The sequence below is a fragment of the Rutilus rutilus genome (assembly GCF_951802725.1).
Source record: "Rutilus rutilus genome assembly, chromosome: 12".
Taxonomy (NCBI): Eukaryota; Metazoa; Chordata; class Actinopteri; order Cypriniformes; family Leuciscidae; genus Rutilus; species Rutilus rutilus.
Window position 1 is genome coordinate 21,607,123 of NC_140217.1, and position 53,704 is coordinate 21,660,826.

The following is a 53,704-nucleotide window of genomic DNA, read 5'->3' on the forward strand; positions in this document are numbered from 1 at the left end:
CATATATTGGCCATATATAACTTCCTATAGGAAAAATGGGGGTTTGGCTATGCTAAACACTAGCTTTACCAGGCTGGCAGTCCAGTTTAAACCAGCTAAGACCAGCTTAGGCAACTTCAAGCAGGTTGTTCTTACATAAAAATATATAACCAGAGTCATAAATGTTTGAAGATCCAATAATCTAAAAAAAACAACAACCCTGACCTCGGGCCAAGTCTAATCCAGTAATCAGGCATTGCCACTGCCAAAGGGGCATACTATTATCATGTAATCAAAAAGAAAATTATTATTGCTTGTCAGTTATTGCTTTGATGATAGCTGCAAGTTACTTCAATACAATTAGAAATGATAAGGATTTATGCTGCTATTGTCCAAAAAAATACCTTTGCAAAACGAGAGCATTCCCAAATATGTGTGTTGTAAATTTTTAATTTACATTTGTTGTATAGCGCTTTTCACCATATATATTGTTTCAAAGCAGCTTTACAGAAAATGCCTGTTTCTACATTATAATTTAGAGTCATCTGTTAGCAGATGTGACCGTGTCCAAGTATGTCAGAAATGTACAGTTCTAAGATAATACAATTCATGTAGCTAACATCATGTATTCATTTGGGCAGAAACAATGAGCTCATTAAAGCAATTATTGCAAGTTGTGATCATAATGATAACAATAGAAAATTATATATATCACCTCCTCTGCCCCCTCTACCCCACCTTCGCTGTCGCCCCTTTAGTCTCTTGGCTACTTTATCGACTCTTACCTGTTCAGATCCGCCGTGGAATTCTAGTTCGCCAGCTCAGCCAAGGTGCATCGACTCCTGTGATCTATCTCAGATCTCAAGGTCCGTAGCTCCTACTCGGCCCGCCGAGCAGTTGACTCCACCTTGGCTCAACTCGTGACTGTCGTCCCATCAGCTCCACCATGCTTCCTTGTCCCACCGGCTCCACCCTGGTCGGACATCACCCTGCCGCTCCACTCCTTCGGCTCCATCTGGCTTCACCTTCCCTGCAGTTTCCCCAGGGTCCTGCATTCGTCTCGATTCTATGGCTCCCAGGTTACGCCTCGGCAGCTTGTTGCTGCGGCTCTGCCCTGCCCTCCAGAACTTCCATTGTCACTTGGTCCCTTCAGTCTCTTGGCTCTACCAGGGTCTCCAGAAATCTCGGCCACTCAGCTGGTCATCGGACCACTAATGCTGCCTTGGCTCCTCCCACTATCGATACCGCCGTGGGCCTTTATACCAGCTGTGCTCTGGGCATCCACATTTTCCCTCCTGTCACCGGCTTCGCCCCATTTACTAGCACTGGAGCTTCCTTCACCAGTACCTCCTCTGCCTCCTGAACCACCTCCTCTGTCATTTTACAGCGTGAGGCCGAACCTTCTCGGACGGGGGTGTTCTGCGATTACCTTTTACATCTACCTGTGTTTGCTTTATTTTAATAAAGACTGTTGCTACTTGAACCTTCTTTGTCATCCTTGGAACTAAAATGTGACAAATAATATAATATAATATAATATAATATAATATAATATAATATAATATAATATAATATAATATAATATAATATAATATAAATGTATACACATTTGTCATTACATTATGTAACAAAACATCAGAATGTGGCATTTATTTAATCCTAAATGTATAAATGGGTTCAAATTAACCTAACAGGATTTTTGAAATATTTTATCAATAAAAATACATTAATTTATTTGATAATCCATGAATTCCTTAAAAACAAACTTTGTCTCTGACCTTCATCAATGTCATTTTCATGACAATGTACACTCCCTGACACAGGACACATGGCTTCGTGACATGGCCACAGGTACAACAAAAAATATTGTTCCTCTAGTGCTACTCAGGCAGAGTTAGGAGGCATGGTTAGCACTTCCCAACCCGCCAAGGCTCATCAGGACAGTTAGACTTGGCTATGTGATTCAGTTTGCCAGGTGCAAAACCATCACACTGATTTGTTGTCGCTTATTCAGTCCTTGGACAGACCTTGCATTTCTACGAGCAGGGACAAGAACAAGTCTCCAGGACTAGAACAAGTCTCCAGGAGTACTGTTGTCACAACATACAGTAAGCGTCCAAGACTGGGCTCCTGGACAGGATCTCGACTGCAGCAGCACATCAATTGCCTTGAGTTGTTGGCGATATTGCTGGCCCTGTGGAGGTTTCGACATCCAGTATTCTGTTGGTGCTCCATATGTAGTGATTCCCTGATGGTAATATGAGGTATTCTCCACAATACAGTTTACCCTAGCGGTAAACCTGTGTCTTCCTTTGGGTAGAGCCTTGTTCTGCCACCAGTCACTGTGCTTGTAGAAGTTCCTCCATCTTGAGGTAGGGCCTACCGCAGAGACTTCTTTCCATGTGTGGTACTTCCCCGTGGGTAAGTCCATGTGATGTTTCTCCACATGTTAACGTTTCCCCAGCACTACATCGGGTCCAGACAGCTATGAATTTTTAATAGAGAAAAACCAGAGAAGGTCTAAGGACCGGCCTTAGTGACCTATTCCCATGGAAAGTAGTGTTGTGATGTTGCGAGATGTTGCGAGTGTGCTGGTTACCCAGCATGCGGGGGCTTGCCGACATCTGCACAGCCAAAACTAGGTGTTTTCACCGGGGAACCCTTATTGTCAGTCATCGACTGGGAACATCTCAGTTAGTAGCTATGTTTCCATCCACACGTTTTTGTCCGAATTAAGTGATATCGAATGAAAAATGCCTTATGGAAACAGTAAAATACAATTGAATTTCATGAATATCGACTCAAATGAAATACGTTCGGTCTCATCGGATTTTATCTTGATCGATATACGGCTTATGCGATAAACGCTGATGGAAACGTTGTTTGTATAAATCCATTTTGTCTAGCAAAACTTTGTTCGCAAATATTTGCTTGAATGTTGTACAATTCAGTGCGAAAATGAATGGAAACACCTTAAAATGTCTCAAATCAATTCGACATACCAATTTGATCGCAAAACAGCATGTGACGTCATTACGCACAGGTTTTTATTCGCTTTACACTAAGTAACTTTTCAACCTTCATAATATATTTCCAAAATCCTTGTGATGGTAGATCGACTTAAAATAGGTTGAATGACACGTCTGCCATAGCCTGACGGGGTTTGTATAGTTTTTAATCGTACTTTTAAACTTCGGGGTTCGGGTAGTAACACCCGCGCACAAAAAGAACTACAAAATTCGACTGCTTTACGGCATAGGCTACCTCACTTCCCCCAACACGTCCTCACATGCTGTTGGACTTGTAAGTATATTGCTTATATTGTATATCACTCGGACAAGCACCTGGCGTTCTTGTTGATGGATTAGTAAACATCTTCGGAGGCTAGCTGTGCTTGTTCGATGTCCGACGATTTGTAACGCGTTGTGTTTATTCCCCAATCGAACTCGTGTAACTGTCTGTCACACGTTCTACCGTCCACAGCATTACTTGATAGACAAAAATAGGACAAGAATGAGCGTCAAACAGAAACAACCCGCAGGCGCACATACAATACAGACTGCCGAAAGTTAAACAGGGCGCGCGCAGCTCTTAAAGGGGCCACACCTTATTTCCACTCGTTACAGCTTCTATCCGACTGAACGGGGACCGGTATACAGGGGGGAGGGAATCAGGCCGTGAGTGAAGAGACTGCTCTGCGTGAGTGGTATTTACGACAGTAACGTTAAATACAAGTAGTCCACAGCGACTCTAGGGGTCGTTGTTTGACCAAAACGGAAATCCTACATAGTGGGGCTTTAAAGCCATTGGATGGAAACACACTTTCACCAGCTTTATTCGCATGAGTATTTTTTACCGAACTTCAGATAATTCGATTGACAAGTGGATGGAAACTTAGATACTGTTGTAAATTCAGTTCCCCGATGAATTTAACGAGACGTGGTGTCCCTCCTACCACAAAGCTGAACTGCCTGCTGAAATGTCCGGGACACTGTCTCGGCTCATCAGCACAAACCTGAATGAGTGGATGCACACCAGCTCCTTTTATACCTGTATGTTTTTTAGGGCCCAAGAAAGACTACCCACCTGCGCACATATATATTCAAACACACATACAGTACCTTTGGACTGAACACGTAATGCGCATGTGCACGACGTCTGCGTTTTCGCAGGTTTGCGCAGAGATAGCAGATAATCGTTTGCACCTTCGAACCTATTTCAGGGAGTGCGTTCTCGTGACACCAGGCATTGTTTTGTGCGGATGAGCGGCCGGAGCGTGTTAAGGATTTTCCTGTTAGAACGGTGTTGTGTTAGCGGCCCCTAAGTTAATAACTAATGATCTTCGCAACGGAAGTGAATCAATCAATCAAAACTAACTTTAGCTGGACAGTAACTTTATCCTAGAGCTGTTGTAAAGCCTAAACAATCTGTAACGGTAATTTCCTATTATCTCTGTAAAGCTGCTTTGAAACAATCCATATTGTTAAAAGCGCTATATAAATGAAGGTGACTTGACTAGACTTTGTCCTGGGGAGTGGCACATAAAATTCAACTCGCCAATTTTCATTGGCCTTTTCTCAAAGTATCAGAGGTGACTGGAGCTCCAAAGTATGACCTCTAGTGTCAATCATCGACACTGTCTCGTTCTCAGAATGGAGGTTACAACAGTAACCAAGATGTTATTCTGCTAGGACACTTGTGTGAACATGATGGTTTCATACTGTTTGAAATTTTATAATATAATGAGTGTCCACACTTACAGTTTTAAGTGTGGATGTCCGAAATCGTGTCACAAATATATTGTTTTATCTTATAGCTAAAGAACTGCTAACTCCAAAGAACATAATGTTGTAACAATGCTGTCTGTTGTCAATTCCCTGCTGAACAGAGAGAACAAAAGTACAGAGGACAAAAGTACAAACTAAATCTAGTCCAACAGCAGGTGGCTCTTCAGCAGCAACTGGACATCTGCCAGAGATGATAGACATCATGAACACTCTCAGACCTAGTCACCACATCACACACTTTCCCTGCACACAGCCTCGGAAAGTTCAGACTTTCTATTGGCTCAGCTTTGACCTGTCCCACTGAGTTTAGAGGTGTGATCCTGACGATCTCTTGGCTTTATCTAGTTCTTTCCCAGCTCTGAACACGTCAGCATCATATGTTCTGACTTGGAGCTGACGGAATACACTAACCCCCTTATATCCACAGCTCCATTTTAGTTCCCAGTGTCTAAAAGGTCAAAGGTGTCTTTGGATGGGGGAAGTGCTTTGATAAAGCAGGTCTAAACTACGACAAATGCTTCTTAATAAATCTTCACAGTAATTCACCATAATAAATCAAACTTTTCATCTTCTTTTATAATGGCTATGTGAAAAGAAGTACACTATAGCATACTTTTAAAAAGAGTATTTATTATGGAAACATTTAATTTAATATATACTATATAATATATAACTATAATATAATTAAAATGAATGTAATGTTTTCATACACTTAATTGAATGTTAATTGCAATCAAAGGAAAATGTATTATAAATTAAATTACTTTTTATATGTAATTTCATAATTAGCCTACATCTATTTTGATGTTTCTGACGAATGTATAAAATAAACATTTATGGTAAACTAAAATACACTTTAATGTCATTTCTATTAATATATAAATTCTATGTCATGTATTTAAAAAATATTTGCAATTACACATCTGCAATGATAAAGTTGTAATTTAGTAGATTTAATATATAAATATTAACTTTAAATGGAAAATTGAATAACACACTAAAGTTAAAATTATAACCGAGTACTTTACATGTGCTTAAATATGTTAATCAACTTATTGAAACAAGTTGACTTCTTTAAAACACAAGAAAAGACAAATACATTTGAAATGGAATGGTTTAAAATGTACTTTAAAGTAAAATCTAATTTGACATTATTTCAGTGCACTTTTTAAAAGAAACATGAGTGTACTCTCTTTAAGTACAAATAAGTGTCCTTTCATTTAATTAATATTATATTATTTAATATTGTTCAGTATTGTTTAGTATTGTTTAACATTGTTAAGTACAGTTTTATTTTTTATTTGAGGTGCACTAGTGCACATTCAAAACTGTTAAGAGTATCTTCTTTGATCTGTTTCCATGAAAAGCAGTGCTGTCCTGCAAATTAGAACCTTGCTGGTTTTCTCTATTGACTCGGATACTGTGGAACATTTCACTAAACAATCTTGCACAAATGAGGCACCATTGAGAAAAACCTCAGTCTCTGTTTAGTGTAATGTGGGTATGCTTTGAATTAAACCCCTTGCGCAACCAATTTCTTTGCATCAGTTAAATACCCCAAATAAAATCTGGCACTGATCTGACGTCAGGTTTCATTCAATTTTAATTTAATTTAACTTGCTGAAGGCTCTTCAAACATACAGTGCATATTTCATATTGTTTTACCCTACAGTTAAATCAGAAATTATATGAGAACATTTATTTTCCTGTGCATTGGTCTTGGTCACGCTTTAAAAACGAGGTTGCTTTTTGTAATGCTCAATGGGAGAATGTCTTCAGACTTGTAACAGTGAGAGTTAAAAGAGATGGCATGCTACATGAGTCCTCTATAGTTAATGAATTACAGTGGTTTCACCAAGCATATGCATTTAATTAAGTGTCCTAAATGAAGAAAGGACACTTTGTGGCCCCTGAAAGAGAAGCTGCTTTTGCTTTCATTCAAAGGACACGTGAGTTCAGCCTGTTCCCACATAAATCAATGCGCTAACAGTATGTCCATGTCATTTCTGTCCTACTTTCTGTCTCGTGCCTCATATTTAAAGATCAAATCCCCCTCTCTGTCAGGGGTTGGTTTTGTTAAACGCACAAAGACGTAGGAGAATAAATAAAATGACAAGATGACATGACAAAAAAATGTATGACAAGCTCAGGAGATCAGACAGGGAAATCAAACTTAACACAATAACATCAACGAGAACGAACAGAGAATGAGGGAGAACACGGGGGTGCTTCTCATTTCTTATTTGTGCATCCTTGTTTCCTTTCCTCGCGTCTCAGCTCCACCTCCTGTAGGATGCGAGGGAAGACTGCAAGGAAAGAAAATGAGGACGGAGGAATCGAATGCAAATGTTTTTATACATTTTTATATACTTGATCACTCGAGCGTCACTTCACCGCGTCATTAGCAGCGCTCAAAGGATCTGCCCTTATGTTGTTGAAGTTTGTTTATTTAAGAAATTCATAATAAATAATAATAAAGCAAGATACCCTGTTGAAATATGTGAGATGTGTGGTTTATATAAACTGCAAAGGTAAAGTATAAATTAAAATTATTGTGACCGATGTGAAGGGGGAGGAGAATTTATACGTGTGTCACGTTTTAGTCGATAAAACTCTTCCGCATAGGATACACCTGTGTATCCTCGCTCATGACTCCTCAGGAAGCCTCCTCACTCCTCGATCCTTGTCTCCTCGTGGTGCAATTAGAGAATTGAGATGTCCTTCAAGATGGCTGAGCTCGATCGGTTTCCGGGTCAGAGGACGGAGGACGGAGGAGCGAGGAGACGAGGAGGGATATTGGGAAGCACCCAGGGTATAAATGGAGCTAACAAAAGGAACTAATGAGCTAACTAATGAGATGACAGGTGAACATAATCAGACAACTCAGGCTGACACTCTCACTACAAAACTAATTTTACAAAACATTAATGGCAAAAGAAAGTGTGTTTTTGTGCACATGCATTTAACCTTTATGATGTTAACAAGATGTAAACAAAATGGGACAAAGAAATAGCCTGATAATTTGAGTTATTTATGTGCCTGTAAGAACACAGGTAAACTGAGCCTAAGCAGAGATCAACAGCTATGTGCCTACGTGAGAATACTCAGACTGCATGACTTGACAGATTTAAACACACAACGGACAAAGGTTTTCAGAGAACTAGCCATCTGTTTTTAGTAATCATTTCTACTATAGAAATGAGAAACAGGGTATCAGCCAATAAGGTATCCTAGTCAAGTCAAGCCAAGTCAAGTCAAGTCATCTTCATTTATATAGCGCTTTTAACAATGTAGCTTGTTCCAAAGTGGCTTTACAGTGATAATAGGAAATTAAAGTAACAGAGATTGTTTTGGCTTTATAGCAGCTCTAGAATAAAGTTATTGTCCAGCTAAATTTAGTTTTGATTGATTCACTTCCGTCGCAACGATCATTAGTTATTAACTTAGGGGCCGCTAACACAACACCGTTTTAACAGAAAACTCAAAAAGTTCTCTCTGCACAAACTTTAAAAACGCAAACCTGTAAGAACGCTGATGGCGTTCAGTCTATAGGTATGCGCGTTTGAATATACAGTGCAATGCATAAGTGAATACACCCATACCTAGAGATTGGCATGGAGTACTTTCCATAGGATCATCTCTCAATGCAAATCAAACTAGCTTTTAGGCTAACTGAAATAAAATCATACCAATCTCTAGGTATGGTGAAGGCTATGTGATGATGTGGGGCTATTTTAATTCCAAAGGCCAAGGGAACTTTATCAGGATGCATAGTATCCTAAATTTTTTTTTTTTTAAATACTTAAAAATAAAAATCTGCCTGCCTCTATGGGAATTTAACATAGGGGTGTACTCACTTATGCACCATGTATTTTAAGGAAGAACATTTATTTATTTACGATACATTATTCATTCACAAAGAAAATTGGTGTCCTTAAAGGTTGGATTTTTCCTAATTTTTTTAATTAAGGCATTAAGTTCAATTTCCAAAATATGATTTTTTATTCCTCTTTTTAGTCAACTTTAGCATGGGTGTATTCACTTATGCATTGCACTGTATGTGTGCGCAGGCGTGTAGTCCTTCCCTACAAACCAACCCTCAACAAACTACTTGTCTGGCCTTAAAATTTATAATACAGAATTTTATCGCTTCCGCGTAGCCATGCAAACCGGAATTATCCCGACAACGCTTTATCTGTAGAGAGGTAAAGGGAGGGGATGGAGGCCTTCACAGGGGAGAGACTAGTTGACACTTCAGGACTGCGTTGTCGTCGCGTCCAGGCACAGGTCCTTCATCAGATCTGGATACGGCCTGGATCCGACGGACTGCGGTAAACCTTGGGATAAACAGAGAGACTAATATAAGCGTAGACGCCATTCTTCTTATGATGTAACGAGTACATCAGGATTTATGGGAAGTGTTCCCGGTTTCGCCTGTCCTAATCTATGCAGCCTAACATTGAATTATAAAAGTCTATAATGTGTTATGTGTATGCTAGGTCAAAGAGATGTGTTTTTAGTCTAGCTTTGAACTGACAGAGTGTGTCTGCTTCCCGGACAATGTTAGGAAGATTGTCCAAAAGTTTTGCTGCTAAATAGGAAAAGGATCTACCGCCGGCAGTCAATTTTGATATTCTAGGGATAATCAACTGGCCGGAATTTTGAGATCGCAATAGACGCGAAGGATTATAATGCATTAAGAGCTCGCTCAAGTACTGCGGAGCTAAACCATTTAGTGCTTTGTAAGTAATCAGCAATATTTAAAAATGTATATGATGTTTAATAGGGAGCCAATGCAGTGTTGACAGAACGGGGCTAATATGGTCATACTTCCTGGTTCTGGTAAGAACTCGAGCTGCTGCGTTTTGGACCAACTGTTTATTAAGCGTGCAGGACAACCACCCATAATAGCATTACAATAATCTAGCCTTGATGTCATGAACGCATGAACTAATTGTTCTGCATTTGTCAATGAGAGCATATGACGTAATTTAGATGGAAAAATGAATACCAAATGAAAGATTGGTATCAAAGAGCACAACCAGGTTCCTAACCGACGACGAAGACTTGACAGAGCAGCCATCAAGTGTTAGACAGTTTTCTAGGTTATTACGTGAGGAAGTTTTTTGTCCAATAATTAGAATCTCTGTTTTTACAGTGTTTTACTTAGCATAACAGTAAAAACTAATGCCATGCTAATGATATCTCCCAAGGGTAGCATGTACAGAGTGAACGGCAACGGTCCTAGTACTGAGCCTTGTGGTACGCCATACTGAACTTGTGATCGATGAGACATCTCTTCATTTACTGCTACAAACTTATAACGGTCAGATAAGTATGATTTAAACCATGCTAATGCAATTCCACTAATGCCAACATAATTTTTGAGTCTATTTAAAATAATGTTGTGGTCAATAGTATCAAATGCAGCACCAAGATTTAGTAACACTAATAGCGAGATACAACCACGATCGGATGATAAGAGCAAATAATTTGTAACTCTAATGAGAGCTGTCTCAGTACTATGGTAAGGTCTAAATCCGGACTGAAAATCCTTGCAGATTTAATTCCTTTCTAAAAAGGAACATACTTTTCTAGTATCTTTGACAGAAAAGGTAGATTCGAGATCGGCCTGTAATTGACTAATTCTGTACGATCAAGTTGCGTTTTTTTAACAAGTGGTTTAATCATAGCCAGCTTAAAAGTTTTTGGTACGCATCCTAATGACAAAGATGAATTAATGATATTAAGAAGAGGATCTATGACCTGTGGAAGCATCTCTTTCAGTAGCTTAGTCGGTATAGGGTCTAACATACACGTTGTCGATTTAGATGATTTAACGAGTTTAGAAAATTCTTCCTCTCCTATAGCAATGAATGAATCGAATTTTTCCACAGGGAGACTACAGTGCACTCCCTGATGCGATACTGTAGTAGACGGTTGCATAGTCATAATTTTCAATCTTGATAGATTGAAGTGAAGATTGAAGTGAAGAAGTTCATAAAGTCATTACTGCTGTGCTGCTTGGAAACTTCTGTGCTTGAAGCTTAATTTTTCTTTAGTTTAGCCACTGTTTCAAATAAATACCTAGGATTTTGTTTATTTTCTTCTAATAGGGTTGAAAAATAAGCAGATCTAGCAGCTTTTAAAGGTTGTATCAGTGATTTCAGGCCCCAATTTTTTTTTTATCACATTCATCTAATCTTTGCTAACGATCTGCTAGCTGCCCGCCCCATAAGGATGCCGTCACAAAACGCATCTCTGTAGGCAGCCTAGGCTCTGAGATCTGCACACAAAAACAATTGGTTTCACCAACCACTCAAAACCAAAACAAATAGTGTTCCAACCAATCACCGTTGATTGGAGGGTGTTGTGAGGTTTTGAGCCAGCTTCTTCTTCAGCTCCGAACTCGCGTGCAGCCGTGCACGGGCACAAAACCTCACAACACCCTCCCCCTGTCGGTGATTGGTTGGAACACTATTTATTTTGGTTTTGAGTGGTTGGTGAAACCAATTGTTTTTGTGTGCAGATCTCAGAGCTTTCTCTGTATGCAAATGCGTCAAATGCGAAATACCTCTAGTTTTGTTTTCTTCCAGTTTCGCTCCATTTTTCTGGCTGCTCTCTTAAGGGCCTGAGTGTGCTCATTGTACCACAGTGTTGGACTATTTTCTTTAATCTTCTTTAAGCGCAACGGAGCAACTGTGTCTAAAGTGCTGGGAAAGAGAGAGTTAAAAGTTTCTGTCACAATATCGAGTTCTTCTAAGCTATTTGGGATGCTGAGGAGATGAAACTGATCAGGAAGATTATTAATAAAGCGATCTTTAGTGGCAGAAGTGATAGTAACATACTTGTAACACAGAGTTGGCTTTAAAGCCTTGGCTAAATGAAGTTTACACGAGACTAGATAATGATCTGAGATGTCATCGCTCTGCTGCAGCATTTCAACGGCATCAACATTTATTCCATGTGATGATATTAGATCTAGAGTATGATTACGACAATGAGTAGGTCCTGACACATGTTGTCTAACTCCAATAGAGTTAAGACTGCCTTTAAATGCCAATCCCAATGCATCTTTTTTGTTATCTACATGTATATTAAAATCACCAACAATTATGACTTTATCTGCAACCAGTACTAACTCTGATAGAAAATCAGCAAATTCTTAAAAAGTCTGATAAAGTCTGTATGGTGCCCTGGTGGCCTGTATACAGTAGCCAGCACAAATCTCAAACGTGATTTATCATTTACACTATATATTGTTACATTAAACACTTCAAACACTTCAAAAGAATTATATTTGAAACTAGACGTCTTAGTAATAAAAAAAAAATATTACTATAAATTACAGCAACACCTCCCCCTTTGCCTTTCAGACGAGGTTCATGTTTATAACCGTAATCTTGCGGGGTGGACTCATTTAAAGTAATGTAATCGTTTGTTTTTAGCCAGGTTTCTGTCAAACACAGCACATCTAGGTTATAATCGGTAATCATATCATTAACAGTAAGTGCTTTTGGAGTAAGGGATCGAATATTCAGCAACCCAAGTTTTATCATTTGGTAATTTGTATTATATCTGTTTTTTATTTGTTGAACATCAATTACATTTTTACCCTTAGATGGGTTTGGAGTTTTTTTGTATTTCCTAATTCGGGGAACAGACACAGTCTCTATGTGATGATATCTAGGTGAAAGAGGCTCTATGTGATGGGATTTATCTGACCTTGGTGACGTGAGACAGCTAGCAGACGGTCGGTTTAGCCAGTCTGTCTGCTTCCTGACCTGAGCCCCAATTCATGTTCGAGCAAATGTATCCTACCAGCAAAAGTGTCCAAAATTGAAGAGTTACTGAGACAAAGTAAGTAAAGTGATCTCACAATGTGTTTGCCCCCATGAGATAAACTAAACTAAAACTAAACTAAAAATAAAGGCACATTTTTATATATAATTTTATTTGTTTTAATTTTATTCATTTGTATCAACTGCAATACAGCTGAAAGGGCCCTTTACTGTTAGCGATTAAAGGGGATCAATACTTTAAAAGTATTTTTCTGGTGAAGCTGGTTGACAAAGACAGTCTTGCTGGTTTAGCTAGTGAAGCAGAAGGTTCTTGTTGGTTAAGTGGTCAAGTAGGCCTAATGCAAACCTTTTTTTTTTTTCTTTTTTTTTTATCCCTAAAACATTAGTTTGGGTGAGGTCAGTCAGATGTCTGTGGTTATGCAGTTTGATGATAAGGGCAAGTCAGCATCACATAACACAACTGATGATCAATGATGCATGTCTTTTTAGCAAAGTCACAGAACAATACTGTAGCCTAATGAATACATGCAGTAAACAAAAAGCTAAGCAGGAATAGTTACTTAAATTAAAATATTATCCCTATTTACTCACCCTCATATCATTTAAACCTGTATGAATTTTTGAAGAAAATTTCTGACAAACAAAAACTGACAAAAACATAAGACCCCATTGACTTTCATTGTATCGACAAAAGAAAGAAAAAAGTAAGTCTGTTTGGAATAGTATAGGGATGTAAATTATGTCAGACCTTTCACTTTGGGGTGAACTTTGGGGGTATCCCATTAATCTCCACCAAAAATTACGTTCAGGTTGGGTTACACTGTTTGGGTAACAAAAAAAAAAAAAAAAAAAACTAAAACAATTTCCAAATATAGCATTTTCATATCAACATATAGTATCACATGTGTGGAGCACCACTATTAACGGGGATGGCTGTAACACGAGGTCAGTTCGCCAGTTAAATGAATCAAACATTTCTTGTCTTTCATGGACCATATTTTACAAATTATAATTTTGTTTTGTAACTTGTTTTTCATGTTAAAGGAAAATGTGTTTATTTATGTTTTATAAGATGCTTGTGCGTCTCTTCAAGTCGGCCAAAGTGCATCAGTGTGCAGTGTTTTCTTCTTTCTTGAACCAGAAGAAGTGCCTTGGATCATATTTTTTCTACAAATACAAGTTTGAAACCCAACCAAAGAGCATCTTCTAGGATAACTAAACAAAGGTACTCCAAGATGTTTCCATTGATATATACGTGTGTGTGTGTGTGTGTGTGTGTGTGTGTGTGTGTGTTTATTTATGTTTTATAATATATAATATGTTTGTACTGTACATCTCTTCAAGTCCTCTGAAATGTGTTTGTAAACATAGCCTACAGTGCTATTAATTTGATAATATCGACCTCTGCTGGACACAAGTGGTATAGCAGGTTGTTTACGTTAGTTTGATTGTAGATTACAGACAAAAGCCAGGACTAAGTGTGAGCGAAGAGAACAGAATGTCCTCTTTTTACTGAACAGGACCTCCTCCTTATAACCTAAATATTTATGCTGGCATTCAAAAACATACAAACTTGAAAAAGCAGATCCATGCGATTCTAAACAATCCTTAAAAAAAGAAGAGCAGAAATGTTACGAAAATAAATGACAAATAGCCTATACACATAGGCATATGTCTTAATTTATCTTATTGTTTTGATTTCATTTTAATTGCACACACAATATTATATGGTTTGTTGTTTTAATTAAATGTGTTATTTTAATACTTATCAATCATTTCTCTTTATAATGAATGTAATTATATTTTCAATTAGTATTCTAAACCACATCATGTTTTACATGACGATTTATGTAATAGGAATGTGCAAAGCTGGCATGTTGCCATTTCTCCTGTTTAAAGCAGAATGACATTTTAAAGTGGCTTGGAGAGTTAAATTCAATTAGCTGAAATTGCTCTTAGATTAATTGTCTATTTTCTGGAAAATCTGAAAGCAGTGACATGCTTTTGGTTGGCCAGGTTCTATAATTGATAACGCTTATTTCAACTGTGCATATCCTCTCAGCTCAGCATGGGCGACAGCAAATTGCAGCTGTTGTTGAAGCTTCTGGTGCTTTTAATGGACTGCTGAAAAGGCAAGTAAGCAAGTAGCTCAAGTATTATATTAACACGATGACATGCATGTGCAACAAGTGCATTTTAAAAGGTTTTGTGTCAGCTTAGGAGCTAGGGTGGCTGTTAGCCACTATTAATGTGCTAGCTAATTTTACATGCACTGCTGCAAAATATTTCGTTCCAGTATATATGTTGGCTTGTGTGACATTTGATAATGAATCAGAAATTAACCCAGGGCCATATATCCCCAGTGTCCCCTATATGTCATCCATCATACTGCCATTCAACATTACATTAGTTTGTCATCAAAATACTTATAGGCAATAAAGTTATGTTAAGGCTGTTGTTGAGAGTAACTCATGATGGCATCATTAACTTAACTAATTAGTAGAGGAAGAAGAACATTATAGCGAGGGTCACACTCTGATCGTCAAAGTGTAATATTCTCTAATTCAGGTGATATTTATATTTATATTATTCATACTACTCAAAATACTGTAAATATGTTCATAATCTGTAAATGTTTATTAAGACTAAACCCAACTGTGACCCTACTTTTTTACTTTTATACTATTTTTATTTATTTTTTATATATTTTTTATTCTTAGAATTTGTATTACTATGTTCTTGTTGTATTTGTATTTGTATTTGTATTTGTATATGTGCACTGGAAGCTTCAGTACCAAGAAAAATTCCTTGTGGGTGCAAGCACACTTGGCAATAAAGCTCTTTCTGATTCTGATTCTGAAAACAAACACATCACTGACCAGGATTATAATATAACAACATGTATGCTGTTCAGGGACAGACCACCATGTCTGCTTATCCTACATCATGTGAATCATCAAACATGCAAGTCTAAACCGTTTTAGGGGAGAGAAAAAATAATGGCTACATATTATTTAAGTATACTTACACAAAAAAGTAATAAAAAAAGAATGGACGTCAATAACACGTACTTACTAGGTCAAGGTCAGGGTTGGCAAGGTTTGGTTTAGTGTGTGTGTGTGTGTGTGTAACACTCACATACTACACACACACGCACGCACGCGCACACACACACACCACACACACTTCTGTAAAAAAAAAAAAAAAAACTTTCATTTCATTAAAGAAATTTATACTTTTATTCAGGAAGAAGCATTCAATTGATCGAAAGTGACAATAAATACATTATAATGTTACAAAAGATTTCTATTTCAAATTGCTTCTGTTCTTTTGAACCAATTCCATTCATCGAAGAATCCTTAAAAAAAGGTATCACGGTTTACAAAAAAAAAAACACATTAGTGGACTAAGCGCACAACTTTTTTAACATTGATAACAAGCAATGTTTCTTAAACACCAAATTAAATGACTTCATTTGTAGTAATATTTCACAATATTACTGTTTATTTTCCCTGTATTTTTGATCGCATAAATTCAGTCTTAGTGAGCATAAAAAACTTCTTTCAAAAACATTAACAAATCTTACTGACCCTAAACTCGCAATTCTGAGAGAAAATAGTCAGAAATGCAAGTTTATATCTAGCAATTCTGTCTTTATAACACGCAATTGCGAGTTTGTATCCCACAATTCTGACTTCTTTTCTCAGAATTTTGAGATATAAACTCAAAATTGTGAGTTATAGGCCTGGTTTCACAGACAGGGCTTAGACTAAGCCAGGATTTGGCCTTAGTTCAATTAGGACATTTAAGTGGATTTAGAAACGTGCCTTAGAATAATAAAAAATACTGGTATGCATCTTGAGACAAAAAAAAATTCACTGACATATTTTAAGATATTTCAGTGCAAGCTGCTTTCAGTTAAATGTGCAATAGGTGATTCTATACAGAAACATTTTTTGTTATGCTGGTTGAAAGACTCATATCCTTATGTCAATCTCTATGTTAAGCGGTCTAAATGTATATATATATATATATATATATATATATATATATATATATATAGTCTGTGGAAGGTGTAGGACCATGTGTTCCCTATCAGTCAGCATGTGTTTGAATACCTCTATGGGATATACAGACATCATACAGCATCAGCGCATTTCATGTACGCTGTGCAGACAAAGCGTGAATACCAGGCAAACAACCTAACTTTCCTTCTGAACTGACAAGTGGCAAGTATCTACATTTCAGGTTTGACAGTACAGTTCTATGTACCGCTAACTTTGCCCTATGCAGATAATTCAGAGAGATTCGCCTGTTGAAATGTGAATAAAGATGAAATAGTGCATTCTTTCATTTGTCAACTTCTGAGTCATTTCACAATCACATGCTTATGTATGCAAGCAAGCGCTTCTGTTTCTCCCTGCACTGTACTGTAAAGCCTTCTCACCAGTGAATGATACATGATGAATTCATTAACATTGTCATTAGTCGTCTCACTTCCGGTCTGTGCGTGTTCATGTGTTTTGGAGGAGTTTAGCTTTGGTCGGCGATTTGCAGGGAGGGTGGGATCGTATGCTTTCAATGCTAGCAGACGCATCTGTTCCGCAATATAATGGGAGAACTGTGCATGTATCTACATGGTATAAGCCCTGTTAGCACAGTTATTAGCAGCAATATTCTGGCTACGTCCAACATTGCACAGACCCGCCTAGGGCTGCACAATTAATCAGATTTCTAATCGCGATTACGGATGCCACGATTACGTAAAGCCTTGTTTCGCCTGGCTCCGCAGCGTGAGTCTCCGCAGACTGCGTACACACCTCCCCAAACGGACGAGGGTCCCTATCTTGCACCCAGCGAAACTGACTTTGTACACCAACGCATGTATCATTCCTATTTTGCACCCGACGCACAGCGGACTTTTCCCTCAACAGACGCACTTCGGTAAATTAGGGAATGAACTTGCGCTCCCGGGGGCGGTTCAGTGAAAAGAGGAGGCGTGTTCCGGTGCAAACGTTCCCTGGTGCTATTTTGCAGTTCCAGAAAACAATTCCGCCACAGACCAGGAAAAACCTAGTCTAAAGTCAGTGGCGCGTAATTCAGGTGCTATTTTAAGGGCGCATGCTTGGCCATAATGTAGCATGTGCACAACGCGCATACACTTTGCTTATCTCATCTACACAGAAATGGAAAAATATTCCACACAAGGGAAATCATTGTGGTGTCCATGAAGATGTGAAAAAATAGGCACAAATCTAGCTTACACGTGTACCCAAATTATTATACGCCTGTTTAACCGAAGCTTATTTGGGTGGGTTTCTCCCATCCCCATACAATGTCACTTCTCTGTCTTTTACGGCCCTGACGAGAACGTCGGTCTCCTCGGCTGTGAACCGCTCCTGGCGTGCGCCTGGCAAATCCGCCGTTATAATAGCAATCCGCCATGGAACAAACGCACCTGCTTTTAAAGGGAATGTGAGATGTCGCTCTGATTGGTTTACTTCACGTTACGCCCAAACCACACCTATGAGTAATGTAGATACTTCAGACCAACCCATTTTAGATTTGCGTCAGGCGCAAGAGTCATTTATCCCGCCGGTATAATAGCCGCCCGAGATCCGCCCACAAAGTTACTTGCGTTTCGCGTTTGATACTTGTACGTTGGCCGAGCGGTGCAAAACAAATCACAATTACAAAAACAAAATAACAAATCCAAAAACAAAACAACATAACACAATGGCAAGTCTAAAATCAAAATAACAATTCAGAAAACACAATGACAATTTAGAAAACAAAATAACAATTCAGAAAACAAAATAACAATTCAGAAAACAAAATAACAATTCAGAAAAAAACAAAACGACAATTCCGAAAACACAACGACAATTCCAAAAACTCTTAAAGGATTAGTTCACCTCAAAATGAAAATGTCCTGATAATTTACTCACCCCAATGCCATCCAAGATGTAAATGTCTTTCTTTCTTCTGTGTAAAAGAAATTAAGTTTTTTGAGGAAAACAAACAAGGATTTTTCTCCACACAATGGACTTCAATTGCAAATGTTGAAGTCCAAATCAATGCAGTTTCAAAGGGTTTTGAAGTGCTTCAAAGGGCTCTGCACGATCCCAGCTGAGGAATAGGGTCTTATCTAGTGAAATGATCGGTCATTTTCTAATATATATATATATATATATATATATATATGTATGTATATGTATGTATATACTTTTAAACGACAAATGCCTGTCTTGTACCATCTCTGAGGTGTGCCATGTATTACGTCTTCACGTTGGAAAGGTAAAAAAATTTAATAATTATTATAATAATTATAATAATAATAATGTCGGACGATTTTGAAGTTGGAGGAGAAAATGAGATGGAATTCACCCTTCCCTACCTTTTTGAACCGGAGTACACAGACAAATAACTTAGATAGATGACGTGACGTGTGACCTTTCCAACGTGATGACGCAATGCCTGGCACATCGCAGACCAGCACAAGACGGACAATTGTGGTTAAAAAGTATATCAATTTAAACATTTTTTAGAAAATGACAGATCATTTCACTAGATAAGACCATAATTCCTCAGCTGGGATTGTGCAGAGCCCTTTGAAGCACTTCAAAACCCTTTGAAACTGCATTGATTAGGACGTCAACATTTTGGATTTTGGAACACAATTGAAGTCCATTGTGTGGAGAAAAAACCTGAAATGTTTTCCTCAAAAAACTTAATTTCTTTTACACTGAAGAAAGAAAGACATTTACATCTTGGATGGCATTGGGGTGAGTAAATTATCAGGAAATGTTCATTTTGAGGTGAACTAATCCTTTAACCATCAGGAATCAAGGGTGAGAAGAAGAAAGGTCCACACATGACAATGTTTATTTTAGTAGCAACATCACCACCAATACCACACTACAAAAAGAATTGTGTAAAACCCAATAAACCCTGAGATTATTACTCGATAATAAAACAAAATATATGGATATGAGAATGTGTTTACAACATAACTAAATTAACGATCTTTTACATATTTTCTAATTTCACTAAACATTTCATTAAGTTTCGTGAACATTTTTATTAAATATGGACGTTTATGTTAATTAAAAATACTTTTTATGCTATTGTATGCTCATTTTTTAAATGTAAGCAACTAATTTAGACGTGCAAACTGGGTGCCGGTGTGGTGAAAAGTTCGAGCTCGGCCAGATTCGGCTCGAAGTCGTTCATCTTCGGATGCGGAGCCGCGCGCGGTGTTACAAAAAAATCCGTGCACACTGCCAAGCGAAATGGGGTCTTGCGAACCCAACGCGCACGACCGCTTACGTCATTTTTGCCGCGCGCACCTTTGCGCTCGTGCGGATGCGTCGAGTATAAACCGTGATTACAAAAAAAGTCGCTTACATTATTCTGCGTGGTGTGTTAGAACATGTTACATTGTGAGAGGCGAACCACGTCAACTTCGGAGAACAGCACAATAGGAACTACCAGAGACGTAAGTGTATACTGAAATAAAAAAGTCTCTCACCTCAGAAAAATGAAATTTCATGTCAGTCGTTGCACTCACTTTAACAGTTCTTGTAAGAATTGTGAAGAATTGTTGTTTCCATAAACGCAAAATAAACTACAAGCATGCGTCGTCACGATTCATCTGCGGTCAGATGAGATGTTGTCAGGCTATATGTCAGTGTCATTCTATCGTTATTTACGAAATAAAAAGTCTCTCACCTCAGAAAAAATGAAATTTTTCATTTTTCAATAGTTTCTAAAAATCTTCACCCTGGCAGGAGTTTAAAAAAAAGTTCGGTTTCAGTGACCGGATACTGCGTTTGCGTGTGGACGAACGGCCAAACAATAGAGAAATCGACGTTTTTGAAAATACCCATGTTCGTGTACAGGGCCTTAGTCTGAGACTAGATACCGGGGCAGGGGGATGAAACTGGGGGATAAAGTCTGAGGGGGGGGAATGTCTGCTCACAATTCTGACATTTTATTACAATTGTGAGTTTATATCTCACAATTCTGACTTCATAACTTGCAATTGCGTGTTAAGTCAGAATTGCGAGATATAGCCTAAACACAATTCTGAGAAAAAAAGTCCGAATTCTGAGCTATAAACTCGCAATTAAATTAACACGTTCAGGTGTGTTTAATTGGGTTTGAAGTAGCTGAACTCTGCAGGTAAGATGAAAAGAAAATGCCATCAAAGTTTTTCTGAAAGCAGTTAGTTCCCTTCAGAGATGCATTCATGGTTCATTCATCATACTTAAATTAATTTCCCTCAGCACTCGGTTGTAAAACCTCTCAATTCTTTTCGCCATGTTTTCACACAAAACAAAACCTACGCTGCATGCTGCACCTGTATGAGACATTTGCTAACTTAATGCTGGACAGTATTTACCCTGAGTTTTTCAAATCTGGATAATCAAATACGGTTTTAATGATGATTAGAATATTAAACTGTTATACTAACCGTCATGAATTGTATTGTGGTTTATCCTCAAACTGGTAAGCGCTCAATCCTGGTCCTGGAGACCCACACAGCACTGCATATTTTGTATGTCTCTCTTACTAAACATACCTGATTAAAATCAAACCAAGCATGCCACACGGGTCCTGAAAAGTGAAGCCAAAGCATCCCGATCACCACCAGGTGGCTGGATGCAGTATAGGTCATAAACCCCGCCTTCTCTGTGTAACGTAATGACCGTGATACGAACTAAACAATCAAATTACACTTCAAATAATTTTTTTCCAAAGATGGTTTGTGACATTTTAGACAGATTTTATCACGCTGATGTTAGCTCAAGTGTTCATTCTTTAAATAAGTTTGGTTTTTGTTAGTTATTTGATGCTATAAAAACGGGGATGTGACGTCATGATTGACAGCGGAGATTGACAGCTTCTCTGAGTGAAGTAGTCACTGAGGCACCAGCAGACTTTTTTCGGGATCTTCGGGAGGAGATTGGAGCTTAAACTTTAATTTCTACATTTCCATAACTGTTCAACACCTACATAAACTGTACTAACCGATTCTGCGGGAGTTTGGACGGGGTCTTGATATCGCGGCTCCACTTCGTGCTCACTACTGTGCAGACTCAAGACCCAAGATGTCAGCGCCATATTGGGATACTGGATACCTAAGCTCTCGCAGTCTTCCTACGAGTCTGCATTTTCGTGAATATTGGGACACTGGTGGCTTCGCTTAGGCCCTGTCCCAAATGTCACCCTAAGCACTCGTGGTCTTCCTACGAGTCCGCACTTTCGTGACGTAACACCGTCGCTTTGACTGTCGGGAAGAAGTTTGCTGCATAGCTCGCATCAGTGCAGCCTCAGCAAAAGTGCGCATCAAGGGCACATTTCGACCGCAAAGGGGGCGCTCACGAGCACCCTTCTGAAACCTAAAATGACAAATGGGACACCCTATGGTCTCATGGACTTAACGGACTTGCTTCAATCTGCAGCCATGATAAGTCCACAAGACCGAAAGTGCATGAAGTGTGCCATTTGGGACAGGGCCTGACTACAATGAAAGAGAGTGCATCTATGATATAGATCATCAGCTCCAGGCCCGTCGCGACAAGGCAAGCAAACCAAGCAATTGCTTGGGGCCCCGAGCTGGCCTGGGGCCCCAAGACAACGACTGGTTAAAAATAAAATGCAACGACAAACTGTGTGAGCGCCCCTTTGATAGTCAATGCAGTAAAGTGCAATGACACTGTTATCGGGATCCCCCTCAAGAGGGCCCCTCTCAGTAGTCGCTGACAGCAGCCAGCCAACCACGTGATCTCTGCTGCCGGCAAAATACAAAACCTCCTCGGCAGTCATCATGAAGCGGAATTATGCTTCAGGAAGCCAGAAAAGAAAGAAGAGAAAGGAAGAGGAGGATAAGAAAAAACAAGATAGTGGTAAGTGATAAATTACACTGGATAAAATAGCTCTACTTGTCTTGTACAAATGGTGTAATTTTGCAGCAGGTAGGCTAGCAAAAATATGTTTATATTATGTTAGTGCAACTTTTTTTTAGAACGGACGGAATATGCTTACATACTACTGTATTATGTTTTTTAACGGGATAAGAGAGACGCAGATCTGTTCCAGAATCATTGTTTATCGTATTTAATGACATGACATTGCTATAGCTTTGTAATAGGTTTTGATGAAAGTGGCATAGCATGCTATACTAACTATTCCACCGTGATAATCTATTTACCAAATGGGGGTTAGGAAAACCACACAATAAATTCCGTGCATCAAACATTAGCTTGGGAATGAGATGTTTTTAAGCATTGGTAGTTGTGAAAGCAGCTGCATCCCTTCCCTTCTAATATCAAAATATGGAAATGCTAACATATCTTTTCGGTAACACTTTATAATAATCATCATTAATAGATGGCAAATTGTTAGTTATTTAATCTTTAGTTAATTGTCATTTAACTGTTAGCAAACAGTCTTTTTACTTAATAAATACTTTGTAACCCGTAACCCATCTATAAACATTATTTAACCAGAAAGAGGCAGAGGAACATGATTTTTTCATAGCTTATCTTAATGTGCTAGTGTCGGGATATACGGTAGAGTGACAGTTTATGCAAATATAACATTATTTTTTATAAGTTACCAATGGATCTTGAACAGTTACTTTATTCTGTGTGGCAATTTTTACACTGTTACATTTTGAAGTACAGTATCAGGACAACCCACATGTTTTACTGGTACTGTTTATTAACTATTTAACAAGGTATTATAGTCATCTGTTGCAACTTTATAATAACCATTTAGTTGATTTTGATATTGTGCACTTTTTTAATGTATATTTGATTTTATGGTACAGTGGTGTTTTTTGCAAATGTTCAATTGTTGAAAATGTTCACATTTTATGCACATTATATGCAACAGCAGTATTTGCACTGTAAACATTTTTTATTTATGCACAGTATATGCAACAGCAGTATTTGCACTGTAAACCTTTTTTATTTATATAAAGTGTGGGTGAACTTAAACTGTATGGCTATGCTGTGGTTCCTGTAGGCTTTGCGTGCGTGGTGGGGGGTGGGGGGGTTGGGGGGGCCTCCATGTCCATTTTGCTTGGGGCCCCCAAATTCCTTCAAACGGTCCTGATCAGCTCAATAGGAATTGAAATTTGTCAGAAAACAGAGACATAAAATGTAAAGTGCCGTGGGTCTCCAGGACCAGGATTGAAAACGACTCTTGTAAATCTGTAGTGACCTCTAGTGAGGGTTGGCAAACACTGCTGTAGAGAGCAAGCCTCACTGTCAGGATTCCCCTGCCAGTGCATTTGCACTGATTGAACCTTAAGCAGCAAACAGGTGTCTGGTACTAGCTGCTCTACAGCATGTTCTCTTCCTCTCATATTTCCTCTGACTCTTTTTATCTATATGCACTGCTGCTGGACATGTATCAGGTTGTTAGTTATGTCTTGCATCAGCAGGTTATTCCTGTTCCTAATTCTCTCACTCAATAATTAGTAGAAAAATGTAGATGCTAATTAAATTAACTAAAGAATGTAGAAGATGGACACATCTCCTCAGTCAGACAAAACCTGCCTTACATACTTAGAAAATGTAAAATAAATAAATAAATAATGCCGCAGTGAAAATTTACCTGTGAACATCAAACATAGAAACTGCTATTAGAGATAGTATATAGTATAAGCTGGATGTGTGTGTGCGTGTGTGTGTGTGTGTGTGTGTGTGTGTTCACTACTCACTGCTCCTTATGTGTGTGCACTATCTTAGATTAGTTAAATGCAAATTCCGAGTTTGGGTTACCACACTTGGCCTTCAACATGTCACTTTAATGGCTTGTACTTTTAAAAATATTGGGAATGATTGCATTATACTTTTGCAAAAAAAAAAGAAGCTATATACTCTATAGTGGTTAAATCCACTATAATGTATGTATGGATTGTAATCACATCTATGTATGTATGTTATGTGCTGTTCCCCGGGAAATATCTTGTACCTCACGCCTGTCATGGGTGAAAGGGTCATTGAGCTGATCTTTCCCCACAGCAAATGGTTTTGCTAAAGTGCTGACCACTGCCAGAATATGTTGCACTCCCCCATGTGAAGTGTAAGCTCTGGCTCCTCCTATGGTATTCTAAACGTCTGCCTAAAATCCACCATAAAGAGGAAGTGCATTAATTGCTCTCTTTGAAATCAGCATTGGTGGACTTGTTGCTGCCAAGGTAAGAGACTCTTTGCATGTGCAGAATAGTTGAATGTTTCTTTGGAGTGCACACTATGCACTATGACAGCTGATAATAAAGTCTTGTTCTTTGCTGGCTCAGGACTGCGTAACTCTAAGATCAAGACGATCTACTGGATGGTCTCCCAGTAAATATAATTTATACTGGATATCCTTACTCTCAAATCCAGAGTTAATTCATAGCCTAAAATAAGGCAAACAAGAGCCTCTTAGAATTGAATCTGCTGTACAATTGATAATAATTGATTGGCAATTGACACTATGATTATGAATTATAAAATTGAGATCAACTGTATTTATAATAATATTATACTGTATATAAATCTGACAACTAAACGTATGAATTATTTTTGGCAGGCATTGCAAACATAGATTATTTCTATTGGCTAATAAAGGTCAATGCACTAAACTACAATGGCTAATATGAATGACCTGTGGAATCCAGCAGCTTTAAAAGATAATGCCTACATATCAAAACGAAGTATTAGAAAGATTCTCATCAGCAAGAGGCATTATCTGCCTAAGGAGAGTAACATTGCAGACACCATGAAAATGAGCCTTAATCTACATACTGAAGAGGATAGCAGCACTTCTACCAGTTGCGATGAAAGAAAAAACAATAAGACAAGAATCCAAGAGATGATTACTAAAAATCCAAGAACTGAAGCTTCATGCCACCTTCATGTGAAAAGTTCTGAACGATCCTCTGGAAAGGAAAGGAGAGTGGATGAAGCTGACGTGGAGGCTGAGTCTGGATCTGAGTGCTTGGAAGCGACCAGCATCACCAACGTGAAGGTGAATAAGAAGGTGGATATCACTACTCCATGTGAACTGGCAACGGTTCCAAGAAATCAGCATGAAGCTGCGGCGGGCGAATGTGAGGTGGAGGGAAACGTAGCGGACAACCTGAAATCTTCACAGAAGCAGGTTTTAAAAAATCAGGTAGTGTTTGCGACCATTAAGAAGCGAGGAATGGAGGGAAGCACGGAAAACCGTCCATACAAGTGCACTTACTGCAACTGGGCTTTCAAAAAGTCCAGCAACCTGTTGAGCCACATCGATACGCACCGCGGTCTTAAACCACACGTTTGTGACTTGTGCGGGAAGGCCTACTCGCACCAGGGGACTCTTCAGCAGCACAAGCGGCTGCACACGGGCGAAAGACCTTACCAGTGCCCGTTTTGTGAGAAAAGCTACATTTGGTCCTCTGACTTCCGCAAACACATCCGAACGCACACCGGAGAGAAGCCATACATCTGTGAGGAATGCGGCAAGGACTTTGTGCGCTCCTCTGACCTGCGGAAACACGAGCGCAACATGCACACCAACAACAAGCCGTTCCTCTGCAAGCAGTGCGGCAAAACCTTCAACAAACCCCTGTCTCTTCTCCGCCACGAGCGTACGCATTTGGGTGAGAAGCCGTTTGTTTGTCCGGAGTGCGGGAAGTCATTTGCCCTGGCCAGTCGCATGACGGAGCACAGGAAAATCCACAGCGGAGTGCGTCCCTTCGCCTGCTCTATTTGCTCCAAAGCTTTCACTAAGTCCTCCAATCTCACCGAACATCTCACAGTTCACAGTGGAGTGCGGCCACACAAGTGCTCAGAATGTGGGGTTGCATTCGCCGTGGCGTCCCGACTTGTGCGACACCAGCGTATTCACGCAGCTGTGCGGTCTTACCACTGCCAACGGTGCGATATGTCATTTGGCCACCTTGCAGCACTCAAGAGGCATGAGAAGCAGCATGGGGAAGGCATGATCTTTGTATGTGGGCAGTGCAGTAAATCTTTCCCTCAGGATTCCCTGCTCAAAGAACACATGCAGAGCCACGCTAATGCTAAAACTTGCGTTCCTACCCATTTCACACTGAAGTAACTGGAAGACTGTAAGTTAGCCTGGGTTATTTTCTTTCTATCTGTCTATCTGTCTATCCATCTATCTATCTGTCTGTCTGTCTGTCTATCACAATTCAGCCTACAGTGTATTTACCTATCACAATTCAGCCATAACAACATGGTTATATTTAGCTAGAATTGAAAAACAATTTAAGACGTATCTATTTATACAAGTGTTAAATGCAGGGAATGGTGGGGACCACCGTTGAAAGGCTTGGATTTCAAATAAATCACTGTGTATATTTCTAGCAAAAAAAACACACACTGTAAACACACCGGTGACCCATTTGTAACATGTTAATGGCACTTGATGGCCTCTTGTCGACCAAGGCAGACTCTGTGTGTGAGAAACAGAAAGTAAGGTGGAATAATTATGCTGAATTCTCAGTGGTGAAACAAGCATAGTGCTATTTTAAGTTTCAAGATATGTTGTTAAAAGCTAAAAGATATTACTATGTGATATAGTACTATTTTTTTGGTAAGAAATGTATGCAGCAGGGAAACATGTATTTTGAGGTTGGTACATGTTATATGATGAATTAAATTAATTATAAAACTGTTACCTCTTCTTTTATGCTGCTAAAATCACTGACTTAAATGAGATTGTCTTGTATAATATTGAATATGAATGTCATTACCATTACAAATAAAAATGCTTTTTTCTTCATTACAAAATGTCACACCAGACAGACTAAATAAAATCCAGTATTATTTAGGATTCATGTCATTTTTATGTGTGAAATGTGGTTTTGGAGACACGAGAGGGTGTTGTAATAGTGATTTATTCCTGTTGTTGGCTCTGTATGTCTCTCTTGAGGACACGAGACCTAATTCCCAGAGTGCCACTTCTGGTAACATTTGTCGCTTTGCTGCCAGACCTGCTCACTCATGGTAAAAGAAGATGGCATTCATCTGGTCAAATTCCACTGTCCTGCTTTGCAACAAGAGATGTTGGCTCATATTTCCATATTTTTAGTTGTAATTTATATAATTAAGTATATTTTAGTCGTAAATAAAATCCATTGACGTATACAAATACAATTGATTTTTATTAGAAAGTTTTACAATCATTTTGAATACAGTTTTGGAAGAGATGTTGAGTAAACCACTTAAAACATCAATATCTCTCCATCTGGGATAAATCAAGGCTGTGGGCCAAAGGGACCACCTGTTCATTTTACAATTTACAACATTTCCCACATCTTCACTAGAGTCCGGCTCTCTATCCCAAACATATGAATTGTGAAAAGCCACTTAAATGATTACATTTTCTTTTGCATGTACAAAGGTGGGGAAGTGGGGGAGGTGTTATGTGTTATACAATTTACTGACATTGCCAGCTGTGACAGTTTAAGTTCATGTTTCCATGGGTCACAGCACCTTTGCTCAGCACCCATTCCATCTTGTTCCCGGCCCCAGGGGCATAACACAAATCCCTAGAGTCAGCATAGGGAGCTGTGCTTCAGCTGTTCAACGGCTTCATTCAAATATGAAAGGACACCAGACCCATACAGATTATTTCAAGAACCCTATGTCCTCAATGTATTTCTGTAACCACAGATGTTACTGTATATGAAGATACAGACGCTCCTCTGACCTTCTCTAGAGGAACTGCATGGGTTTGCCTGAGAGATCCCTTAGTCATGTAATCATTGGGCTGGAACCCAAAAGTGCATCCTTGAGTTCCACAGCTGATGATTATTCTTCAGTGTAGACCTTCATTACGGACCCTATGAACAAAACAATAAAACCTGAATATTTTCATGACAGCTATGGTGTATATATTTACATTACTCAGGATTTTTACCTGTGACATGAACCCTTGATTCTGATTCACGGGTCCGGACAATTTTTGTCCTGTAATAAAGAGACAAACTTCCTATTAGACTTGTTAAAGCTCTTGGTTGAGCTTTGAAAACTTTGAAACCTTTAATTTGAACAAAATACTGCAGATATGTTGGTCAAACATTGATAATACATATATATTCCAGATAATAGCACCAATAGGCCATCGAGATCTTTTGGTAATCTTTAATTTTTAAAATGTATTTTTTTTATCTTTATAGTGCTGTCAAATCTGATGTCAATTAATTGCATCTAACATAAAAGTTTTTGTTTATATAATATATGTGAGTATGTGTGTGTGTGTGTGTGTGTGTGTGTGTGTGTGTGTGTGTGTGTGTGTGTGTGTGTGTGTGTGTCTCGGTTTTTGTGATTTATAAGGACAGAAATTTGTATAATTACATGGGTATTACACTGGTATTACAATGTGAACTTGATTTATGAGGACATTTCCTGAGTCCTCGAATTTCAAATGGCTTTAAAAACATACTAAACAGTGTTTTATTAAAAATTAAAAAAAGCATACAGTTTTCCGTGATGGGTAGGTTTAGGGGTAGGGTTAGTGTGTGTGTGTGTGTGTGTGTGTGTGTGTGTGTGTGTGTGTGTGTGTGTGTGTGTGTGTATTTACACACACACACACACACACACACACACACACACACACACACACACACACACACACACACACACACACACACACACACACACACACACACACACACACACACACACACATATGTATTTATATACATATGCATACATACAGTAAATGGGTGTGCACACTCACACACACACACACACACACACACACACACACTAACCCTACTCATTACGGAAAACTTAATGCATTTTTTAATTTTTAATAAAACACTGTTTAGTATGTTTTTAAAGCCATTTGAAATACGAGGACTCAGGAAATGTCCTCATAAATCAAGTTCACATTGTAATACCAGTGTAATACCCCTGTCATTATACAAATTTCTGTCCTCATAAATATATATATATATATATATATATATATATATATATATATATATATATATATGCACAACTTTTATGTTAGATGTGATTCATTGATTTGAAAGAACTAAATCTTTACTTTTCCAGACACAGACAAATTCACTGATATTCTAACATTATTGACTACTATATTAAGTAAATAAAATGGAAAAATATATGCTTTACAAATTTTTATGAAAAATATTTTCAACCTGTTTATTCTGCCACAATCTGCGCTGAGAAAGACTAATTATTTAACTAATATTTAACAAATTATTTACAAAACACAACTACATTAATAAATGATTAATAAGTTGCATGCTAACGATTTACAAATGTGTTGTAAGTTATCTTAAAAAATTGTAAATCATGATACAATCAGATCATTAGTAGATGTGTAATATGTCATTAGTTGATATATTATTAATCACTTTTAAATCACTGAAATATCTGTCAAAATTGTTTAAGTATCCATATCTCAATAAACAATGGTTAATCTTGAACTAATGATGAACAGACCATTAGTGAATGATCAGTATATACAGGGTGGGCCATTTATATGGATACACCGTAATAACATGGGAATGGTTGGTGATATTAAAGTCCTGTTTGTGGCACATTAGTATATGTATATATCACCACCCATCTTGAGGAGTTTGCCCCCTCACATATACTAATGTGCCACAAACAGGACTTTAATATCACCAACCATTCCCATGTTATTACGGTGTATCCATAAATGGCCCACCCTGTAGTTTATTGATGTATCGTGAAGTTGTAATCTGGTCTGTGTTCAAAAGCACTAACAGTATGCTTAAAACAGTATTTTTAAGAAGAGTTATGTATTTGTTTTCAAGTGGATAAACATTTATATATAACTCACAGTCAGGGGGTTCCAGTGGGTTACGTTAAATCCTTTCACTCCTTTCACAGACTTGTGTTCTGAGTGGATCTAGTGATAATGTGAACCTCAGAACCAGTTTTACCTTCCACTGAAGCCCACATGCAGATGCACAGGATTTAAAGACTCCATGTGTGTCAGAGAAGACAGCTGTCTATACCTTCACCAGTCAGCACTCACATTGCATTACAAACTACAAAGTAACGGTTCGAGATGCAGAGTGACTCTTTAGAGGATGGACATGCGGATCAGGGGAATGTTTGCAGCGACTAACAGCTTTAATTCTGTTAATTATATTTTGCTGTCAGAGCACTGGTAATGTAGCTTGTCTATTCTTTATACTGCTTTTTGTCATATTTTAAATGAATTATTGTGACTGTATATTGTCAAAATGATTATCTTTAGGGTTATAGGGTGAAGTAGGGAGTTTAAAATGATCCACAAAATAGTATATTGTAACTAAGATAATTGTCACTATAAATTAATCTGTATTACATTTTCATTTTTGTGAAGTTGCTGAAAAGTGGTTACATTTAGTATAGGGATTCGTTAGGGGCTCAAAGATATCTATTCTATATAACAGTCAAATATACTTATTTAAATATCTAATAAGGGATTTGTATAGATTTGCAACTGAAAGGTATATATACCTTTAAATAAGTTATACATTTAAAAAATGCAGTTTGTACACAATTTATAAAGAAGATCTACAAATAGAGTAGTTTACACTTTAGATTAGGGGATGCATAAAGTGTTGTAAATGACTCATACACATCATTTGGTACAGGTATCAGCAGGTAAGGATCAACAGGTAAGAAAGATCTACAAATTATATACAACACATTTACAAATCAGAAATAGTTTACACTTTAGATTAGTGGATGCAGAAAGCTTTGTAAATTATCTATTCATGCATTTACACATAAATTATAACAGGTGTTGAACCGTTTAGTTTGTTCTGCAATGTAAGCATGCGTGTTTGTGCTTTTGAACACAGACCAGATTACAACTTCACCATACATCTATAAACAATATACTGATCATTTACAAATGGTTTCTTCATCATCTGTTCATGATTAACCATTGTGTATTGAGATAATGATACAAAACAATTTTGACAAATATTTCAGTGATTTATAAGGGATTAATAATATATCAACTAACTTATTAACCATCTACTAATGATCTGTTTGATTATTTCATGATTTACTATTTTTTAGTTAACTTACAAGACATTTGTAAATTGTTAGCATACCACTTATTAATCATTTATGAATGTATAGTCATGTTTTGTACATGATTAGTTAATCATTAACTAAAAACTAATAAATGACTGTCAAACAGAGCAATTGCAGTGATTTAGGACAGTTTGATTCTGTCAGCTAATGCTCATTCAATGTACAACAGTCTCAAAGCTCAGTTGCTGAGTCAGTGATGCCAAAACCAGGCAGATGTACAGATGTTCTTCACTCACCAGCACTCCTAGAAAAGGGATTGATCCCACTGAATTGAGGCTGTGAAGCTTTTGGGATCGGTGGAGGAGGAGAAGGGAAAGGAAAGTTGGCTGATGACTCCTTACAGGAAAGACCAAAATTTTGTTACTTGACTGCAAACAAGGCTCAATGAAAACAAAGCTTAACACTGTCACTGTGCAAATGCTTTTTATGGCCATTGGAAAGGAGCTTTATCAGGTTTAAGTAACTATGATAACTGTAACTAGAAAGTAAAGTTCGTTGGGACAAACTTTTATGTTGGCTTGACAAAGCCTTGTCTGAAAGTTCAAAAGTTTTATATTCTTCTTAGCATGTTTTATCATGTTGTTAGAATGTCGTAGCATGATTAACATGTTGTTAGTGTTTAACACATTGTTAGCATAAATTAACGTTCCTAACATGTTTTAGCTCAATGCTAACATGGATTAACATGTTTTAATACATTACTAGCATTTAATACCATGTTGCTAACATGTTTTAGCAAATATCTAGCATGTTGTAGCACATTGCCAACATGAATTAACATGTTACTAACATGTTTTAACATATTGCTAACATGAACTAGCATATTTTTCACATTTTGCTAACATGTTTTAACACATTGCTAGCATGTTTTAGCATTTTGTTAACATGATTAGCATTTTGCTAGCATTATTAGCATTTTGTTATCATATTGTTAACATGATCTAACATGTTGCCATGTTTTAACATGTTGATAACATGATTAACATGTTGCTAGCACAAATTGACACACTTTCCTAGCATGTTTAATATGTTGTTAACATGATTATCATTTTGTTTACATTATTTAGCTGGTTGTTAACATGTTTTAACAAGTTGGAAACATGATTTTACACACTGCTAGCATGTTGCTCACATGATTTAACATGTTGCTAACATGATTTAACATGTTGTTAACATTTTGCTAACATGTTTTCACAAGTTGCTAGCATGAATTTTGACACGTTGCTAGCATGAATAGCATTTAGTAACATGTTGCTAGCATGATCTAACATTTTGCTAACATTAACACGTTGCTACCATGAATTTGCATAGTGTTAACATGACTTAACAAATTGTTAGCAACATGCTAACATGATTATCATGTTGTTAGCATGATTAGCATGTTGCTAGCACAACTTGACATTTTGCTAGCATGTTGTTACATTTTTTTTTTAAGTTGTTATCGTGATTTAACATGTTGCTAACATATTAACCATGTTGTTAACATGATTTGCATGTTGCTAGCATGTTGCTAGCATGATTTAACATGTTGTTGGTATGATTAGCATGGTTTTAACATGTTTTAACATGTTGCTATCATTTGGATCAGTTAGAAAAGATATAGCAACTTGATCAGAACCGTCTGCAGGTCCGAGTTTGGTGGTTGGCTTTGTCAAGCCAACATAATGAGTGCAAGATAAAATGATCTTTGACAAATTGTTGAATTGCTTGATTTATTCCAATGATTAAAATACTAACTATGGAATAATGGCAGTTTAAGGAGGGACGCAGAGGGTTTCACAGTTACCCCTCTTTTCCACCACATGCTCAACAGTGAATAATTTTATACAATAAGGATGACATGTCATAAAAAACAGTGTTTTCACTTTGTTCTGATTTAAATCTCTTTTATCATAAACTATACTAGACTGTTATTTTACGATCACTTTATGGGAAATGTAAAGGTGTCTACCCTTGTGGTAGGATTGGGTTCTGGGATTTGTTCTTTTGGGTCTTCTTTAGGCTTGGATTTGAACCAGCCACTGAACCATCCAGGCTTAGAGCTCTGTTCAAAAATGAAACAATACAATAATAATAATAATAATAATAATAAATACATACATACAAGATCAAAAAGTAAAGAGGGAATCGTGTAAACATTTGATGTAATATATACCGTAGCTGATAGTGTGTTGGCCTCTCTATTGTTGTCCTCACTTGGATTTGTCCCAGACTGATTAACACTCTCAACTACAGCGTCGTTTTCAGCAGCACCCTGCTTAAATTGTAAATAAAACATTGACAATTACAGACCAACGTATGAGACACACACACACACACACACACACACACACACACACACACACACACACACACACGTTTACAATTAAACTGCATAGAGGAGATGTGTGTAATTTTTTTTGTGTTAAAATACTTTCTCCAATTTCTATTTAACACACAGAGACAACTTCCCCAAGGTTGATCAGTCTTTCAAATAAAAAAGAACTGAGAAAAAACATTTTCTCACCATTATTGCATCAGCAGAAAAGTCACCACCTTAGAAAAGAATTTTTTTAAAATAACATTAAGAAAATAAATATTATAAATCAGTGTTTCAAATATGTACACAACTGTTCAAAAGTTTGTTTGTTTTTAAAGATTTTTTTAATGTTTTTTTTTTAAAGTGCCTTATGCTCGCCAAGGCTGCATTTATTTGATCAAGCATACAGTAAAAACAGTAATATTGTGAAGTATTGTTACAAATTAAAATAACTGTTTCTAAATTTAAATCATATTTTATATGATTCTTTGAAACTCAAGAAACATTCCTTATTATTATCAATGTTGAAAACAGTTGTGATGCCTAATATTTTTGTGGAAACCGTTATATATTTTTTCTGGATTCTACGATAATAGAAAGTTAATAATAACAGCATTTATTTGACAGAAATATTTTGTAACATTATAAATGTCTTTACTGTCAGTTTTGAAAATGTAATAAAGTATTAATTTCTTTAAAAAACTTTTGAACGGTAGTGTACATATACATTAGTTTCAAGAGATCATTGAAGAATGGTAAATAAGGGTACATTTACACGACAACGATGTTTTTCCTTTGCGTTTTTCGCATACAGGCGACAAAGTTATCAGAACGATTCCTGTTCAAACGGATCCACCAAAATGACTAAAAACAATGTATTATGCATGTTAGGCCAGTAGTTGGCGATGTCACAATGCAAAGAAACAATACACATGTGCATGACGTCACTGTTTTCATAAATTTACGTTTTTGTGTTTTTGTGAATTACGTTTCGAGACGATAATGGTATAGTTTAAAAAAACTTGCACTTTAAAACACGTTTTCAAAAGTTTGTATTTCCAGGCGCCCAAAACGCCGTTGTCGTGTAAATAAATGGGCAAAACGCATACAAAGTTTTTCTGTTTTTAGTTGAAACCGGTGTCGTGTAAACAGCCCCAGAAACACATCATGCTGATTCCATAGTAATCTTAACCTGTATTACTGTAGCTTTTTGGAGGCGAAGTGTAAGCAGCAGTGTGACTGTGAAAGGTATCATGTTTACTGCTGCTATCAAGATTAGCTTGGCTTTGGTCTATTGAAACTGGTGGAGGCCCAAACATTTCCATAGGAAAGACTGGGGGCAGTGTCATCGGTTGCTGGGTCGGGTACAGTGGCACTGGGGCAACAGTCCTAGGAGCCTGTTCTTCAGAAGAGAGGCACGCTGGTGAGTAAGACTCCTGAAACCGGCCATCAGTGTGTGGTCTCATGTATTGAGATGGGTTTGAGGGTTCATTGTCAGTGCTAGCATGGTTAACCGCCTCTGTCTGGGAGCCTTCTGTAAAATCTACAGAGAAGCCAAGAGACAAAACACATGACATTTTTGCAGCATACTGACAAACTGAAATTACAGGAAACACTAACGGACTTTCTGAGTTTTATTGTGACCTAGTGGCTCAAAGGGCAACATCATGGTCACATACTCAAAAATCTCTGGTATTTGTTTTTGACCTGAACACTTGTTGCTGTCCTCATGAGTCCAAGTAGTCTCCCCGACTGGTGACTGGTATGTCTCACTACAGTAGTTCCCCACCTAAGCAAATAAATAGGTCACTGATGGTGGAACCAGTGGAAAGGTCATCATATGAATCATTAAGGAAAGTGCCAATTCTACAGGATGTCTGAGGCCCTATTTATAACTAGTATTACATTAATATCAAATGATCAGAGGGTTAGCTCTAAATATGGCTGTGATGAGGGTCCAAAACATTTTCACTCAATCCAAGTTCAGGGGTAAACATAAGGAGTTGACACCACATAACCTTTGTAGTATAAATACAAATGTGTCCTAATGTGCCCTGGACAACTGTGGAAGACAGCTAACTCACAAAACAAAGGTAAAAATCATGTAAGGAATACACACATGTATGTGAAATTCAGTTAATATGGTTATATTTTACATAAAAATGATATTAATATATGTATATTACATTTTTAATGTTTTCTCATAGTTTCATATATATATAATATTTTTGTGATATACATTTTTAGTATATATAATGAGATTAAAATGTATTTATTTGGGAAAAGTACATTTGGGAGCTGTTTTGCATGTTATCAACATGCAGTAATACTTACTAATGACTGTATATGGTCACAAAATCATAGTCTCTTTGAAATCCAATAACAAGTGGTTACAGGAGACGCTTTAAAAATAGGTGTAAACTTCTATCTGTTTTTGCTGACAACTTGTGACCTTATTACCCGAGACAGATGTCAATACTAGGTCAATACCGGTCAGAAAGCCATAGGTTATGCAAAGTCAAGTCAAGTCATCTTCATTTATATAGCGATTTTAACCATGTAGATTGTTTCAAAGCAGCTTTACAGAGATAAACGTATAATTTAAGGTAACAGAGATTGTTTTGGCTTTATAGCGGTGCTTTAATAAAGTTATTTTCCAGCTAAAGTTAGTTTTGATTGATTCGCTTCCGTCGCAACGATCATTTGTTATTAAATTAGGTGCCGCTAAGACGACACCATTCTCTCTACACAGACTTTAAACGCGAACCTGTGATAAAGGCTGATGGCGTTCACATGCGCATTAAGAATTGGTTCTATAGTTATGTGCGTTTGAATATATGTGCGCAGGTTTGTAATTGCCTACAAACCAAGCCTAAACAAAGTACTGGTCTTTCCTTATAAATTTTGATACAGAATTTTATTTTATTTTGTCACTTTGGGTAGGTACGCGAAACAAATTTTCCCGACAACGCTTTATCTGTAGAGTGGTAAAGGGATCCTCCATAGGGAGAGACTAGTTGGCACTTCAGCACTGGTAAAACGGTAAAATTACAGTGTGGTCTCTACATTGAGTTCCATATGGTCTTCCCATAGACAACCCTGAAAATCTTAAAGTGGACTAACGACTATCATACATATAGTGTACAAACATTGGGTTTACCAGCATGGTCTGGTGTCTGCAGCGAATCTGCACCAGCCAGTCAGGGTCCAGAAAAGGCTGACTGACACCTGTCTCACTGAGCTGTGCCTCAGAGAACTTCAGTCTGTCCACCATCTGTGTTAGCAAACAGACAGATCACAAAACAGGCACACATTTCAATGCATACACAAAATGAACAAAACTACAGGATTAGTTTTTAGTATTGTATGTATAGGTGTGTTACTTTAATAAGCTCTCCAAGCAGCACTAAATGGGGTTCCTCTATCCTGAGCAGAGCTTTTGCCACCACCTCACAGTAGTGGAAGGCTTGAGAAAACAGACCACATTCCAGCAACCGGCATGCATACAGGAATTTATACACCTACACAGAGCACAACACAATAGATGCAATATATAAATCACATAATCACCCACTGAACCACTGTACATCAACATATAAATGTGAAACAGTCATGTAATCAGAATGTGAAAAATAGTGACCTGTAGAAGGTTATCCAGATAACTTTATTTTTAAGTCAAATTTATTTCTTTATAAACCTTTAAAAAACCTTTATAAAGGAAAAAAAATTGCCCTAAGGGGTAAAATTTTGTCCCTTCATGGAAAAGTTGTGACAGCAGTCTAAGTGAAAGAGAGGGGGTACACAGAGGGATGTTAAATGCCTCAAGGGGCACTCTAAAACGTTTGGGAACCACTTCTGTACATAATGTGTGAATTGTACCTGAAAAGCAGGAATGATAAATTCAGGATTTCCAAGCCTTTGACAGTACTCAAACAGTTCAGTACAGCGAATGGCAGAGTTGTGACAGAACTTGGAAAACTGTGCACTGCAATCAAAAGATTAAATGTAAAAGCCAGGTCAGGAACGCAGTTATTCAGATATGTTAGCATTTACACTGAATCTTCACCTTTGCTTGCTGCCCAGAAGCACCAGGCGCTCTGAACTGTTTTTGTACCAGCCAAATGGACATTGGGCTATGAGGTAGCAGATTTGGGAGGCATACAGCATATCCCTGGAGGCTGAGAAGAAAGCATATTTAAAGTCAAGATCTACTTTAAGAATAATTTTATATTACGCCAAAATATGAGAGAACATACAAGAATGGTTATTTCTAGAAACTGGACTGGACATTACCTAGGGTATCACCCATGGTGATGATGGACCTGTGATGTATGGTTGGGTCTGCTGTCTCATTGGACAGCATAACAGCCAAGTGTGGTTTCCACTCTCCCCACTTCTCACAACTCCAGGACTGCAAAGAGGAGAGGAGAACATCCAGAAAACATTTAGAAGGTCAAGAGGATGATTTATAGGAAAAGAAAAGGTTTTACATGAGGCGTGACTGGAGGTTTCTGTTTTGCACTTCTGCTTAAAGGAAAATTTCATTTCAAAATTTAAATTTAATGAAATATAATTATTCTATCAACTTCATGTCATTCCAAATCCATAATGCTATTATTTTTTCACTGAAACATATCCTGAGATAAATTTTGATATATATTGTTACGACCACTAGGGGTCAGCCGCAACAGGAAAAGGAAGAGAGTCACACTACCAGAGAGATGACGTGTAATATGAATTTTATTGACCACGAAGGGTTAGCGTCAGGGGCAGACAAGGCCAAAATAACAAACAAAACAATCTTCTTTTTAGAATCTAAATTACCTTAAACAAAAGAAAGAAATGAAAATACAGTTCAACTTACCTAACTCCCTTACCCATAAACAAAGTGAAAAAGCAATACAAATAAAATGGCGTCTAACCCCCTACATCCCTTAATCTGGTAACAATGTATATACAAGAATATTTACATGCTTATTTAAAAAGTATCAGGTTGACAAGTTAGAATCGGAATCCAAGGAGTAGTCAAACAGGCAATAGTCAGATATAGGAGAAAACCAGAAGTGGTTACATTCAACATTTTCAATATCATATCAATTTAATGCATCCTTGAATGAAAGTATTTTTTAAAAACCTTCCTGACCCTAAAACTTTGAAAGGTAGTGCATTTCAAATCCATTCCATAGCTTTGTGAAAATCTAGCCAGTGATATTATTAAACTGAATAATAAAGAATTGTTACTTGAAATAAAATAAATATTAACTAAAAATAAAATATATTATAAAAGTTTACTTACTTTATTTTAGCTAGTTGCTACAGTAGCAACATTTCTTATTTTCATTTAATTGAACTTGATAACTAAAACTAAAATTGAAATAAAAAAAGAATAATAATAAAAAGTAAAAGACATTTATTAACTATAAACTAAGTCAGAACAGAATGTAGATTACCATGGAAACGGCTGGAATCCTCCCAGAGAGCAGCTGGAAGACAGTTTGCAGCGGGTCACTCGGAGCCAGACTGCCTGTAAATCTGTCAAACACATAAATATTCAGTCTGCTATATAGAGATGCACCGATTGCAATTTTATTGGCTTATTCTGATTTCTGATTTTTTTTGTATGTGTGACCTGCCAATGCAGATTTTTGCTGATTCCGATTTTCTTTCTAAGAAATATAAATTAACAGCATATACAAACAAAAATCTGCTCTTAAAGTAAAATGTCAGTAATAAAATAAGAACAAATAAACTAATTGCAAACAACAGCACAAATAAAATGCATGGCTTTATGTTTTTCAGGTGGGTCTAGCAATAAACTCAGGTAAGAAATACTACATAAATTAATGTAATCAAATGTTACAAACACTGGATAGTCTTCATTGTAAAAATTTAACACAGATTAATGCTTACAATTAAAGTTACAAAAGTTATTCATTCAAGAGCAGAGAGTGATTTTCTGTTCTTTGATTAACATGAGAGACAGCAGCCGTTAGGAAAGACCAGAGCAGAGGTGCTTGGTAGGCTGAAGCACATTCTCCATGAGAAGAAACATTGATGGCTATAGAAAGTTATAGGATACCCCAGGGGTCGGGCGAGAACAGGGTCGGATGAGCAACCCACAAGAAAGACCACAGTTATGACCAACCAGGATAGACAATCGACAATGGAAGAGCCAAGCGATGTATTCCAGGTCTGTGATGTGGGAGGGTATGCAAAAACGAGAGGGATCTTGAAGATACACCAGACAAAGATGTTTGCTCGCAAAGTGCTCACAACCTACCTACAGCCTTAAGGAGATTGCGAACATAAGAGGCTTTCTTCGGAGTCTAAAAAAGGCTTTCCGTGAAGCCACAGAAGAGAAGCCAGCATTCACTGAAATTTGAGACAATTTAGGGAAACGGATAGGGAGCTTCATCGGGAATCATCAATTCATCAATTTAGGGAGCTTCATCAGGAATCCATTCAAGTACTTGTCAATACTTCTGGGTGGCAAAAGATCAGGAGAGTTAGAAAGGAAGAGCAACAAAGGAGGTAACAAAGGAAGGGGCGTAAGAACATCTCTGTCAAGTTTATAGTGACAATAGAATGAAGAAAGAAATGAAGAAACTCATTAAACCAGCTGAACCAGTTATCCCTTTTGGACTAGAGAAACCAGTTAGAAGGATATCAACAACTTTCTTAAGATAGCCAGAGGAAGATCAAAATGGTATACTGTACAAGGTGTACAAGCATTATGAAAGGCTCAGGAGATGACTCTGGAGGTTGATGAAAGTGGTATGGAAGAAGAACTTCCTTGCTGACGATTGGTTGGTTGCTAAGTGGTGTTTCATCTCTAAGGAGGAGAATTTCATAATATCAATCAATTTCATACCATTTCACTCCACAATGTGGAGGGTAAAATGCTTCTTTTTTTTTTGTATAGGGACACGTCAGTTCAAAAAGAGTGCTTTTCGGGGGTTAGGCAACCTAACAGTTCTGTGGCTTGATCTTACCAACGCCTATAGAACTATACTCCACAAGTTCTCCTACCACTCAAGAATCCTACCATGTCGCAGAGCGCTTCCAAAAAACTCTCGTAGTGCTACTTCAGTAAGGTTAACATGCGTTTCACCTGTGGTACCTTTACCACTGACTGGCAGAGGTAAAATGTCAGTCATTCTGTTCTCAGCAGCAATGAACCTCCTTGTGAAGTCAGCCGAGAAGTTACATCGAGGTGCAATACTGGCAGATGGCACCCAACAGGCTTTCATGGATGACTTGACCATCAAGGTAAGATCAGTACCCGAAGGGTACTAGGTTGAGCTCACAGATTGGGCAAGAATGATTGGGCAAGAATGGAGTTCAAACTCGCAAATTCCAGAAGTTTGGAGTTGAGGAGCGGGCAAGTCCAGGATCGATTTCACTTTAAGATCAAAGAGGACATCATTCCAACAGTCCAAGAACAAGTTCGCAAGTGGTTAGCTGGCAGAGCATTGAAGGAGGTGGAGGAGCACCTGCATCATGCTGACATAGCTTAGTGGCCCAGGGAAGGCAAGGGCTAGGTTGCTCGACCAGGGCAAGCTGGAAGCAGGCGAATCCAAAGGGACCAGCGTGGTATGGTGCAAAGGGAGGTCCGCAAGGAAGAACATGAAAATCAACATGTTAAAGGTGCTCTAAGCAATGTCACGTGTTTTTTAGGCCAAAACATTTTTTTGTCACATACAGCAAACATCTCCTCACCATCCGCTAGCTGCCTGTCCCCTGAACACACTGTAAAAAAACGCGGTCTCTGTAGACACCCCAGGCTCCACAAACGGGAGGGAGGGTCTATCTAGCCTCCGTTTTGTTTGACAATACTTTAAACGTCAACAAGAAGTAACGTCACCCAACATCACTTAGAGCACCTTAAAGCCTGCAACCATAATAAGAAGGGCAGCTGGATAAGGTGGGAAAGTGTGTGGGAGAGGGTTCTGACCTTGCAGGATATCTAGAGCATTAGATTTAGTTCCTGTTGTGTTCTATATACAATGTCCTACCTACTACATCGAACTTCCATACATGGGGGTTAGCAGAGAGACACAACAGCACACTCTGAGAAAGGCCAGCTAATCTTGAGCATGTCCTCTCCTCGTGCAGGTCAAGTTTGGTAGCTGGGTAATTTCGGAGGCGACATGACCAAATTTTGCCTAAGCTAGCTGCCGGGGTGAAGCAAGCAAGAAAGAAGCTAAAACAACTTCTTTATCGGGCCTTGTTTCATTCAGATTTTCTTAAGTTTGGGGCAACAGAGATAAGGAGTAAATGAGTTCTGGCCACGCAAAACAACTGGGAGATGCGGGCAGACCTTAAGAAGCAACTCAAATTCCCAGAAGAAATAATCCATACTAGTCTCAGACCTGACATTTTGCTCTGGTCGAATAGTACAGAGAAGATGGTACTTATTGAGCTGACAGTACCCTGGGAAGAGAGGATAGAAGAGGCACACAAGTGTAATCTTAAGAAATATCAGGCATTGATTCTCCAAAGGACAAGATGGAAGGCTTAGAACCTGCCGGTAGAGGTTGGCTGCAGGGGTTTCACAGGGCAGTTGCTTTAGAGGTCACTTGGACTGCTTGGGATTGACATTAGCATCCCGGTGGATATGGATAAAACGGATTGAGAGGTGGCAGACCCAACATGGGGAAGGGCTAAGAACATCTTGAGTTTGAAGGTCAAGAATAGAGTCAGAACTAGGACGCTGTTTTTACCGTCGAGTCCCCACCACCAACCCCCCCAGATGTCATGTGCTTAAATCGATGAAACCTCGAGGAAGGGGGGGGTGCCCATTTGATAACCCGCAGAAGCCCTAAACTCAACCAAGATGGAGGAATGTGTCTTGAGAGAGGAAGAGGGAACAGCGATGTCACTGTCTCACAGATGGTGCAGGGTGAGTAACTGTAAAGGTGAGCCAGTTGCGATAAACATATTAGACCATGACAAATGTATTTAGCATATTTCACTATGGAATAAAACTGGGATAGCTATCAGTTAATGTTAATTCTTCATGAGGCATATATCAAGATAAGCCAATGCTAATAAATGAAACAGATAACAGGCAAATATCCGGTTATATGAATATAAATGTTCACTTGCTGTGTATTTGATCAGACCAAATACCAGGATGTTTATAGACTGTAAAATGTGTAATTTCAATTAAAATGTATTTTATAGAGACATTGCACTGTGATTGAGGGATCATGATTATTCGGGCATTCATTCAATTTGAAAACATGACTGACTGTGCCAGTTATTGATGGGAAGTGGTTACTGCTAAAATGCAAGGGTAGATGGGTGAGTCATCTTTTACAAACCTGCTCAGCACCGTGTTGTAGGATCTGATGTCCATTTTGCTGGCCAGAAATAGGGCGTGTCCCCAAAGTCCACTCTGCATGGCTGACTCCAGCGCCTCCTGTAGTGAGGGGAGAAAAGATCAGACATTTGAGATCTGAAAAGATATTTACAATAGTCAGATTTCAGGGTCAGAAAGATTTTCTTTTAAAATAAATTACTACTTTTATTGGGCATGGATACATTTAATTTATCAAAAGTCACAATTAAAACATTTATAATGTTACGAAACATTTCTATTTCAAATGAATGCTGTACTTTTTAACTTTATTCACCACTGAATCCAGAAAAAAATGAATCATGGTAAAATAGTAGGCATTGCTGTTTTCAACCTTGATAATAAATAAAAAAATTATTGAATACCAAATTAGCATTTTAGAATGATTTCTGAAGGATCATGTGACTGAAGACTGGAGCAACGTCTGCTAAAAAATCTAATAAATGCAGCCTTGGTGAGCATAAGAGAATTCTTTCAAAAACATCTTCAAAAAAATCTTACTGGCTGCAAAACTTTTGAACGGTAGTGTACACATTTACAATGTACAGACTTTTTCTTATAGGAAAATGGATTAAAAATATATATCAACTATTTATCTTTACAGTGGCATGGAAATAAGTTTGTCCAATAAAATGTATAGGGTGGATATTGGCTTTTAAAAAATATGAAGAAGTCCTTCTTTATGTCCCAACCTAATGTCCATTTTTAATAGAAAATGTCAACAAAGAAAATAAAAATGAATTGGCCAAAAAATGTCACAGGTTCATTAACATAAAAATAGAATAATAAATGAGAAAATATTGTTCACTAAAATTAACCTTCTTCCTGCCAGACAGCAATAGTTTTGTGTAATTCTGAAGGTTTTGCTCTGTCGCCTCTTTGTCAGTTGGGGGGTATCCAGTGAGAAGGTCAGCAATATTGAGGTTCTCTTTTCCTGGTGTGGGTGATTCGTTAAGGTCAATGAGGCTTTCTCCATCTGCAAGCTCACCACACGTACTCATGGAGTCCCTCATCAGCAGTTCTGCAACATCTGAACCCATTATTCTCTGCATAACACCAACACATACTCAAATTAACAGTGCAAAATGGGCAATCAGACCTCACAAACAAAGCTGAAAAGAATGGTCTTCAGAATTATTCTACAGTGGCTTAGTAATAGTAACATTAATATACTGTAATAAGTAATAGGACTTACTCCATTCTGTCTGCATAGTAGTATTAGGAGATGCCACAAGAGGGCAGCAGAAGTGGCATCTTCTAATTTTTCATCCTTCAAACATTCCTCTGACATTTGCAGGGCAAAGTTAATAGCATCAACCTTATGCAAATCCTCCCTTCACAAGAGAAGAAGAAAAGCAGCAATCTATTTAAGTAGACAGCATTTCAAAGACTTACCCTTCATTCAGTTTACAAAATATATCCTTCTAACAATCCTTCACAGGGCTCGACATCAAGCCCTGTTATGTGCTTTCTAACAAGTAAATTGGTCATTCACTTGTCTAAGGAAAGAGTTACTTGTACGGAAAGAATGTATGATATATAAACTCACAATTCTGACTGGGCCATCTGAACATTCAGAGTAGAGTAGGCAAAAGAAGAGGCAAAATTAGGAAAAGGAGGGGTTTAGAGAGGATGAATCCTTGATTGTATATTATGAGAAAATTAAAGTGTTTTTTATCTCTGATGCATGTAAACCTACTGTAGGAGACCTCCAAAACAAAATAAGGAACCTTTAAAATAGCATAATAGGGGCACTTTAACATCCATATGAGAAACATGAATGGGAAAAACCAAACCAACTTTTGGAACTAAGGCTGGGTCATGGACAGGCATTGTTGCACTCTATAGGAATCAGTGAGGGTCTTTAAACATGACCTCTAGCAAAGAAGGTTAATACATAAATATGTTTAATGATGACCTAGCAGAATGTTTTGAGGAAAAAAACAAACAATATTTATATATTTTATATTGCAATTATGCAAAGTTTTCAGACTAGATTAATGTCTTGCCACTTTAAGTATTATTGTGAGAGGGATATTTTGAAATATACCTAGCCAGTGGTCCAGGATAGTCTCTCATATTCTGCTGTTCTTGTGTGTCACAGAGAATTACCTGAAATCATTAAAGAACATATTTATTCCACCATAATATTTCATATCATAACTTAAAATATGTTTGTACCGTGTCTTTCTAACCTCCAAGCTGTGGAGCTCCACTTGAGCAGGCTCACCCTCAGAGGCATGGGCTGGACTGACCCATACCAGCTGACCTGCAGGGCCAAAACTCACTGCCACATGAGGGATGCAGAACTTTAGTGGGACTACCTCCATGGGTACAGCATCTAAATCAAATTACCAAATAAATAACAGCCATTCTGAGTCCAGTGACCAATCAGATTCAAGGATTAGAACTAACTGCCGTATAAATGAAACTTAATCACACATTTTTAAGCAAAATTAAGCATTAAAGGAAGACTATGATTCTGACAAACCTGTGTGAGATATGATATCTGGTTCACTCTGTTCAGCTCCATTGATGTACTGGCTGAGCTCATAGCTGCTCGAGGACAGGCCTGATGCTTTAGAGCTGGCAAGAGCTCCACTATCATACACCTAAAGAAAAAAGAAAACAGCCTAAGGGCCATCATACACTACCATTGAGAAGTTTAGGGTCAGTACACTCTCAAAAAAAGCAAAAATTTTACATTTAGGGTTAAAACAGTTTGTCACTGGGGCAGTAACCTTAAAGGGACATCTTTGTACCCTATTTACCCTAAAATGATCATAGTAGTACTACTCTAAGGTACTAATATGCACCTTTTAGGGGTACATAAGGTACAAAGTTGTCTCTTAAGTGTACTGCCCCAGTGACAACCTGTTGTACCCATAAAGGTACAACTCTTTCTGACAGTTACACTATGTCATTACTCCAGTCTTCAGTGTCACATAGTCCTTTAGAAATCTTTCCAATATGATAATTTGGTGCTTAAGAAACATTTCTTACTATCAATGTTGAAAACAGTTGTTCTGTTTTGTTTTGTTTTTTGTATTAATAGAAAGTTACACAGAACAGCATTTATTTGAAATATAAACTCTTTTTATCAATTTAATGTGTCTTTGTTGAATAAAAGTATTAGTTTATTTAAAAAGAAAATCGTACTGACCCCAAACATTTGAAAGGTAATGTATATTGTAATGCTGTCTTATATGTATAAAGATTTTATACTAAAGTCTTAGGAAAAGTAATTTCTGGAAACAAACCTCTCCAGTTCCATCTCCATTTTCCATACTGTCTCTGTGCTGTCTCTCTGAGACACCATATTGAGTGTCTGTTCTAAGGCTATAGCTGTTAAATAAAATGTGTCAAATCACTTAAAATGATTATTTATTTACTTTTACAAAATCACTGAAAAAAAAAAGCCCGTTTCAGGCATGTCAAAGTCAACAGACCCCTGCTGATCTATGTATGAAGCTCTTGCAGACTCCTGCTGCAGTCCTCTGCCCTGATAGCCCTCTGTTCTCCAACCATCTGTCTGGCTCCAGCCACCACCATCTACAAAACAGCAATGAGGTGAACATTAGATTGAATTTTGCAGATAATTAAAAACTGAGGGCCTCTGATTGAATATTATGTACCTGGGGAGCTGTACTGTGGTCTGTGATAACCATGATAATCATAATACCCGTAGTCTTCTCTGTAAGGCCAGTAGCTGGAAGTGGGGTAGTCATATTCCTGCCTGAACAGATATTAGCAATTAGACCTGGGATTTTAGACCTGCGCTCATTCAGGGACAAATAATAACAAGGTGCCGGGTCTTTCAATATATTAATGTTTAATGCCGTTTAAAAGATTGGGTCAGTAATATTTTTTTGTAATATTCAAACATACAGTAAAACAATTAAATAACACTGTGAAATATTATTACAGTTTAAAACAACTGTTTTCTATTTTAATTTCCATTTCTTTATCAATACTGAAAAGAGTTGTGCTGCTTAAAGGAATAGTTCATCCCAAATGTACTCACCACAAGGCCATCCAAGTTGTATATGACTTTCTTTCTTCAGCCAAACAGAAATTAAGGCGTTAGAGGAAAACATTCCAGATTTTTTCTCTATCTAATGCAAGTGAATGGTGCCAAACCTAGACCATTTTTGATGGTCCAAAATCCATTTTTAGGCAACTTCAAAGGGCTCCACACACAACCCTAGCCAACGAATAAGGGTATTCTCAAGCAAAACGATCAGTAATTTTCAGAAAATAAAATAAATGATATACTGACATATGCACATGATGTATGGACATTGGGAAGGTCATGCGTGACATAGGCGGCAAGAATTGTTTACAAGTGTGGTGAAGGAGCGCTGACCAAAACAAAATGGTCATTGCTATTTATTAGTATTTGTTTCAGTTTATTGTTCACGTGTGTATTCTGGATGTAAACTCCTCTTGCCACCTACGTCACAAGTGGCCTTCCCAATGTGCGGACATTATGCAAAAGGTTGTGAACTCAACCGTCTCATAAATGCGCTTCGCAGAGTTGGACCAAGGTGAGCATTTGTAGTTAAAAACTATATACCTATGTTGGGCACCATTCACTTGCATTAGATGGAGAAAAATCCTGGAACGTTTTTCTCCAAAACCTTCATTTCTCTTTGGCTGAGGAAAGAAAGTAATATGCATCTTCTTGGATGGCCTTGGAGTGAGTACATTATCTGAAAATGTTATTTTTTAAGCAAACTATTCCTTAATATTAAATCTTTTTTGTGCAAACCAGGATTTCCTGTAGATTTTTTTCAGGATTCAGAAGAACAGGATTTGTTTCAAATCTATTTTTTTTCTCACTGTAAAAAAATGTACGGTCAAATTTAACTGAGAAGCAAAATTACATAAATTATTATTCATTATTAAGACACGTTTATTTTTCTTACCCTATCTGAAAATTATGAATAAGTGCAACTTCATATCATACAATGTTTATTTTCTCTTACTGTATGCTTACAATCTCACAATTACCTTAGTCTTATTTATGAATCTGTGAAACGAGCTTAAAAGTGCATTGAGGTTTATGCCAATAAAATGATAAGCCAACTGGGTAAAGAAAATAAACTTAATAATAAAAACAAGTCTTGCTTCTAAAGTACATTCATTTTGTTTTAAGGACATGCATGTTTACTGAAAAAAGAAATATTGATTTTGCTGCATGATTGATAATCTTACTGTTACCTGGAATGAGGTCTGAAGTGCAACGGTTGGTTTGATGCATAACTGCTGTTATATCCAGCAATATACTCTGGTTTAGGAGGAGGACTGGCCATGTAGCTTCCATACCGAGGATCCACATGGGGCCACTGTCTTTCTCTCCCTCTTGGGTCTGTAGGTGGGTAGTAATACGGTGTTTGCTGGGAGGATCTGTAGTGGTCGTCTCTCTCACTAGACTGGTACTGATGGCCTGGCATATGCCAGCCTTGCCCTCTGGGCTCCATCACACAACGCAGTGCCGGATAAACCTAAAGAAAACTGCACTTGCAAAGACAACAGTTATTAGTGAGAAGAGAGGAGGATTTTGTCTGCTGTATACACACCAAGTCAAATGCTATCAGTGAGCATAGATACAGAGGCTGCTTATCAGGAAGGGAGCAGTAAATCAAAAACAACCTTTGTTTTCAATTCTCTAAGTGTTTTTAGTGGTAACTTATGATATACCTAAAGACATCAGTATGAGATCAGAACAAAGCGTATTACATTTTGTATTTTACCAGGGCAGGGTTCCACTTTATAAGCTGTCTTAAGGCAAAAGATTGTTTGTTTCGTACAATGTACTAATTGAGTTCATGTTGAGGTGGAAGACGGGTAGAGGTTAAGGACGGGTTTAGTGGTTAGTTTTAAGTCTGGGTTAAGGTGTAATGGAAGGGTCAACAGTGTAACTATGTTATTACAGTAATTAATTACGGGTGCATGCAGGTTTTTTTAATATACAAGTACAATGTAAAAACATGTATTTACGCAATAAGTGCATTATATCAAATTATTGATTTAAATGTTAATAGCCGTTAAAGACACAATATAAAGTGGTTTCGAAAAACTTGACTGTAATTGTCATGCACATAAAAAGGAACGTACTGTAAGATTAATGTTTTATTTTTAATATAATCATTTAACAACTGACAATAGTATTGCAGAAACAAATTTGAATCAAATTTCAAATAACTCACAGGTTTCTATTTGAGATGTTTTCCATTGACTTTCGCAGTTGACTGTGTACTGTGTCCTGTCACAGTTTCAAAGTGCACATGCCACATCATTTCAAAGCACAACACAAAGGTGACTCATGGACCTGCCCTACTCTCAAAATCTTTCTTTGCCCTTCAACCCCTAAAAGGGAAATCAAGGGAGTCAAAATACACCTTATTTCTGATGCATCTCTTTGTGACTATTCTAAACAGCTGTTGTCGGCTCTATGCAACAGCTGGACGTCAACTTTTTATTCATATTTCCTCTAAATACATCACTGAAGCCATACATCTGTGTAAAAAGCACTAAAATGCGCTTACACATAAAACATGTTTTTTTTTTTTTCCTATACAGATAAAATAACGGTAAATGCAAAATAAATCAAAGCTGGACTTACAGTATGTTTGCATACACAGCTTTGACAAGCGCCCGAGCTTTCTGCACTCACTCCCATATTAGGAATATTTGAAGTTGCCACGTCGTGCGGAACCATCACGCACAGACGCTGGAGCTGCTCGGACACACCTCGGAGAAACACAGTATTACTCATGGGAGGAGATCACTGCCATGTTATGAAGGGAACATTTCACTACAGTAATTCATTCAGATTAATAAAAAAAACTATTGTGAAACTTTTCAAGCGCCTCTTACAAGTGATTGTACTGAAACTGAGTAATGTATACTTGATCAAGCACTATCTGAAGTTGGTACCACATATTTTATTTTCTTCCTTAGATCTTAGATTCTTTCTTAGCAGTGAAGTTTTATGCAGATGTATATAAAAACAATTTCGTGCTGCAATACATGGTATATGTATGCATTGAATATGTGTGTATTTTAAGTTTATTTTACTAAACTAGCACAATGATGCAAAATGTCCATTTTTATATTTTAGCTTATTCAATCTTATTCAGCTTATTTAAATACTATAATTTCAATAAGCAAGAACGTTTAAAAAATTGAAGTTAAACAATAAATTCGAGGACTTCACTAATCCGCCACCAGATGTCACTTTAGTCACGTTGATGATCACTCGAATTTCGACGTTTTAGAAAGATTATGTTGGCCTGAAGCAACATTATTTATTTTGTTTTGTTAGTATTAAGTGATTGACTTCAAATTATTGTGCAAGCATATAATATATATTTAGCATATATATTCAGCGGTTTTAATTGCAACTGTATTTAATTGCTCTCCGTGTTCATGTGTGCACGTCCATGTGAGCTGACCAATCAGGGACGGTATGTAAATGAGACCGGAGCGAGTAGAGTGCTCCACTGTCTCACGTACGTATAGTCGTGAGTGTCATTTTAGCACTCCACTCTGCACGAGCTGCATATTCCTGTCTGGTCCGCACAGGATTACCTAATTAACAGAGAGCACATACTTAAAGGATATCCGTTTTTAATGTGCAATATGACTTTTGAAGAACCTTGTGGAGACAACGCAACGGAAAGGTATGTTTTCATATAAAACTCACAGGTGTTGGTGCATATTAGTTTGACCGTGCCTGTTGTCCGTTTGTGCCGTTGAAAGATCACAATAATTTCCCGATTTTTTTTTTTTTTTTTTTTTACCATGTGTTTGATCTGCTTGATTAACGAACGCGTCTGTCATTGCACATTTGTCTCTTTCTTTCTTAAATACTTATTTGCTGCAAGGAACTCCTGCAGAAGTTCGACCAAACAACAATGTTACTTGTGTGACATTGATCAGATTTCCTCTATTCTTTTGCAAACCGTGAGAATTGTATTGTTCAGTTTGTATGAGGGATCGCCTGTAAGTTAAAGCTGATGTGTTTTTTTTTAATCATCTCTTAGAATGGACACTGTTGAAAAGGCACTGGAAGAGGTTCTGACTGCTGCATTACCTCAGGGATGCATCACTGTGGGAGTTTATGAGGCAGCGAAGTCACTTAATGTGTAAGTGAACATTGGAAGACCCTTTCCATCCAAACCATACTTGGGTTATTTCACATTTTAAAAACAAATCTGTGCTTCACTATTGACAATAGACATTGGATCTTTTGTGATCGCACCTTAAGATTAAAACTCCCATTGGATATTTTTCTGCTTTTGCACATTTTTAAATGTACTTTCATTGGCATTTCCGCAGGGACCCAGACAACGTGGTCTTATGTCTGCTGGCCACAGACGAGGAGGATGTGAAAGATGTCGCACTCCAGATTCACTTCACCTTGATCCAAGCGTTCTGTTGCGAGAATGACATCAATATCTTGCGAGTGAACAACATGAGACGTCTGGCAGAGATCCTGGAGGGTGTGAAACCGGGAGGAGAGTCGATGGATCTACATTGTGTGTTAGTCACCGTATGTGTCATTTCATACTCTTTGTATCAGTTTATTGCTTGCACGCAATTGCTTCGATCACAGCTGCAGACTTGTTCATGCATATTCATATTAACTGCCAGGAAAGGATTAGTTAAACTCTTTGAGAACGGCACGCCTGAAGTAGTTTAAAGTTCAACGATCCGTTCAGAGTGTCTGTGATGTGGAATTCCAGCCGGTCTGGAGCTGCAGTAAACTGGCAGCTCTTCAGAGTGATCTAATAGCACTGCTGAACTTCTGTGGCCGCCTTTAGTATTCGCAGAACTTCCTGTGCAACAGTGGGGCATTTCTGCAAACACCGTTTCCTGGAAGAAAAAGCTCTGTGAAGTGACCATCTTTAACAAATTAGAGAGAGGCCCTTTGAAAACAAGTGCTTGTCAGTTAACAGCAGCTGTTAAAATCACTTACCGCCAGACTCTTGCAGACCTACTGAATTGATCTAGAATACATGCGATATACAAGTGCACTTCACTCACAATGCTTCTCTTTTTCCTTCACAGAATCCGCAGTCATCCACGTGGAAGGATCCAGCCCTCAGCAAACTGAATCGATTCTGCAGAGACAGTCGGGGTTTGGACCAGTGGGTGCCGGTTATCAATCTCCCAGAACGATGAACAGAAGTGGACAAACAATGTCACCGCTTTTACGGGCTACTGCACTAGATTCGTGCTCTGGATGAAGCTTAATGCCAGTGAGAATGAGACATGAGGGGGATTAATGAAATTCGATGGATGAAATGTATTCCAGCAAACCCAATGATCAGAAGTGTGGATTTTGTGTGTCATGCTGGACGGTTGATTCATGGTTTCACCTCAGAGCAGGAAGAATGACTCAGCACTATGTTCGCAGTGCTTCCAGGGAATCACAAGTCCAGCAGTTTGCCGGGAATGAGACCGTACAGGAAACTGAATCACACACGCTGGATTAGAGGACTAGGAGTGACCTGAGAGACTGGAGTGAGTCCAGCTGGAATCTACTCAATGAAATGTGATCGGATGTCGCAGATCAGATGGACTGTTAAATGTTGGGCATGACCCTTTTGCAGACACGCTGCAATTTACAGACAACTTATGATATTAATGCTGTCCTGTATTCTAATTATTTAAAAGGGAATATACAACATTCTTTATTGATTTAGATAGAAATGAGTTCCTTGTTTTCATTTTAACTATACTGGAATATGTTCTCTGTATTTTAAACTGTTAATTTATTAATTGTATTTATATTGTTGCTTTCATCTTAAGATATTGTTAAAAATAAAATGTCTGACCCATGTATATGTCTTTGGCAGTGTGAGTTCATTGAACTAGTTATGCACAATATGTTGCTACCATATCGGTTATCGGCTGATATTTATATGTATCAGATTATTTTGGATATTTAATTGTGCATGCTCAATGCCACTATTTTTACAGTTAGATAAGCTTTGCGACCACCTAACAAACACTCAATGCTAATCCTTAAATAATAATTTAACAACACTTAAGTAATCTTTAGCAAATCTTAAAATGAATATTTATTTTGCATACGTTACATTAAAATGTTCAGATGCATAAACTATGGGTGCACGATATCATTACTTATGATGTCCTTTACTTAAGGGAATATAAAACCGTCTTTATTGATTTAGATATAAATTAGTTGCTTTAGAAAAAACTGTAGAATTTGAATATTCTTTAAAGCTATTTTTTGATCATCGGCCATAAAATAAACTATTATTGACTTGTCGGAATCAGGCAGAATTTAATTATCCGTGTATTCCTACAGTTCTTTAAACATGGTCAATGAATGT

At 37.8% G+C, this 53,704-nt stretch overlaps 3 protein-coding genes across 5 annotated transcripts; 2 read left to right on the forward strand and 1 right to left on the reverse strand.

Annotated features, from left to right (window-relative positions):
• Window positions 1-24,704: 24,704 nt before the first annotated feature.
• znf648 (zinc finger protein 648) lies at window positions 24,705-27,402 on the forward strand. The gene is made up of 2 exons (XM_084426218.1): window positions 24,705-24,782; window positions 25,160-27,402. The coding sequence occupies exon 2, from the start codon at window positions 25,217-25,219 to the stop codon at window positions 26,672-26,674; it is 1,458 nt and encodes a 485-aa protein (XP_084282344.1). The 5' UTR covers window positions 24,705-24,782; window positions 25,160-25,216; the 3' UTR covers window positions 26,675-27,402.
• A 321-nt stretch (window positions 27,403-27,723) lies between these two features.
• Window positions 27,724-50,048, reverse strand: sec16b (SEC16 homolog B, endoplasmic reticulum export factor). 3 transcript variants are annotated; one of them, XM_084425233.1, is made up of 25 exons: window positions 49,963-50,048; window positions 48,558-48,851; window positions 46,970-47,070; window positions 46,784-46,886; window positions 46,595-46,679; window positions 45,826-45,946; window positions 45,530-45,675; window positions 45,385-45,446; window positions 44,530-44,668; window positions 44,153-44,380; window positions 43,300-43,397; window positions 39,424-39,505; window positions 38,267-38,384; window positions 38,040-38,151; window positions 37,853-37,958; window positions 37,357-37,494; window positions 37,134-37,247; window positions 35,681-35,762; window positions 35,166-35,516; window positions 34,181-34,209; window positions 33,830-33,931; window positions 33,626-33,718; window positions 31,911-32,010; window positions 28,502-28,551; window positions 27,724-28,424 (listed from the first exon to the last, which is right to left on the reverse strand). In XM_084425233.1, the coding sequence occupies exons 2-25, from the start codon at window positions 48,815-48,817 to the stop codon at window positions 28,416-28,418; spliced, it is 2,829 nt and encodes a 942-aa protein (XP_084281359.1). In that variant the 5' UTR covers window positions 48,818-48,851; window positions 49,963-50,048; the 3' UTR covers window positions 27,724-28,415. The 3 variants fall into 3 exon arrangements, with proteins under 3 accessions (XP_084281359.1, XP_084281360.1, XP_084281358.1); XM_084425234.1 differs by lacking the exon at window positions 49,963-50,048 and adding an exon at window positions 49,547-49,684 and having other exon boundaries at window positions 33,830-33,928; XM_084425232.1 differs by lacking the exon at window positions 49,963-50,048 and adding an exon at window positions 49,547-49,684.
• A 728-nt stretch (window positions 50,049-50,776) lies between these two features.
• Window positions 50,777-53,189, forward strand: gadd45ab (growth arrest and DNA-damage-inducible, alpha, b). The gene is made up of 4 exons (XM_084425370.1): window positions 50,777-51,022; window positions 51,386-51,487; window positions 51,681-51,894; window positions 52,413-53,189. Exons 1-4 carry the CDS (start codon window positions 50,973-50,975, stop codon window positions 52,524-52,526), a joined length of 480 nt encoding a protein of 159 aa, XP_084281496.1. The 5' UTR covers window positions 50,777-50,972; the 3' UTR covers window positions 52,527-53,189.
• The last annotated feature ends 515 nt before the right edge of the window (window positions 53,190-53,704 follow it).

Bases quoted from the DNA above. Each gene is read 5' to 3' on its own strand.
- znf648 (XM_084426218.1), top strand. From the start codon at position 25,217: ATGGCTAATATGAATGACCTGTGGAATCCAGCAGCTTTAAAAGATAAT.
- sec16b (XM_084425233.1), bottom strand. From the start codon at position 48,817: ATGGAGCCCAGAGGGCAAGGCTGGCATATGCCAGGCCATCAGTACCAG. The intron at 45,947-46,594 runs GTTTGTTTCCAG...TTTTTTCTTTAG, and splicing joins ATGGAGATGGAACTGGAGAG to GTGTATGATAGTGGAGCTCT. The intron at 38,385-39,423 runs GTAATCTACATT...TCCTCTTTGCAG, and splicing joins GGATTCCAGCCGTTTCCATG to TCCTGGAGTTGTGAGAAGTG.
- gadd45ab (XM_084425370.1), top strand. From the start codon at position 50,973: ATGTGCAATATGACTTTTGAAGAACCTTGTGGAGACAACGCAACGGAA. The intron at 51,023-51,385 runs GTATGTTTTCAT...ATCATCTCTTAG, and splicing joins GGAGACAACGCAACGGAAAG to AATGGACACTGTTGAAAAGG. The intron at 51,488-51,680 runs GTAAGTGAACAT...GCATTTCCGCAG, and splicing joins GCAGCGAAGTCACTTAATGT to GGACCCAGACAACGTGGTCT.